This window comes from Cervus elaphus, chromosome 5, assembly GCF_910594005.1.
Source record: "Cervus elaphus chromosome 5, mCerEla1.1, whole genome shotgun sequence".
In the NCBI taxonomy this organism is placed as follows: domain Eukaryota; kingdom Metazoa; phylum Chordata; class Mammalia; order Artiodactyla; family Cervidae; genus Cervus; species Cervus elaphus.
Genome location: NC_057819.1, coordinates 73797224 through 73869312, shown reverse-complemented (window position 1 = coordinate 73869312; position 72089 = coordinate 73797224). Strand labels below are relative to the sequence as shown.

At 37.7% G+C, this 72089-nt stretch overlaps 3 protein-coding genes, 1 non-coding gene and 5 pseudogenes across 5 annotated transcripts; 7 read left to right on the top strand and 2 right to left on the bottom strand.

Annotated features, from left to right (window-relative positions):
- The first annotated feature begins 1329 nt into the window (after positions 1-1329).
- On the top strand, positions 1330-2262 carry LOC122693356 (olfactory receptor 5W2-like). Its single transcript, XM_043900863.1, has one exon. It carries the CDS (start codon positions 1330-1332, stop codon positions 2260-2262), a length of 933 nt encoding a protein of 310 aa, XP_043756798.1.
- Positions 2263-11105: 8843 nt separating this feature from the next.
- LOC122693177 (olfactory receptor 5W2-like) lies at positions 11106-13018 on the top strand. The gene is made up of 2 exons (XM_043900751.1): positions 11106-12042; positions 13008-13018. The coding sequence occupies exons 1-2, from the start codon at positions 11106-11108 to the stop codon at positions 13016-13018; spliced, it is 948 nt and encodes a 315-aa protein (XP_043756686.1).
- Positions 13019-19274: 6256 nt separating this feature from the next.
- LOC122693355 lies at positions 19275-21273 on the bottom strand (annotated as a pseudogene). The gene is made up of 2 exons (XR_006340885.1): positions 20318-21273; positions 19275-20283 (listed from the first exon to the last, which is right to left on the bottom strand). The product of XR_006340885.1 is annotated as a eukaryotic translation initiation factor 4B-like (transcript).
- A 1965-nt stretch (positions 21274-23238) lies between these two features.
- On the top strand, positions 23239-24229 carry LOC122693176 (annotated as a pseudogene).
- Positions 24230-37863: 13634 nt separating this feature from the next.
- On the top strand, positions 37864-38617 carry LOC122693175 (annotated as a pseudogene).
- A 2590-nt stretch (positions 38618-41207) lies between these two features.
- Positions 41208-41294, bottom strand: LOC122695876. Its single transcript, XR_006341613.1, has one exon. It is a non-coding gene; the product is annotated as a small nucleolar RNA SNORD35 (small nucleolar RNA).
- A 4391-nt stretch (positions 41295-45685) lies between these two features.
- On the top strand, positions 45686-46621 carry LOC122693354 (olfactory receptor-like protein OLF2). The gene has a single exon (XM_043900861.1). It carries the CDS (start codon positions 45686-45688, stop codon positions 46619-46621), a length of 936 nt encoding a protein of 311 aa, XP_043756796.1.
- Positions 46622-50022: 3401 nt separating this feature from the next.
- On the top strand, positions 50023-52390 carry LOC122693174 (annotated as a pseudogene).
- A 9790-nt stretch (positions 52391-62180) lies between these two features.
- On the top strand, positions 62181-63117 carry LOC122693502 (annotated as a pseudogene).
- Positions 63118-72089: the final 8972 nt, after the last annotated feature.

Below are 72089 nucleotides of genomic sequence, written 5' to 3'. Positions count from 1 at the left end.
ACAACAAGGGCATTTGCCATCTGCCTTTGTGGAGACTAAACCCTGTGTTGCTGCAGCTGCTGACACCCCCTGAGGGGAATTCAGGGTGGAGAGTGAGGCGCTCTGTTCCCTAGGGAAAATGGTGGAACAGGTCTTTAGATAGCTAGATATTTTCAGGAACTTATTTTATGATCCTAATCCTTGCATCTCTTCATATCTAGAAAATTGCTAAATCCCTTCACGGGGACATTAGTTCCTTATGATTAGCAGAAAACCTTTTGTAAAATAGCACTTGATTACACTGAACTCCCCCTTCATCAAAATTTTTTGTATTGACTTTCCCCCAGTACCTCTTTGGAGAAATCTCTCAGAACTACCTGAGATGTTGTCTTCCAGGATGCAGTCCTCATTTTACACCAAATAACATTTAACTCACAACTCTCAAGTTGTGCATCTTTTTGAGCAGATAGAGGGTAACTGTTAGGAACACCTTAAATAGCTTGTGCAGTTTTCTTCAGACCATATTAATTTGGTGACAATATTGAAACATAAAAGTTCAGACTTTGCTAAGCTGTTTCTGAATTCACAGGGGTATACACAGAAGCAGAAAAAAAATTAATGCTGTGTTTGTATATTGTCAAAACCTAGACACACTAGCATAGGGATTTAAGTCCCAGTGTGCCTGGTGATAGAAGCAAGGTCCAATGCTGTAAAGAGCAATATTGCATAGGAACCTGGTATGTTAGGTCAATGAATCAAGGCAAATTGGAAGTGGTCAAACAGGAGATGGCAAGAGTGAATGTTGACATTCTAGGAATCTTCATTGTTGTTAGTGTATGTTGTAATAATTTATTCTAATAGTAATACATAAACATTTTAAATTGTTCTTTGAATGACATAAAAATGTAAACACATTTTGTATGCTTGGAAATTTTTCAAGCATAGAAAATGCTAGTCTCTCTTATAGCCTGGTGTTTCTAACATTGTTGTTTTTTTCACATTGTTTTGACGATGTAATGAGACATTAATTCATCCAAATGTTCTTGAAACAAGAAAGGTTATACTCAGAGTAATTAGTTTGTAGATTGTAAAATACTTTGGGAACAACATGTAGATTCAGAGCAAATTCCTCAACTACCTATCTCACATATTTATATTATTATCAGGTAGATAGCAATTCCTCTTTAAAGAGTGATTATTGACCAAGTCATTTTCTGAGTACAAAATGAAAATTGCAGAAATAAATTGTGTTCTTCCTTACAAATATACTGTAAACATCCAGAAGTGATACACATGTCTGTATCATTTTCTTGATCATTTCCTGAAGAATTTAGAGAAGAGCATAGAAGAATGGAAAGAGGAAGTTGCTCATCCTTAACTGAATTCATACTTTCCAGAATTACTGATAACCCTGGGAATAAAGTAATCCTACTTATCCTGTTTTTTCTTGTTTATCTCATTAACTTTCTGGCAAATCTTGGAATGATTATTTTAATTATGTTGGATCCCAGGCTGCACACACCCATGTACTTTTTCCTCAGCTGTTTTTCTTTCTGTGACCTCTGCTATTCAACAGCAATTGGTTCCAAGATGTTGATAGACCTTTTAGCCAAGAACAAATCAATCCCCTTCTATGGTTGTGCTCTGCAATTCTTGGTCTTCTGTACCTTTGCAGATTCTGAGTGTCTCCTGCTGGCAGTGATGGCCTATGACTGGTACAAGGCCATCAGCAGCCCCTTGCTCTATGCAGTCAGCATGTCCAGCAGAGTGTGCTCCCTGCTCATGGCTGGGGTTTACATGATGGGGATGACAGATGCTCTGATACAAATGACATTAGCATTCTGCTTGTGCTTTTCTGAGTCAAATGAGATTATCCATTTCTGCTGTGACTTACCCCCACTTTACCTTCTCTCCTGCTCTTATACATGGGTCAGTGTGTTGACATTATTCACTATTTTTGGCTTTGTTGAATCAAGCTCCACTTCAGGAGTCCTTGTTTCTTATTGTTATATCATTCTAGCAGTCTTGAAGACCCACTCTACCGAAGGGAGGTTAAAAGCTTTCTCCACCTGCACCTCCCATCTAACTGCTGTGGCAACTTTCCAGGGAACTGTACTCTTCATATATTTTAGACCCAGTTCTTCCTACACTCTAGATCAAGACAAAATTACCTCATTGTTTTATACCTTTGTGATTCCCAAGATAAACCCTCTGATCTATAGTCTATGGAACAAGGATGTGAAAGATGCCTTAGAAAAGCTAAAACATAAAAGACAGTTTTAAATATTTATATTTGACATATGTGTACCCATGCATTTTATTTATAGCATAAATAAATTATTTACTGTAAAATTATTTTGAATGTTACAAGAGAAACAAAGATGACTCCAATAATTTAATTAATAAAATGAGTATCTATTCTAAAGCTCAATTTTAAGAAATGTTGCATACTTCATTATATGTCTAAAATTTATAAATAATATCCCCTCTATTTAGAAAGTTTTCAAACTTTCTAGTTTTGCTAAATTTTTGTCCATTCTTTCATTCAAATATCAGTTCACTGTTCTTTTTTTTTTTTTCATTTATTTTTATTAGTTGGAGGCTAATTATTTCACAACATTGCAGTGGGTTTTGTCATACATTAATATGAATCAGCCATGGAGCTACATGTATTCCCCATCCCGATCCCCCCTCCCACCTCCCTCTCCACCCGATTCCTCTGGGGCTTCCCAGTGCACCAGGCCCAAGCACTTGTCTCATGCATCCCACCTGGGCTGGTGATCTGTTTCACCATAGATAATATACATGCTGTTCTCTCGAAACATCCCACCCTCGCCTTCTCCTACAGAGTCAAAAAGTCTGTTCTGTATATCTGTGTCTCTTTTTCTCTTTTGCATATAGGGTTATCATTACCATCTTTCTAAATCCCATATATATGTGTTAGTATGCTGTAATGTTCTTTATCTTTCTGGCTTACTTCACTCTGTATAATGGGCTCCAGTTTCATCCATCTCATTAGAACTGGTTCAAATGAATTCTTCTTTTTTTTTTTTTTTTTTTTTTTTTTAGTTGGAGGCTAATTACTTCACAATATTTCAGTGGGTTTTGTCATACATTGATATGAATCAGCCATAGATTGACACGTATTCCCCATCCCGATCCCCCCTCCCACCTCCCTCTCCACCCGATTCCTCTGGGGCTTCCCAGTGCACCAGGCCCGAGCACTTGTCTCATGCATCCCACCTGGGCTGGTGATCTGTTTCACCATAGATAATATGCATGCTGTTCTTTTGAAACATCCCACCCTCACCTTCTCCCACAGAGGTCAAAAGTCTGTTCTGTACTTCTGTGTCTCTTTTTCTGTTTTGCATATAGGGTTATCGTTACCATCTTTCTAAATCCCATATATATGTGTTAGTATGCTGTAATGTTCTTTATCTTTCTGGCTTACTTCACTCTGTATAATGGGCTCCAGTTTCATCCATCTCATTAGAACTGGTTCAAATGAATTCTTTTAACAGCTGACTAATATTCCATGGTGTATATGTACCACAGCTTCCTTATCCATTCGTCTGCTGATGGGCATCTAGGTTGCTTCCATGTCCTGGCTATTATAAATAGTGCTGCGATGAACACTGGGGTGCACATGTCTCTTTCAGATCTGGTTTCCTCAGTGTGTATGCCCAGAAGTGGGATTGCTGGGTCATATGGCAGTTCCATTTCCAGTTTTTTAAGAAATCTCCACACATTTCTCCATAGTGGCTGTACTAGTTTGCATTCCCACCAACAGTGTAAGAGGGTTCCCTTTTCTCCACACCCTCTCCAGCATTTATTGCTTGTAGACTTTTGGATAGCAGCCATTCTGACTGGCGTGTAATGGTACCTCATTGTGGTTTTGATTTGCATTTCTCTGATAATGAGTGATGTTGAGCATCTTTTCATGTGTTTGTGAGCCATCTGTATGTCTTCTTTGGAGAAATGTCTGTTTAGCTCTTTGGCCCATTTTTTGATTGGGTCATCTATTTTTCTGGAATTGAGCTGCAGGAGTTGCTTGTATATTTTTGAGATTAATCCTTTGTCTGTTGCTTCATTTGCCATTATTTTCTCCCAATCTGAGGGCTGTCTTTTCACCTTGCTTATAGTTTCCTTTGTTGTGCAAAAGCTTTTAAGTTTCATTAGGTCCTATTTGTTTATTTTTGCTTTTATTTCCAATATTCTTGGAGGTGGGTCATAGAGGATCCTTCTGTGATTCATGTTGGAGAGTGTTTTGCCTATGTTCTCCTCTAGGAGTTTTATAGTTTCTGGTCTTACATTTAGATCTTTAATCCATTTTGAGTTTATTTTTTTGTATGGTGTTAGAAAGTGTTCTAGTTTCATTCTTTTACAAGTGGTTGACCAGTTTTCCCAGCACCACTTGTTAAACAGGTTGTCTTTTTTCCATTGTATATCCGTGCCTCCGTTGTCAAAGATAAGGTGTCCACTTCTGGGCATACACACCGAGGAAACCAGATCTGAAAGAGACACGTGCACCCCAATGTTCATCACAGCACTTTATAATAGCCAGGACATGGAAGCAACATAGATGCCCATCAGCAGATGAATGGATAAGGAAGCTGTGGTACATATACACCATGGAATATTACTCAGCCGTTAAAAGAATTCATTTGAACCAGTTCTAATGAGATGGATGAAACTGGAGCCCATTATACAGAGTGAAGTAAGCCAGAAAGATAAAGACCAATACAGTATACTAACACATATATATGGGATTTAGAAAGATGGTAACGATAACCCTATATGCAAAACAGAAAAAGAGACACAGAAGTACAGAACAGACTTTTGACCTCTGTGGGAGAAGGTGAGGGTGGGATGTTTCAAAAGAACAGCATGCATATTATCTATGGTGAAACAGATCACCAGCCCAGGTGGGATGCATGAGACAAGTGCTCGGGCCTGGTGCACTGGGAAGCCCCAGAGGAATCGGGTGGAGAGGGAGGTGGGAGGGGGGATCGGGATGGGGAATACGTGTCAATCTATGGCTGATTCATATCAATGTATGACAAAACCCACTTAAAAAAACAAAGAAAGAAAGAAAGAAAGAAAAAAAAAAAAGATAAGGTGTCCATAGGTTCGTGGATTTATCTCTGGGCTTTCTATTCTGTTCCATTGATCTATATTTCTGTCTTTGTGCCAGTACCATACTGTCTTGATCACTGTGGCTTTGTAGCAGAGTCTGAAGTCAGGCAGGTTGATTCCTCCAGTTCCATTCTTCTTTCTCAAGTTTACTTTGGCTATTTGAGGTGTTTTTTTTTTTTTTTTTTTTTGTATTTCCATACAAATTGTGAAATTATTTGTTCTAGTTCTGTGAAAAATACCATTGGTAGCTTGATAGGGATTGCATTGAATCTATAGATTGCTTTGGGTAGAAAAGCAATTTTGACAATATTGATTCTTCCAATCCATGAACACGGTATGTTTCTTCATCTGTTTGTGTCCTGTTTGATTTCTTTCATCAGTGTTTTATAGTTTTCTATGTATAGGTCTTTTGTTTCTTTAGGCAGATATACTCCTAAGTATTTTATTCTTTTTGTTGCAATGGTGAATGGTATTGTTTCCTTAATTTCGCTTTCTGTTTTCTTATTGGTAGTGTATAGGAATGCAAGGGATTTCTGTGTGTTAATTTTATATCCTGCAACTTTGTTATATTTGTTGATTAGCTCTAGTAATTTTCTGGTAGAGTCTTTAGGGTTTTCTATGTAGAGGATCATGTCATCTGCAAACAGTGAGAGTTTCACTTCTTCTTTTCCTATCTGGATTCCTTTTACTTCTTTTTCTGCTCTGATTGCTGTGGCCAAAACTTCCAAAACTATGTTGAATAGGAGTGGTGAGAGTGGGCACCCTTGTCTTGTTCCTGATTTCAGGGGAAATGCTTTCAATTTTTCACCATTGAAGATCTTAACAGAGCCATCACAAGCAAGGAAATCGAAAGTGTAATCAGAAATCTGCCAGCAAACAAAAGCCCAGGACCAGATGGCTTCACAGCTGAATTCTACCAAAAATTTAGAGAAGAGTTAACACCTGTCTTACTCAAACTCTTCCAGAAAATTGCAGAAGCAGGTAAACTTCCAAACTCATTCTACGAAGCCACCATCACATTAATTCCAAAACCAGACAAAGATGCCACAAGAAAAGAAAACTACAGGTCAATATCACTGATGAACATAGACGCAAAAATCCTTCACAAAATTCTAGCAAACAGAATCCAACAACATATTAAAAAAAATTATACACCATGACTAAGTGGGCTTTATCCCAGGAATGCAAGGATTCTTTAATATCCACAAATCAATCAATGTAATACACCACATTAAGAAATTGAAAGATAAAAAGCATATGATAATCTCAATAGATGCAGAGAAAGCCTTTGACAAAATTCAACACCCATTTATGATTAAACCTCTCCAGAAAGCAGGAATAGAAGGAACATACCTCAACATAATAAAAGCTATATATGACAAACCCACAAGCAAGCAGTTTACTGTTCTTATAGTGCATTATGTGTTTACTAAATGAAGTCTGAGCATTTAAGTGTTTTGTGTTCCATGGCACTTTGAATGGCTTCTATACTAATAAATCTTATTATCTTTTTAAATTAACTAACATTAATTACATAAATACCAAATAATTCATACTAACCTCAATATCATCATGAAGTAAAAACAATAGGTAATAACTATAAAGAAAATCCTAAATCTATTTTTTTCTATAAAGGCTTCATCAAATGGAGATTACAGTGTAAAATAGAAATGATGCATGTTGTGATAGGGGAAGATAGCAGGCAGAGACCTGACAATTATAGAGGTCTTAAGGTGGACAATTCCATGACTTTTTATAACTAAAGCATTTTTAAGGAAGGAAACAATTTAATTTTGCCCTCCTAGTGCATATTGGCAGATCTAATAACTAAATTTATATGAAAGAGATTAACAAGAGGAAAAAAGTGTTTAATTATGTACATAGATGGAATCCACATAACATGAGAGATTCCAAACACAGGTAAAAGGAGGTATACATAATCTCATTTTATCTTTACATTTTAACCATATATAACTGACAAAGGAGAAAGTGGTAGGAGTCTGAAAATAATAAGGAATGGAAAGCCATTCACCAGGAGGTGAAAGGAACAAATGTTTGGTAGACAAATGTATCCTGAGGAACAGAAACAATGAGTCATTGAGAGAAATTATAACATTTTTTTTAGGTTTCTCCCTATCTAGGAGACCTAGTTCATATTATTCTGCAGTCCCCATCTATGATAGTAGTTCCTTCTTTGAAACATGAGATCTATCTAAATTATTTTAGACAGCTAAGGGCAAGTTAACAAGAAAAAACTTTTCTGTGTCATTTGCATCTGCCCACAGAAACTGCTGTCCAGTACCTTTCTGACCCCCACCCCTTTCCCTGCAGCCAGTACCAGCTCCTTCCCTGCTGACCTCCAATCAAACCATGTAGATTCCTATCATGGCTGCCACACTGCTCCTTTTTTCACTTAGGTATTACCTAGAATGATCTCTTGTATATAATAAGTCAGCATTCAAGAAATACGCATGGAATGAATGAATGAATAACCATAAAATGGGGATACCCATAATGTCATAGAATTATTGTAGAGTTTAATAAGAAAATATATGTAAATTGATTAAAATAGAAGTATTTGGCACAATACAAATTACTCAGCTCAATATAATTGTCATACCAAAGAGCCATATTTTGGGGTGGCAAATTTTGCTCCGTTCTAGATTCACAGTTTTGAAAACATGGATTAACCTCGAAGGCATTAAGCTAAGTGAAATAAGCCAGACAAAGTAAAAACAAATGCTGTATAATCTCCTTTATATGGAATCTAAAAAAGTCGAATTCAAAGAACCTAAGTAGAACTCAAAGAACCCTCCATGGGCTAGAGGAGTTGGGGAAGGGGATATTGATGTTGCTCAAATGGTTCAGATTTTCTGCTATAACACGAATAGTGTCTGAGGATCTAATGCACAATGTGATGACTATAATTGCCAATGCTGTGTTGTACATTTGAAATTTGCTCAGAAAATATATCCTAAATTTTCCCAACACAATAGAAAAATGAAAACTATGTGAAGTTTGCTGTTGTTGGTTAGTCCATAAATTGTGTCCAACTCTTTTAAGACCCTGTAGACTGTAGCCCGCCACGTTTCCCTGTTCTTGTGATTTCCCAGGTAAGAATACTAGAGTGGGTTGTCATTTCTTTCTCCAGGACATCTTCCCGATCCAGGGATTGAACCTGTGTCTCCTGCATCGCCTCAACTGAGGGTGGATACTTACCCACTGAGCCGACTGGGTAAAAAATCCACTCTCTTCAGCATTTCCACAAGCTAGTAGTTAACTACTTGAATAATGTGTCTGAACTCCTATGGTAACACCACTCATTAGCTATAGAGTTAATCAACTGATTGTTAAGGGGGGTTAAGTTCAGTCACTCAGTCATGTCTGAAACTTTGCTACCCCATGGACTGCACCATGCCAGGACTCCCTGTTCATCACCAACTCCCAGAGCTTGCTCAAACTCAAGTCCATAGAGTCAGTGATGCCATCCAACCATCTCATCCTCTGTTGTCTCTTTCTCCTCTGGCCTTCAGTCTTTCCCATCATTAGAGTCTTTTCCAATGAGTCAGTTCTTTGCATCAGGTGGCCAAAATACTGGTTCCAGTTTCAGTGTCAGTCGTTCCAATGAATATTCACGACTGATTTCCTTTAGAATGGACTGCTTGGATCTCCTTGCAGTCCAAAGGACTCTCAAGAGTCTTCTCCAACACCACAGTTCAAAAGCATCGATTCTTCAGTGTTCAGCTTTCTTTATATCCAACTCTCACATCCACACATGACTACTGGAAAAACCATAGCCTTGATTAGATAGAACTTTGTTGGCAAAGTAATGTCTCTGCTTTTTAACATGCTGTCCAGGTTAGTCATAACTTTTCTTCCAAGGAGCACGCATCTTTTAATTTCATGGCTGTAGTCACCATCTGCAGTGAGTTGGGAGCCTAAGGGGACTAAAATGCATCAGCAATTCTCTATAATACACATATCCTGTTTTTGCCTCTCTAAAAAGAGAGAAAATTATGAGTCATAATAAGTCTTTATCACCTGAGTCAATCATTGTTCTAAAAAGATATAGTGCAGGTATAAAATAAGCATTTCCCTCACTTTTCATTTCTAATGGTTGTTAGTGGAATCCAAGTATCCCCACAAACTGAATCAAATCTTTGCATTAATCAGTCAGAATTGATTTTAGGTACTGATTTTTTTTTTAATATTTTGGCCTTTCATGCATTGCTTTGACATTTCTTCATATCCTTTTATTACTGGAAATATTCCTAAATGGCATGGGAAAGGTGAACATTTCAAAAAGGTAGAAACAAAATGAATGATAGGAAGATATAAATTGCTAAGTGGGGAAATCTTGTAATTCACTGGATCTCTACTTTACTAGTCAAAGTGTAAGATGCATAGTGTAAATGTGCAGCTTAATATAAACATAATCTGTATGTTTCTTCCTGTCAGATAAATATGTTGACAATAGTGAAGAAATAAAGCTCAAATTTTGCATTTTTTTAAACTGTTTTCACAGGGGAAAATGAAGAGCAGAAAATATAATTAACCAAATGTTAGAAAACAATGAGCCAGGAGATGGAAACTTCAGAGATTTAAGTCCCAAATGCTACCAGGCAAAATAAAAGGTTAGCTGTTTATTTTTTTAGGCATCAGGAGCAAGGGCAGAAAGACCTGATCCTTCTAGGTATGTTCTTGAATCTCTAGATTTAAGAATATAGGAGAAAAACTTACCATTAAAAAAATGAGAGACTTATAAACGTAATGGTCAAAAAATATTTTCTTCTCAGAACTGGAAGAATCTGTCTCTAGTATCTATAAAATGATTGTTTAATTATTTTCTTTTAATTTAGATTCACAGGAAAGCCTTTACTCTTTGTCATTGAGGAAGTATATTTTAGTTGTCATTGAGGAAGTACCTTTTAGTTGTTTTTTTTAAAAATAATTTAGACACCACACTATACATAGCAATGTGTGCAAACAATTCTATGTAAATCATACGCTAATATACACTTAAAGAAAGTCTGTCACCAATATTCTAATTGTTATACCAACAGAGACGTGCATACATACAGACACAACACATGCAAATACATGCACACAAGGAGAAGACTATATTTATAAGAAGTGTTTATTATACCTCATCCCATTTTCTGTTTTTTTTTTTTAATTTGAAAGCCAATTTAAAATCAAAGAAATGCAAATGCATGTGGTAAATTCTGCTGTTTTCAATTCTTTGTATCATTTTTCTTTGACTGGTCAAGGGATTCATCCCCTGGCACCAGGGCACTGCAGAGATCGGTAATGAGTACTGTGGCAAAGCAACAACACATTTCTATAGTAAAGATCAATAATACTTATTTCATGTCTACCAAATGCTGAAGGAAACTTAGACTAGAACAGTAGCATAGTAATTTTCATTATGAATAGTTGCTGATATGCTCTAGAATGAATAGAAAATAATTTTAGACCAACATCATCTGAGCTGTTTTTGAGAAACATAAAAATGGTAACAATTTCTTGGGTCCAAATAACTACTTCTAGAGATGGAAAATGCCTAATCCTGTAACTGACAGCCAGGTCTCTCAAACATTGGTGTCTCTTCTATGGTATTTTGGACATAGAATAAAACATTAATCCAATTATATGCCCATAGATAAGAAAGCAAAAATCTAGGAAAATGAAAACTCATAAAATTTTATATACATCATGATGACATGCAGACTTAGATACAACTTTTTCAATGTGTATTACAGGTTTTTTGTTGTTGTTGTTGTTGTTGTTGTTTGTTTGTTTTTATTTTTCGAGGTAGGTAACAATGTTCCTTCAAGAAGTAGTTACATGATTGGGTAATTTTCTGAGTATAAAATGACATTTACGCAAAGAGACTGTGTTCTTCTTTACAGATATTTTGCAGATGTCCATATGCTCATCTATAGTTTTCCTGATCACTTGTCAAAAATTTAGATGAGAAAAATTAAAGAATGGAAAAAGAAAATTGTTCCTCTGTGACTGAATTCATTTTCTTGGGGAGTACCAGTAATCTGGGAGGTAAAGTGACCTTATTTGCCACGTTACTACTTGTTTATCTTATTAATCTTCTGGGAAATCTTGGAATGATAATTTTGATTAGAATGGATCCCCAGCTGCAAACACCAATGTATCTTTTCCTCAGCCACCTCTCCTTCTGTGACCTCTGCTATTCGACAGCAGTCGGACCCAAGATGCTGGTTGACCTTTTAGCCAAGAACAAACCAATCCCCTTCTATGGCTGTGCCCTACAATTCTTGATTGCCTGTACCTTTGCAGATTCTGAGTGTCTCCTGCTGGCAGTGATGGCCTATGACTGGTACAAGACCGTCAGGAGCCCCTTGCTCTATGCAGTCAGCATGTCCAGCAGGGTGTGCTCCCTGCTCATGGCTGGGGCTTACCTGATGGGGATGATAGATGCTCTGATACACACGACATTAGCATTCAGCTTATGTTTCTGTGGGTCAAATGAGATTAATCACTTCTTCTGTGACTTACCTCCACTCTACCTTCTTTCCTGCTCTGATACACAGGTCAATGAATTGACAGTATTTATTGTTTTTGGAGTTATTGAATTGAGCTCGATTTCAGGAGTTCTTGTCTCTTACTGTTATATCATCCTAGCAGTCTCAAAGATTCATTCTGCTGAGGGGAGGTTCAAAGCTTTCTCCACCTGTGCCTCCCACCTAACTGCTGTGGCAATTTTCCAGGGAACTCTTCTTTTTATGTACTTCAGACCAAGTTCAATCTACTCTTTAGAGCAAGACAAAATGACATCATTGTTTTACACCCTTATGATTCCCATGTTAAACCCTCTGATTTATAGCCTACAGAACAAGGATGTGAAAAATGCCCTAGAAAAACTAAAAAATAAAAGATGGTTTCAAATATTTATATCATACATATGCATACACATATAGTAATTATGTTTGCAAAATTATATGGTATGATATGTGAGAAATATAATTTTATCAAATTATTTAATAAATGAGTATCTATACTAAAGTTCAGCCATAGGAAATTGTTGCAGTTTTCAAAACTTGCCATGCTTTATTATATGTCTTGACCTTATCTCTGAAATTCTTTCTGTGCAAAACTTCCTGGCTCTTTAAATTCTGTCATTTTTTTTCTGTGTATCCATTCATTCAAGCATTATTATTTCAAGTATGTTAATATTTATCAACTATTTACTGTTTCTTTGCCTGCCTCTAAGTGTTTTACATTTCTTAAAAAATCCATTAGTTTGTATAAAAACAGACCTTATAATCTAGATGAATAAAGAAACATTTATTAACTAACCACACATACAATTCATAGTAAAGTTTAAGATTTTCATTAATTAAAAAAAAAAGTAAAAACAGGGTGAAAAATTTAGGAACAAAAGTCAAAACACAGTGTGCAGAAGAAAGGTTTTCTTGAATGGAGATATTAATTGTCAGATTCAAAAATAATTTGGAAAAGGAAAAGATTCTAGGAAGATGATTTGATACTTACAGAGGTCATGAGTAGAGCAGCTGTATACCTTTTTAGGGAATTGCCAGTGGCTTAGTAAAGAATCTGCTTGCCAATGCAAGAGATGCAGGAGACTCGGACTCAGTCCTTGGGTCAGGTAGATCTGCTGGAGTAGGAAATGGCAACTTGCTCCAGTATACTTGTTTGGAAAATTTCATGTACAGAGGAGCCTGGTAGACTGCGGTCCCTGGCGTCACAAAGAGTCAGATGCGACTGAATACACAGACACACACTTACACAAACCTTTTTAGAATTAAGAAATCAAAAATTGAAAGCAATTTAAAGTGCCTTGGTAAATTACATAGTTTTCTTTAATAATTAGCTCTCAACTCCTCCCCTTCTAGTTTCTGATTAAATGCTCCTTTTCATAGTTCACAGACAACCATTTTCTTTAGTCATTCTAGGTATAATACCATCTTGCTTGTGAAATCATGGCCTACAGTGTGAGATTGTGAGCAATCTTTGCCCAAGGATTCTGCATTCCATCTGTATTATCCAAAGAACGTAACTAATGTTTGGGAAACAAATGGAGAAAGAGAGAGAGAGAGAGGAAGAAGTAAATAAAAAGGAAGGAATAAAGAGTAGATAACATTTGTGAGTGTTTATTAGACATCAATAATTAACAAAATCAAAATTAACTGAAGATATTGTATGTGGCTTGAATATATGGGCAGCATATATATATATATATATATATATATATATAATAAATTTTAAGAAAGAATATAAAATGGTTGGAATACTAGGGTGCTGATCTAGAAAGAAAATACATATCACACTAGAAGCAAAGAGCATTCATCTGTATACATTCTTAATACGTATATATTTTGTTGGTTTCTGCTCTAGAATCTGATGCTAAAGCACTGAATCAGCATGTCTAAACAGCACATATTTTTTGAAGAAGCATGTAAAATTCATGTACTTATTTATTACAGTTGTTACACTGTTTTTATTGTTTTACACTGTTTTATTGTTTATTACAGTTAAACACCACTGTTTCTTAGATTTTCTAGCTATCTTTGTAAAGTGTCTTTGTGCAAAAATGTTTCAGAATTAAAATACTGCAGAGGTTTTCACCTGTACTATGTTTCTTCAATTTACACACAATATTTTAGAACTGTTATTTATGAGCAGAAACATGGTAGAAATAATTTTTTGAGATATATTGTCCAAGAAAAATGGAGTGTTGGTGGATTGTTGCTAATTTGGAGAATATGCATGTGTAATCTGGTTAGGTAATCTCTCTCCTTATGACCGCCCTGTATCAGAGCATCATTCGATACATTCGATCTACATACTGGCTGTTATTATGAGATCTAGCAGATGTGAAATAAAGGCAAGAATATTTTAATCCCTATAAGTGGGATTATAAAATTAAAATAGATGTATTCAATCATCTGTGGACCTCTCATCCCAATTTACCAGTATCTCCCTGGAAGGAATTTGTACACATAGATGTACCTCAGCTCTTATGACTATTCTAGGGATATGGTAGAGAATCTGCCTGGAATATGGGAGACTTGGGTTCAATCCCTGGATCATGAAGATCCCCTGGAGAAGGGATGACTACCCACTTCAGTAGTCTTGCCTGGAGAATTCTGTGGACAGAGGATCCTTCTGGGTTACAGTCCATGAGGTCACAAAGAGTCTGACATGACTGAGTGACCAACTCTTTAAGGGTCAACACGTCTCCAGATCATCTTACTCTGACAGACAATAAGACTTTCATTCAAGAATGTCACAGGAAATTGAAACCATATCAAACATTATTCCAGCCACAACAGTATAAAACTATAATTCAATTAGAGAAATAAGTTTAAAAATTTGCAAATGTATGGAGATTAAACATATCCCTGAACAACCAGGAGTTCAGAGAAGAAATAAAAAATAATTTAAAAAAATATATAGAGACAAATGGAAATAGAAGAATGTCATGCCAAAAATTAGAGGACAATAACAAGCTACAACAAACACAGTTTTAAGAGGAAAATTTGTGTGGAAAAAATTCTTACATTAAGGGAAAAAAAAACAAAAACAAAACAAAAACCCTAGAGCTACTTTTATACCCCCAAGGAATTAGGAAAGCAAAACATGCTGTCCAAAGTTAGTAACAGAAAAGAAATAAGAAAGATCAGAGTTAAAACATATGAAATAGAAAAAGGCAATCACCATAAAAGCTGTACTTTTCACTTCAGTTCAGTTCAGTCGCTCAGTTGTATACGACTCTTTGTGACCCCATGAGTCACGCCAGGCACGCCAGGCCTCCCTGTCCATCACCAACTCCTGGAGTCCACCCAAACCCATGTCCATCCAGTCGGTGATGCCATCCAACCATCTCATCCTCTATTGTCCCCTTCTCCTGCCCTCAATCTTTCCCAGCATCAGGGTATTTTCAAATGAGTCAGCTCTTCACATCAGGTGGCCAAAGTACTGGAGTTTCAGATTCAGCATCAGTCCTTCCGATGAACAGCCTGGACTGATCTCCTTTAGGATGGACTGCTTGGATCTCCTTGCAGTCCAAGGGACTCTCAAGAGTCTTCTCCAACACCACAGTTCAAAAGCATCAATTCTTCTGTGCTCAGCTTTCTTTATAGTCCAACTCTCACATCCATACATGACTACTGGAAAAACTTTACCCTTGACTAGACAGACCTTTGTTGGCAAAGTAATGTCTCTGCTTTTTAACATGCTATCTAGGTTGATCATAACTTTCCTTCCAAGGAGTAAGCCTCTTTTAATTTCATGGCTTCAATCACTATCTGCAGTGATTTTGGAGCCCCAAAAATTAAAGTCAGCCACTGTTTCCACTGTTTCCCCATCTATTTCCCAAGAAGTGATGGGATCAGATGCCCTGATCTTAGTTTTCTGAATGTTGAGCTTTAAGCCAACTTTTTCACTCTTTTCTTTCCCTTTCATCAAGAGGCTCTTTAGTTCTTCACATTCTGCCAATAAGGGTAGTGCCATCTGCATATCTGAGGTTATTGATATTTCTCCTGGCAATCTTGATTCCAGCTTGTGCTTCATCCAGCTCAGCATTTCTCATGATGTACTCTGCGTATAAGTTAAATATACAGGGTGACAATATACAGCCTTGATGTACTCCTTTTCCTATTTGGAATTAGTCTGTCATTCCATGTCCAGTTCTAACTGTTGCTTCCTGACCTGCATATAGGTTTCTCAAGAGGCAGGTCAGGTGGTCTGGTATTCCCATCTCTTTCAGAATTTTCCACAGTTTATTGTGATCAACACAGTCAAATGCTTTGGCATAGTCAATAAAGCAGAAATAGAGTTTGTTTTTTCTGGAACTCTCTTGCTTCTTCAATGATCCATTGGATTTTGGCAATTTGATCTCTGGTTCCTCTACCTTTTCTAAAACCAGTTTGAACATCTGGAAGTTCATGGTTCACATATTTCTGAAGTCTGGCTTGGAGAATTTTGAGCATTACTTTACTAGCATGTGAGATGAGTGCAATTGTGCGGTAGTTTGAGCAGTCTTTGGCATCCTTTTCCAGTCTTTTGTCCACTGCTGAGTTTTCCAAATTTGCTGGCTTATTGAGTGCAACACTTTCACAGCATCATCTTTTAGCATTTGAAATAACTCAGCTGGAATTCCATCACCTCCACTAGCTTTGTTTTTAGTGATGCTTCCTAAGGTCCACTTGACTTCACATTCCAGGATGTCTGGCTCTAGGTGAGTGATCACACCTTCATTATTAACTGGATCATGAAGATCTTTTTTGTACAGTTCTTCTGTTATTAACAAAATGGAGGGGGAAAATAGCTAAATTTACCAAGAATAAGGGAGAAGTCTCAAATAACTAATAGTATAAATGGCATTAGGGATATGACCCTTGATGCTACACAGAAACGAAGAATCATAAGAAGCTACTATGAACAATATACAACTCCTCCCCCCGAAAAAAATCAAATGACTTAGAAGAAATTGTTAAATTCCTAGAGCATAACAATCTACAAACCCTGAATGATGAAAAAATAGAAAATCTGAATAGACCAATTACTAGTAAGAAGATCTAATCAGTTATCCAAAGCTTGCCCAAAAGATAAGTTCAGGACCATATGGCTTCATTGGTGAACTCTAATATTTAAAGAATTAATACTTTTTAGACTTTTCCAAAAAAAAAAAGAAAAGAAAAATAGAAGCATAGGTAGTACCTCCAAACTCATTTTATGAGCCCAGCATTACCTTGGCTCAATACCAGACAAAACACAACAAGGAATGAAAATTAAGGGTCAATATTCCTGATGAACATGAATGCAAAAATCTCTAACAAAATATATATATATATAAACAAATTCAAAACTGTATTATAAAGATCATACACTATGATCTAGTGTTATTTATTCCAAGCATGCAAGGACAGTTTAAAATGTGCAAGTCAATTAATGTGATATACCACATTAACAAACATAAGAAAAAGTAATATAATCATCTCAATAAATATAGAAAACAAATGACAAAATTTAAAAAAAAATCATGATAAAATTATCATCAAACCAGTTAGAGAGGGAACCTATCTCAGTAAAAATAAAAGACATATCATATATGTCCTTATATCACTTATATCACATTAACTCAGCTTATATCACATTAAACAGTGAAATCGGTAAAATATTTCCTTCGAAGATGAGGAACAGACAAGAACTCCAGCCCTTGTAAATTGCATTTAACGTTTTCTTGAAAGTCCTAGCCAGAAGAAATAGGAAAGAAAAGAAATAAAAGGCGTTCAGGTGGAAAAAGAAGTGAAATAGTCTCTGCAGGTAGCATCATATAGTTTATAGAAAATATTAAATTTTTCACTATCAGTTCAGTTCAGTTCAGTCTCTCAGTCGTGTGCGACTCTTTGTGACCCATGCATGAATCACAGCACTCCAGGCCTCCCTGTCCATCACCAACTCCTGGAGATTACTCAAACTCATGTCTGTCAAGTCGGTGATGCCATCCAGCCATCTCATCCTCTGTCATCCCCTTCTCCTCTTGCCCCAATCCCACCCAGCATCAGGGTCTTTTCCAATGAGTCAAATCTTCGCATGAGGTGGCAAAAGTGTAACAAAACCAATAAATAAATTCAGTAAATTTCAGGTATAAAATAAATACAAAAAAAAATAAATAAATACAAAAGCAGTTGCATTTCTATACACTTAACAATTATTTATTGGAAAGAGAAATTAAGCAAAAAAAACTCATAAAAATAATTAAAATAAACAACCAAGAGGTGAACGAACTATCCCCTAAATTGTATTGATGCGGTACAGAAACATTGTACTGCTGAAAGAAACTGAAGAAGACACAAATAAATGGAAAGGTATTTCATTGTTATGCATCAGAATAATTATTATTGCTAGAATATCTGTATCACTCAAAACAAGCTACATATTCAATATTTTACAAGAAAAAAAAAAAAACCTCTAGAGACATGGAATCAAAAAAAGATGCTTAATAGGCAAGTAATCTTGAGTAAGCAAAACAAACCTGGAGGCATCACATTTCCTGATTTCAAACTAGTAATCAAAAGACATAGTAATCAAAAAAGTATGGTATTGGAACAAAGCAGACACATAGATCAATGGAAAAAAATAAGCCACCTTATACATGGTTGATAAATGTACAATTATGGATCCAATAATATACAATGGGAAAGATAGTCTTTTATTTTTATTTTTTCATTTATTTTTATTAGTTGAAGGCTAATTACTTTACAATATTGTAGTGGTTTTTGCCATACATTGACATGAATCAGCTCTGGATTTACATGTGTCCCCCATCCTGATCCCCCCTCCCACTTCCCTCCCCATCCCATTCCTCTGGGTCTTCACAGTGCACCAGCCCTGAGCACTTGTCTCATGTATCCAACCTGGGCTGGCGATCTGTTTCACACTTGATAATATACATGTTTCAATGCTATTCTCTCAGATCATCCCACCCTCGCCTCCTCCCACAGAGTCCAAAAGTCTGTTCTATACATCTGTGTCTCTTTTTCTGTCCTGCATATAGGGTTATCCTTACCATCTTTTAAAATTCCATATATATGTGTTAGTATACTGTATTGGTGTTTCTTTCTGGCTTACTTCACTCCCTATAATGGGCTCCAGTTTCAGCCATCTCATTAGAACTGATTCAAATGTGTTCTGTAATAAATGGTGCTGGGACTACTAGATAGCTGCAGGCAAAATAATGAAACTGTGTTGCATTGCTCAGTCATGCAACACCATGGGCTGTAACCTGACAGGCTCCTCCATCCATGGAATTCTCCAGGCAACAATAATGGAGGGGGCTGTCATTTCTTTCTCCAGGGGAACTTCCCTACCTGGGGATCCAATGGAGGATCTCTTATGTCTCCGAAATTGGCAAGCAGGTTCTTTACCACTAGTGCCAAATGTACTCCTTATTCCATACACAAAAGTCAACTTAAAATGAGTTAAAGACTTGAACATAAGAATGGAAACCATAATACTTCTAAACAAAATACAGGAGGTAAACTTGACATCAGTCTTGTAAATTAGTTTTTGGTTTGACACTGAAATAAACACACAAAATCAAAAATGATTAAGAATAAACAATAATAAGTAAAATAATTATTTTAATTAATGTATTTTTTTTTTCCAGGAGATGGTGAGTTTTATTTTGTCTTGTCTGGATAGAGGTTTGATTTGCTCTCGAATGTTCCAGGGTGGAGAGAGACTAGGAGAAAGCACAGAATGCAGAGGTCTATTCAGTGTAATCTCGCTCATTTTCATCTTCACCATCAATGGCGAGGGCAGCATATTTGCTTGCAGAACTGAACCTCGAGGCTGGATTTTCTTCAGCTTTCTTTGGCTCAGGTGCAGATCTGGAGTTGTGATCCTTTTTGCCATCTTTCCTGTCTGACTCCTTCCAGTGGTCTTTGTTCCCTCCATCTCCAGGACCACAGCTGGAGTTCCCATTTTGGCCTTTTGGGGCACTTACCCCATCTATTTTATTTTCATCTTTCCTTGCTGATCCCTCCTCAGATGGTTGAGCTGGAACTACTTTCCCTCCACCACTTGTAGGGGACTGCTGCTCTGTGTCTGAGCTCTGAGATCGAGCAGGAGGGTTAGAACTTCGCTTCACCCAAGCATTCTCCTTTGGTGGAGGGGCTGGCATTACCTTTAGAGGCTGTTCAGGTTTGGGAGGCTTAGAAGTTGGAGACTGACAGTCTTCCTCTTTATTGGGGGTTTCATTTTCTAGAGACTTCTCACTCTCACTTCTTCGTGCATTTCTGCCAGATGTGGCTGAGGTCCCAGTTTGTTATGACTCACTTCCTGTCCTCGATCGTTCCCGTTCCTGAGTTTCTTCACTTCGCCAGCTTGGGTGTCCCTCCCGAGGCCGTTGCTCTAGTTTTGGCTCATCCAGCTGATGCTGCAGTTTCTCTTGTACCTTCTGTAGCTGCTGTTCTACTTCTCGTTCTCTAGCAGCTGTGTCTACAGGCTTTGCCCCTCCAAAGACAGAGGCTGCCCGACTGGACTGGGAGGTGCTAGCAGAGGAATCATCTTCCTTAGGAGTACTCCGAGGCTTTAGGTTCAGTTTGGGTCTTTGGGGGGGACCTCTATCATCCCGCCTATAATCATCCCGAGAGTAATCATCTCTGGAGCTCCAGGGCCGGTCGAGAGTAATCATCTCTGGAGCTCCAGGACCGGTCATCTCGTCTGTCGTATCTGTCTTCCCAGTGGTCCCCGCCTCCTCTGTAGTCATCATCCCTACGGTACCCGCTACTGAACGCTCTTCTGCCACTGCCTATCCTGGAATCGTAGCCTCTGTCATAGTCTCTGCCACCTCGGTCATCATAGTGATCTCGGCCCGTATCAATCCATGTCCCGGCATGGGCCATCACGGTAACTGTCCCAATACCCATCACGATATCGGTCTGAATCATAACGATCTTGATACTTGTCTCCAAAGCTATCATCACCCCTTCTAGGAGGGTAGTCATCAAAGCTGTCTGCAGCAGGACGGGCCCTCCAGTTGGTATCTGTTTTGTCAGAATCACAATTTCTATCTCGGCCAAAAGAATGATCATCCCTGTCTTTATCCTGTGCTTGATCAGCAACGTCCACTCGAATTCTCCTGTTACCTAGAGACTCTTCGTTGAGGCTCAGGGCACTGAGCAAGGAATCCAGGTCCTCAAACTCAGCATAACCAAAACCTTTTAACCTCTCAGGATTACTGGGTTCACGTGGTAAACGCACTGCACTGATATTTAATCCTCTAAAGAATTCCTTAATGGAGTCTTCTGTCACGTCATAGGGCAGGTTCCCTAGAAAAGTAGTGTAGGGTGGAGATTTGGGAAGATGGCTCCGGTCGATATTGGGTTCCTGAGCAGCCCGTGGAGCAGTGGGCAGGATGGAACGGTCAATTGGAGGAGCCCGATACACATCATATTACTATGCCAGGTGGTTGAAACATCCCCTTCCAGATCGTCTGTTTCATCAGCCCAGCTGACTGGTTTGGGGACATAGGTGCTGCCTCCACCAGTCCCTCCATCCTCAGCCAGAAAGTCTGTTAGGGAGATAGTCTTCCCCTTCTTATTCTTCTTTTTCACTGAGGCCGCCATGTTGGGAGAGGGAGAGAGAACACAAAGGGTATTTTAATTAATGTATTAATTTAAGAATTTAACAGGATGAGTGATAACATAAAATAATTAAATAGAAAGTTTGTTTCACTTTCATTAGATGTCTAATTTGAGTGGAAGACGGTGCAGACTTAGAGTAACAATGAATCATAATATTAAAATAATTTTACCTTTCTAATATTGATCAACTTGAAGCAAGTTCAAAGAACTAAAGTTTGGCCATCGCTGAAGTGGTTTCATCAATCACAGGGGAAAATACAGAACTAGAAATTTAATTAATCATATGTTTGCATAATACAATAGCATGAGGGTAAACGCTTAAGAGATTTACTCCCAAATGTCACTCTGAAAAATTAAATGTGATTTGCGTATGTTGTTCAGTTACCAGGAGCAAGCACCAAAAGACTGATCACAGGTAGGTTTCTAAGTAACCAAATATAAGAGTGGAAAATAAAATACTTTATGTTTGAAAAAATAAGGCATAAATTATTTAAAAACTTGTAGATAGATTTTTTTTGCTATTTTCTTTAGTCATAGTCTGAAATCTCTTTGCAAAAAAATGATGTTTCTTTTAAAGTAAGAGAAAATCATTCATTTTTATTAGATAAGTAAAAGTTATATTAATTTAGTTAATAATCAAAATTAAGAAGATAATCATATTTTTATTTCATAGTTCATATTTTAACCACTATGAAATGGTATATGTATACTTAAGACTTTTTTCAATATTTCACCAGTCACCACTGATATATCCCAATACAAATACAAATTTATATAAATTCAGCCTGGTATAAACCACATAATATATTTACTTGTTTAAAGCAAAATGAAGCTATCATTCATATTCCAGTTTTCATATATTAACAGGGAAACAAAAATACATACACACACATGTACACATAAATAGAAGGCAATATATCAAAGATATGTTTATTGCTCCTTTTTCCTTCTCTATTTTTAATGGATGTGTGTTCATGCTAAGTTGCTTCAAGTTGGGTCCAACTCTTTGTGACCCTGTGGACTATAGCCCGCCAGGCTCCTCTGTCCATGGGATTCTCAAGCAAGAACACTGGAGTGGTTCCAGTGGTCATTCCCTCCTATAGGGGATGTTTGCAACCCAGGTATGGAACCCCTGTCTCAGGCACCGCTTACCTTAGCAGCCACCTGGAATAAATGAGGCTAAAATCTAAAAAGCTGTGTTGATTCCACTTGTTAGAATTTGTTTGGCTGATCAAGAGACATATCTTTTGACCCCTCACCACTCCTGCATGCAAGTAACAATAATGTGGAATATATCTAGATAAAAACTTATGAACTACCTAATGTCTCAAAAATATGAACACTAATTTAGACTGAGAATAGTAATATCATATTGTTCATTTTAAATTCCAAGATACGCTCATTGTGTGAGTTTAATACACAATCTTAAGCAAATTATGATTCCTTTTTAAGTTTTATTTTTCATTGGAAGATAATTGCTTTACAAAGTTGTGTTGGTTTCTGGTATATGATTCTTAAATAGCTCAAGAAGTATAACCACTTTTATGCTCAATTGGATATTTATTTTATACATACAAGGTTGTATACTCCAGTTTTGTCTGTTTAATTTGGGTGTTGCTTTCATATCATATTAACCTGTAGTGATCTCTAATCTCATAATTGATTGCTGAGATAAAGCAGTGAAGTTCCACACAATTTCAATACCTCACAGATGACATCCAAATTGAGGATCAAGCTGTCAAAATCCTATCCTAGACACTTCAACTTTTGTCAACAACATAAAATGAGACATCTCTAAGCTACATTATGAGGATAAAGGATATAAAAAATATAATACACTGTAATAAATATTTTCTTATTTACAGATTATATTTTTCCAAATGTCAAGAAGAGTTAAACCTTTGATCTCAGTCTTTTTTTTTTTTTTTCTTCTTATGATTTCTGGAGCATTTTAGAAGAATAAAGAAGAATGGATGGAGAAAATTGCTCTTCCTTGAATGAATTCATTCTCTTAGGAATTAATAACGACCCTAGAATCAAAGTGATGTTTACCATGTTTCTGGTTGTTTATCTCATTATTCTTGCTGCAAATATTGGGATGATCATTTTAATAAAAGTGGACTCCCAGCTTCACATGTCAATGTACTTTTTCCTTGGTCACCTCTCCTTCAGTGACCTCTGCTAATCCACAACAACTGGACCCAAGATGTTGATAGACCTCCTTGCCAAGAGCAAATCAATCCCCTCTTATGGCTGTGCTCTGCAGTCATTGATCTTCTGAACCTTTGCAGATTGTGTCTCCTGCTGGCAGTGATGGCCTATGACTGGTACAAGGCCATCAGCAGCCCCTTGCTCTATGCAGTCAGCATGTCCAGCAGGGTGTGCTCCCTGCTCATGGTTGAGATTTACATGATCAGCATTGTGGATGCTTTAATTAATGCAATATTAATATTCTGCCTGTGTTTCTGTGAGTCAAAAGAGATTAATCATTTATTCTGTGATGTTCCTCCTCTACTTTTGCTATTTTGCTCACATGTACAGGTCAATGAGTTAGTGATATTTATCATTTTGGGCTTAATTGAACTGATTACGCTTTCAGGTCTTTTTGTGTCTTACTGTTACACCATTCTAGCAGCGATAAAGATCCACTCTGCTGAAGGGAGGTTCAAGGCTTTCTCCACCTGTACCTCCTACCTAACTGCTGTGGCAATTTTCCAGGGAACTCTGCTCTTCATGTATTTCTGGTCAAGTTCATCTTACTCTCTAGATGAAGCAAAATGACCTCCTTGTTTTATACCCTTGTGATTCCCATGTTAAACACCCTGATTTATAGCTTAAGAAACAAGCATGTGAAAGAGGCTCTGAAGAAGCCTAAAAATGGAAAGTGGTTCCATTGTAAAGCTGTAGGTATATGTTTTTCTCCTACTCTTACACTACGATTTAAGTCAAAATTGTTTTGATTCCTCTGGTTTGATCAATAAGTATATTCAAGTCATTCCAAAATGTGTTGTTTCCTATATACTCCATACTTCCATTTTATGTCTTGAACTTATATTTAAGGCTCCCTATTTGTGGAAAAGTTCTGAACTGTAAGTTTGCCAAGTTCTTGCTTCCTCTGAATTTAATGGTAAATCTAGCAGTTTTTACACAAATTAATCTTTTCTAATGGAAGTGATAGGTATTAACTAGATAATTATTCACATTATTTATAATTAACTATATTTGCACAATAATGTAAAGACTGGACAACATAAACCCAAAGCACATTGTTCAAATATAGTGAAGAAAGTTAAAAATTGCTCCCTGAAAACGAACACAACTAGTTTGGTATCTAAGAGATAAGTAGGAAGTAACTGAGAGATGCAAGTCAGCAGAGAAAGCATTTTGTGAAGATGGTTGGACAGTTAGAGTCACTGTGAGGTGGACAAGACCGTGTCATTTAAGGAAACTCAGTGTGTCCAGGTTGGAGGGCTGCAATTTACAACCCAGTCACCTCCTCCAGGAATTGTATGTCTCTCCTGCAAGCTCTGAGCTTGATTCACACACCAGCCTTTGCTTCAGATCATTGTTGTATCTGTTTTCTAAATTATTTCCTTCAATGTGGGGTTATGAACATTCTGATTTTAAAGACTGTTACCCAGGAGATATATAGCAAGTGGGTAAATGAAAGAATGAGAAAGAGAGAAAAGGAGAAAGAAAGAAGTTAATTTTATTGAAAATTTATTCATAATAAAGCAAAAAAAAAATACTGATAGCTTTAAATGCATGTGCCTTAAACACATGTTTTGTACCTTATATCTGCTTCCCAGATGGTATAGTGGTGAAGAATATACCTGCCAATGCAGGAGATGCAGGAAGTGCAGGTTTGATCCCTGAGTCAAGAAGATCCCCTCGAGAAGGGAAAGGGAACTCACTCTAGTATTCCTACCTGGATAATTCCATGGACAAAGGAACTGGCAGGCTATAGCCTAGGGGGTCACAAAGATTCAGACACGACTGAGCACAAACTCACACACACATACATACATCTTATATCTAAGTACATAAACGGGTTGTGAATACTAAAAGTAATGGTAAGTTAAAGACATACAGATGATTTTTTTTTTAAAGAACTCTCCTCTGGCTAGAAGATATTTGAAAACTTCACATAGCTCTACTCTAGTTTGCTGCTGATTGAATCGCTGAAAGTGGCCCATTTAGTAGACAGAGACATAAGCATTCATTTGAAGGACCCTATAAGAATCAAGTGCATTCTTGAGTGTTTGCTACAATAAAACAAGCCAAAAATAATTTGGTACCTAAGTGTATCCAAGTGCCTTTGTAAGACACCTTTGAGTGAAAACATTTTAGATTAAAGCCAAAGTAGGAGAATAGGTAGTAGACTCCAGGCTTTTCTAGGATTCTGAGACAGGTAGGGGGATGTGTTGATGTATAGAAAAATGAGGGGGGTATTTCTTGTATTTATAACATTTTCTCAATCATTTTTAATGTTATTACCTTTTGAAATATTTATCTGCTGCTGCTGCTAAGTCTCTTCAGTCATGTCTGACTCTGCGCGACCCCATAGATGGCAGCCCACCAGGCTCCTCTGTCCCTGGGATTCTCCAGGCAAGAATTCTGGAGTGGGTTGCCATTTCCTTCAATGCATGAAAGTGAAAAGTGAAAGTGAAGTCTTTCAGTTGTGTCTGACTCTTCGTGACCCCATGGACTGTAGCCTACCAGGCTCCTCTGTCCATGGGATTTTCCAGGCAAGAATACTGGAGTGGGTTGCCATTTCCTTCTCTTGGAATATTTCTCTACCTTCTAGATACTATATTGAACAGCAGCATGGCAGAAGTGAGATTGATTCAGAATGAAGCCTGACACAAACATGGGTGTCAATCTCAGAAGTATAAATATTATACAGTTAGCACATTACTCTCTTAAAAAAGAAAAAAAAAACATGAAATGCTAATGTGTCTAAAATCAAATTTCATCCGCATTTAGCCCTTATGAGCAAATCTAAGGCTAATGAGTGAACTGAAGAAAATAAAATGTTGCATGTTAAATGAAGAATTTTAATCTCAATAAAAGGTGTCTTAAATTGATTGACTTGTACAATGTGTGAGATCTCTGACCTTAAATAGAATGTGGAGGATAAATAGTCACTTAATGTGAACACCCCACAGAATTTATGATTCAAATAGGGGCTTGAGCTAAGGACTTGTAAGAGATTTCTGGTTTGATTTTCCATAGAAAGGGAAAGTTAGCATCAAGATACTTTGTCTTGCATGATTTAATTCCAATTCTAACCATTTTCTTCACTTTCTATATATTTAATTCATATGCCTTTCATAGTATACTCACTACCAATTGGTGGCAAATATGATTGTTCATCAACATTAACATAGATAAATAAATGATGCATATGCACAAAAAATTAAGATATTTCAATGACAATGAATGTACTGAAACTGCATGCAACAGCATGGATGGATTGCATGTAACTGAACAAAATACTGCATGCTATAGACATCCAGTTATGTCTGGTTCAAAAAAAAAATACAAAACTGATCTGTTGCAGTAAAAGTCAAGAAAGTATCTATTCTTTGGGGGTAAGAGATTAGCCATTTAGGAGGGAGTTTATAAAAGGCTTTGTTAATTGTGGAAATTGTTACTTCTTGGTCTGTACGTACCTAGGTCAACAGGTAACCTTTTGGAAAAATATTTATCTATATAGTTATTATTTAAGTGTTCTCTATATAGCATGAGTTTGAGCAAGCTCCTGAAATTGGTGATGGACAGGGAAGCCTGGCATACTGCAGTCCATGGGGTTGCAAAGAGTTGGACACGACTGACTGAACTGATTCGTTCATTGCACATCTAAAACACTTTCCAAAAGTAAAGTCGTTTACCATTACCAGAAACTTCAGAATTATTATTATAAATTTGTATCCCTAGAAACTCTTGATATACATAACAGTGCAGTATATTTTTGTGAAATAAATAATACAATCTTCATAGATTATTTAGTAATGCAAAAATGTCTTATTTAGCCCCCTTTTAAACCCATGTGTACTTCTAATATTTTTCCCAGCAACAAAGAGACTTAATGAATCTTGTACTCCTTGGTACCCCTCTTGGTACCCTCCTTGGTACACTGAACTTACACGCATTGGCCCATGACTCAGTGGCACACAATTATTTTCTAAAGGCAAGTGTTTGTATTAATAAATAAGCTGTTCCTATAGAGTATTACAAATAGAGGTATAGTGGCACAGGGGACTCATATTTCTTTCTCAATTGCTTGCCTCTGATGTATTAAATTTTAACTGTGATTTTCTTCTGTAATGTAAGAAAGTCAACTTCAATTAAATGTAAAACCCTTTGTTAAGCTAATTATCCAATTTTTAATAATAATGTAGCCACAACAGCTCATTCCCTCATAATGGCAGAAAGTTATACTAAATGGTCTGCAGAGACGGCTATGTTTAGGAAGCTAAATTTACGTCCTATCTCAACAGAGTGAAATCCTAAGAGATTTTATATCCTAGGAAATAGTGAAGTGCCTGACGGGAAAAGTGATTTTGCAAAGGAATCATAATGAAGTAAGCAAGGACAAACTCCAACCTTCAAATATGTAACTAGATAATGGTAGTAAAGCTCTTGAGTGACGCAAACACCTTCAGTTTAGTATGTAGCAAATTATTATAAGTACTTTGCTTGTGCTTGTCCTCTCCTGTAGTGTATGTAAGTTAAGTATATTTAAATAGACATCATCACTCTAATAATTACAATAAGGCAACAATTAGTACATTATTCAGGCACTCTTTATCACATATCAATAATATTTTATTTTAATGATTTTATTTACAGTGGGTTCTAGGTTTATAGGACCCTAAAATAAACCTAGGTCTCTATCTAGTTCTCAGTGAGGTTTCAGAGGAGAAAATCCCTTGGAGTATTTGTAAACATATACTGGCTTATATTTATCTTCACAAATTACTTTCCATACACAAAAATTTTGCATTTACCTTTTCTGTGATAAAGAAATAAATTAATTGTGATAAACAAAACTCACAGTAAGAAGACTTTATTTTATGTTACATTCAGGAGAAGAATTTAATGAATACATAAGAATATATGCTTGTCAGCATCCTGAAATGCTTCATATATTATCATACTGAATATGAAAAATAAAGAGCATATCCTCTAAGGCTGCTATGCTGCACAACTTCAGGGACAATATTTTAGTTATTTCCTTTGCTTCATGAAATTGTATAGTACAGTATTTATTTAGTAATCTATGTATTAGAACAGGATTACCATTATATCTTTAGCTAAAACCTGCATCAGTCATATAATTATTGTTCATTTTTGTTGAGGGATAATTATGATCTAGTATCCTAGAAACTTTATAATATATAATACAGTATTGTAGCTTTAATCCTAATGCTGTACATAAAATGAAGAACTAATTTTTCCTATAATGCAATTGTGTACAATTTAACCAGCATATTCTCAATCCCCCACTCCCATCTCCTGGTAACCATCATTCTCTCTCTCTTCCTATGGGTAACACACAAAGGCTATTTTAGAAACAAATGGATATTAGCTTTTATTTTTCACAGAAGTATCCCAACACATGTTTTTAATAAAATATTATCTTTGTTCATATGAACTGTATTAGTAGAAAATAACCTTCAAATGCTGTTTATTTTTAATTGTTGTTGAACATCTACCAGCCTTATATCACCAGAGATAAAGAACATTCACCAGTATAACAACAGGAAACTATTTAAAAACACATTCATGGAACAATTACTTATAGACATCTTCTTATGCATTGTAAGAATGTATAATTCTTACCTACAAACAGACCTTGGTGATACTGTGGATTGAGTTCCAGCCTACCACAATAAAGTAAGTATCACAGTAAAGAGAGTCAAAAGAAATGCTTGGTTTCCCAGTGTATATTAAAGTTACATTCACATAATATCACAGTCTATTAAATGTTCAGTTGTATTATGTCTAAAAAATGCAAATACCATAATTTAAAAGTACTTGATCACTAAAAGAAAGAAGAAATGCTAATCATCATCTGAGTTCTCAATGAGCTGTAAAAGTAATGTCAAAAATCACTGATCACAGATCAACAGAACAAATAGATTAATGATGAGACAGTTCAAAAATTGTGAGAATTATTAACATGTGACATGGAGACATGAAGTGAATAAATTCTATTGGAAAACCTGTGCTGACAGACTTGGTTGATACAGATTGACCACAAACCTTCAGCTTGTAAAAAAAAAAAAAAAATACAACTAACAGAAAAAACAACAAAATGAAGCATGATAAAATGAGATCTATCTGTATACAAATAGAATAGGAAATTAAATATAGAGTGAACTATGTGTGATAGATATTATGCCGCTGAAGGAGAGCAGACTATATCACCCCAAAATATGCTGCTTGGTATATTACTACTTTGAATTAAAGCTACTTAAGAAAGAGCAGTGGAAAAAGGACACTCTGATTCTCCTTTGTAACCCTGAAAGCAGGAAATAAATCTCTCATTTGAAAGTTCCCCTCCCTGTACCAGAGGGTAGAAACGGAGTTTATAGGCCAAGAAGTCTGCATGACCAAACCTTGTTACTTCTTTATTGACTGCTTGTTGCTGTTGTTCAGTCTCTCAGTCCTGTCCAATTACTTGCGACCCCATGGACTGAAGCACACCAGGCATCCCTGTCCTTCACCATCTCATGGAGTTTGTTCAAACTCATGTCCATAGAATTGGTGATGTCATCCAACCATCTCATCCTCTGTCACCACCTTCTCCTGCCCTCAGTCTTTCCCAGAATCAGGGTTTTTTTTTTTTTATTTTTTTATAGTGAGTTGGCTCTTCACAATAGGTGGCCAAAGTATTGGAGTTTCAGCTTTGACATAAGTCCTTCCAGTGAATATTCAAGGTTGATTTCCTTTAGGATTGACTGGTTTAATCTCTTTGCTGTCCAAGGGTCACTCAAGAATCTTCTTCAGCACCACATTTCTAAAGCATCAATTTAGTACTCAATCTTTATAGTCCAACTGTCACATCCATACGTGGCTTCTGGAAAAACTACAGCTTTGAATATACAGATCTTTGTCGACAAAGTGAAGTCTCTGCTTTTTTAACACACTGTCTAGAATAACTGTCTATTATGTGGGAGACCTGGGTTTGATCCCTGGGTGGGGAAGATCCCCCAGAGAAGGAAATGGCAACCCACTCCAGTACTTTTGCCTGGAAAATCCCCCTGGTTGGCTACAGTCCATGGGGTCGCACAGAGTCAGACGTGACTGAGCGACTTCACTTTTCTTTCACTTTCTAGGTTTGTCGTAGCTTTTCTTCCAAGAAGCAAGCATATTTTAATTTCATGCTTTAGTCACTGTCTACACTGATTTTGGAGCCCAAGAAAATAAACTCTGCCACTGTTTCCATTTTTTCCCCATCTATTTGTCATGAAGTGGTAGGACCAGATGCTTACTAATTACTGTCCTAAGCCTAAACACCTTTGTCTTGTCAATTCCTCACAAATTACTGCTTTCTTGCCTAAAATGAATAAAAGCTTTCTGCTTTGGTCACTTTGAATCTCAATATTTTTTATGGGACATCCATATGTAGAAAAGTAAATTTGTTTTTCTCCCATTACTCTATCTTATGTTCATTTAACTATTAGGCTAGTCATAACTTAGAAGAAAGGAAAATTATTCTGAAGGCACACAATCAAAAAAAAAAAAAAAAAATGAAATAAGGGTGACTGACATGTCCTTGAGGAAAAGGTCTCAGACCCTGACTAACAAATAAAACAACATGTAAGATTGTCATATCTATAAATAAGAAATGAAGGCAGTCTTTAAAAATGGAAGAAACTGGATCAGCAATGAGAAAGACATGAAAATTGTTAGTGGAAAAATCTATTTTAATTTCATTAGGCATCTCTTTTCATGGGAGGAGAATGTAGATTTTGGTATCCATAAAGCATAGTATTAAAATGAATTCTGATAAATTTCAGACTGTGATCAATTTTGTGAAAAGAAGGAAGTATTAAAAGCTCAACCCTTGCTAAAGCTGTTGTGCATCCATAGGGGAAAATACAGAACGAGAAATCTAATTTACCATGTTCTTATAACATAAAAATATAAAAGTTGAAGCTTTAGAGACTTAAGTCCCAACAGTCGCCAGACAGAAATAAAAAGCAATCTGCCTATGGTACATGTACCAGAGTGAAAAGACGGAAGACTTGTTCATTGCAGGTAGGTTTCTAAATGGATAAATTTAAAGAATATGGAGAGTGGCAGAGAGACTTACTTTTGTAGAAAAGTGAAGAAGTACTGAAAATTTTCAAATGAGTCATTTTATACTTGCTCAGTTACATAAACACTAAAACGTAATAACTAAATAAAGATACTTACTTGTTAAACCTGTGTGAATTTGACAAGATCATTTATAATTTGTAGAAGAATATTAAATATTTTAGCTTTTTTATTTTAATCAAGGTTGATATGCAAGCCATATTTCACTGTTGCACATAATGTCATTGTACAGGTCAATTTGCTTTTGTCTTTTTTAAATAATAGTAGAGATAACATATTACAACTACCAATATGTATAAATCCAATAAATAACACAATATTTATGATATCCAAATGCCATAATTCTTTATTGTTATTTAGTCTCTAAGTCATGTCCAACTCTTAGCTACCCCATGGGTTGTAGCCCACCAGACTCCTCTGTCCATGGACTTTTCCTGGCAAAAACACTGGAGTGGGTTGCCATTTTCTTCTCCAAGGGATCTTCCCCACCCAAGATTTTTTACCTCTGCACCACCTGGGAAATTCACAATAATACTTAAGCCTAGAAAGAATAAAAGTCAGACTACACCCCAGTTTTTATATATCAACATTGCATACACATGCAACTCCACTGTTTGAATATTCTATAAGAACAGAGGAGAATATTTGTGACATTGTATATAACATAACTTATTGTGTAGAATGTAAGACCGGGGCAGGGAATTCAGGAAACATCAACTCCTTTAAACGAGAGAGGTAGAATAAGGATCAAAGTAAACAATAAACCAATATTACAGTGTCTGGGGGATTGGGATGGAGGCATCACTAATATGTGAATCTTTTTGCATATGTGGAACTGAAGACATAGGAGTAATTTTACCAAACATCTTACATATCTGATCTATTGGTGAGTAGATCACATACATTCTAGTTAATTACGGCAGAATGATGCATGCAGGAAACCACACTGCCTTTCTTGCCTCAGTGTCACCTATCTTACCAGGAGCTCTATGTTAAGTCCCAAACATTCTTCATAATGTCCCCTGAGCAACAGCTCAGTTTTAGGGGAGTGGGGTCAGCCCTGGAATATTCCTACCTGCACTCTCCAGCATATAACTTATGGAGACAGCTCACCCTCTTCAGTTCCCTCCCTGCTCCAATTAACTGATACTTGTTACTGGATATTGGACTTCTCTGGCGGTTCAGTGGTGAAGGATCTGCCTGCCAATGCAGGAGACCGGGTTTCAATGCCTGGATAGGGAAGATGCCCTGAGAAGGAAATGGCAGCCCACTCCAGTATTCTTCCCTGGAAAATCCCATGGACAAGGATCCTGGTGGCTTATAGTCCATGGGATCACAAAAGAGTCAGAAATAACTTAGTGACTAAACAACAACAGTAAGAATGTATACTGGATGGGGAGAAAATAAAAGACTTATGGGATACAGGAGCATGTTATATCCAGGAAAATTGAATAGGTCTGCCTATTCCATAATTGTTCATGATGAGGAAATAGCAAAGGGACACATCCATTATTTATACCACTCATTAACTATGTATCTCTATTTCAGGATAAAACAATATTTCTGCAATATTGAAAAGAGCCACTATCTTGTCAGAATATGTCAGACCAATTAATTTAAGAATTACTGCCTCAGATCTGAGGACACCAATTTCTTAATATGAGTAAAAGTAACAAAAATTGGCATACGTACTAATAAGGTTGATGTGGCAATAATTTAGATGACAAAATGCCACAAATAGTACAGTTCAGTTCAGTGGCTCAGTCATGTCTGACTCTTTACAACCCCATAATTCGCAGCAGGCCGAGCCTCCCTGTCTATCAACTCCCGGAGTTCATGTCCATCGAGTCGGTGATGCCATCCAGCTATCTCATCCTCTGTCATCCCCTTCTCATCCTGCCCCCAATCCCTCCCAGCATCAGTATTTTTTCCAATGAGTCAACTCTTTGCATCAGGTGGCCAAAGTTTTGGAGTTTCAGATTCAACATCAGTCCTTGCAATGAACAGCCAGGACTGATCTTCTTTAGGATGGACTGGTTGGATCTCCTTGCAGTCCAAGGGACTCTCAAGAGCCTTCTCCAACACCACAGTTCAAAATCATCAATTCGTCAGTGCTCAGCTTGCTACACAGTCCAACTCTCACATCCATACATGACCACTGGAAAAACCATAGCCTTGACTAGACGGACCTTTGTTGGCAAAGTAATGTCTCTGATTTTTAATATTCTAACTAGATTGGTCACAACTTTCCTTCCAAGGAGTAAGTGTCTTTTAATTTCATGGCTGCAATCACCATCTGCAGTGATTTTGGAGCCCAAAAAAACAAAGTCTGACACTGTTTCCACTGTCTCCCCATCTATTCCCCATCAAGTAATGGGACAAGATGCCATGATCTTAGTTTTCTGAATGGTGAGCTTTAAGCCAACATTTTCACTCTCTTCTTTCACTTTCTTCAAGAGGCTTTTTAGTTCCTCTTCACTTTCTGCCATAAGGGTGGTGTCATCTGCATATCTGAGGTTATTGATACTTCTCCCAGCAATCTTGATTACAGCTTGTGCTTCTTCCAGCCCAGCATTTCTCATGATGTACTCTGCATAGAAGATAAATAAGCAGGGTGACAATATACAGCCTTGATATACTCCTTTTCCTATTTGGAACCAGTCTGTTGTTCCATGTCCAGTTCTAACTGTTGCTTCCTGACCTGCATACAGGTTTCTCAAGAGGCAGGTCAGGTGGTCTGGTATTCCCATCTCTTTCAGAATTTCCCACAGTTTATTGTGACCCACACAGTCGAAGGCTTTGGCATAGTCAATAAAGCAGAAATTGATGTTTTTCTGGAACTCTTTTGCTTTTTCGATGATCCAGTGTATGTTGGCAATTTGATCTCTGGTTCCTCTGCCTTTTCTAAAACTAGCTTGAACATCTGGAAGTTCTTGGTTCATGTATTGCTGAAGCCTGGCTTGGAGAATTTTGAGCATTTCTTTACTAGCGTTTGAGATGAGTGCAATTGTGTGGTAGTTTGGGCAATCTTTACTATTGCCTTTCTTTGAGGTTGGAATGAAAACTGACCTTTTCAAGTCCTGTGGTCACTGTTGAGTTTTCCAAATTTGCTGACATATTGAGTGCAGCACTTTCACAGCATCATCTTTCAGAATTTGAAATAGCTCAACTGGAATGCCATCACCTCCACTAGCTTTATTCGTAGTGATGCTTTCTAAGACCCACTTGAATTCACATTCCAGGATGTCTGGCTCTAGGTGAGTGATCACACCATCGCGATTATCTGGGTCATGAAGATCTTTTTTGTACTGTTCTTCTGTGTATTCTTGCCACATATTCTTAATATCTTCTGCTTCTGTTAGGTCCATAACATTTCTGTCATTTATTGAAGCCATCTCTCCATGAAATATTCTCTTGGTATCTCTAATTTTCTTGAAGAGATCTCTAGTCTTTCCTATTCTATTGTTTTCCTCTATTTCTTTGCATTGATCACTGAGGAAGGCTTTCTTTTATTTTTTTAATTTATTTATTTTTTCAGTGGGTTTTGTCATACATTGACATGAATCAGCAATAGATTTACACATATTCCCCATCCCAATCCCCCCTCCCACCTCCCTCTCCACCTGATTCCTCTGGGTCTTCCCAGTGCACCAGGCCTGAGCACTTGTCTCATGCATCCCACCTGGGCTGGTGATCTGTTTAACCCTAGATAATATACATGCTGTTCTTTCGAAACATCCCACCCTCACCTTCTCCCACAGAGTTCAAAGGTCTGTTCTGTACTTCTGTGTCTCTTTTTCTCTTTTGCATATAGGGTTATCGTTACCATCTTTCTAAATTCCATATATATGTGTTAGTATGCTGTAATGTTCTTTATCTTTCTGGCTTACTTCACTCTGTATAATGGGCTCCAGTTTCATCCATCTCATGAGAACTGGTTCAAATGAATTCTTTTTAATGGCTGAGTAATATTCCATGGTGTATATGTACCACAGCTTTGAGGAAGGCTTTCTTATCTCTCCTTGCTCTTCTTTGGAACTCTGCTTTCAAATGGGAATATCTTTCCCTTTCTCCTTTGTTTTTTACTTTTCTTCTTTTCACAGCTATTTGTAAGGCCTCCTCAGACAACCATTTTGCCCTTTTGCATTTCTTTCCCACAGGGATGGTCTTGATCCCTGTCTCCTGTACAATGTCACGAACCTCCATCTATAGTTCATCAGGCACTCTGTCTATCAGATTTAGTCCCTTAAATATATTTCTCACTTCCACTGTATAGTCATAAGGGATTTGATTTAGGTCATACCTGAAAGGACTAATGGTTTTCCCTACTTTCTTCAATTTAAGTCTGAATTTTGCAATAATAAGGAGTTCATGATCTGAGCCACTGTCAGCTCCCGGTCTTGTTTTTGCTAACTGTATAGAGTTTCTCCACCTTTGGCTGCAAAGAATATAATCAATCTGATTTCCATGTTGACCATCTGGTGATGGCCATGTGTAGAGTCTTCTCTTGTGTTGTTGGAAGACGGTGTTTTCTATGACCAATGTGTTCTCTTGGAAAAATTCTATTAGCATTTGCCCTGCTTCGTTCCATACTCCAAGGCCAAATTTGCCTGTTACTCCAGGTGTTTCTTGACTTCCTACTTTTGCATTCCAGTCCCCTATAATGAAAAGGACATCTTTTTTGGGTGTTAGTTCTAAAAGGTCTTGTGGGTCTTCATAGAACCATTCAACTTCAGCTTCTTCAGCATTACTGGTTGGGGCATAGGCTTGGATGACCGTGATATTGAATGGTTTGCCTTGGAAACGAACAGACATCATTCTGTCGTTTTTGATATTGCATCCAAGTACTGCATTTCAGGCTCTTTTGTTGATCATAATGGCTACTCCGTTTCTTCTAAGGGATTCCTGCCCACAGTAGTAGATACAATGGTCATCTGATTCAAATTCACCCATTCCAGTCCATTAAAATTTGCTGATTCCTAGAATGTCAACATTCACTCTTACCATCTCCTGTTTGACCACTTCCAATTTGCCTTGATTCATGAACCTAACATTCCAAGTTCCTATGCAATATTGCTCTTTACAGCATTGGACCTTGCTTCTATCACCAGTCCCATTCACAACTGGGAATTTTTTTTTTTTCTTTTTTCTTTTGGCTCTATCCTTTCATTCTTTCTGGAGTTATTTCTCCACTGACCTCCAGTGGCATAATGGGCACCTACTGATCTGGGGAGTTCCTCTTTCAGTATCCTATCATTTTGCCTTTACATCCTGTTCATGGGGTTCTCAAGGCAAGAACACTGAAGTGGTTTGCCATTCCCTTCTCCAGTGGACCACATTCTGTCAGACTTCTCCACCATGACCCATCCGTCTTTGGTGGCCCCACATGACATGGCTTAGTTTCATTGAGTTAGACAAGACTGTGGTCCGGGCTGAGAGGAGCTACCCCACGTCCGAGGTCAAGTGCTGTGACCGAGAGGAGCTACCACACGCCCGAGATCAGTGGCGGTGGCTGAGAGGAGCTACTCAACCCCTGAGGTCAGGGGCAGATGCCGAGATGAGCTACCCCATGCCTGAGGTCAGGGGCTGTGGCCCAGAGGAGCAACCCCACGTCCAAGGAGGCTGCATGGGTGCCGGAGGGCTGATAGGCCACCTCTCCTGACGTTCAAGGTCAGGAGGGGCAGCCTTGAGGAGATACCTCTCATCCAAGGTAAGGAGCAGTGGCTGCACTTTGCTGGAGCAGCTGTAAAGAGATACCCTACCTCCAAGGTAAGAGAAACACAAGTAAGACAGTAGGTGTTGCAAGAGGGCATCAGAGGGCAGACACACTAAAACCATAATCACAGAAAACTAGCCAGTATGATCACACAGACCACAACCTTGTTTAACTCAATGAAACAAACAGTCCAGTGCTATGCAAATGGAAGTGATATCATTATTATTATTGTTGATTTATACTAAATTAAATAAATTTACAGGAAGTCAGTTTGCGTCACATAGTCCTAGCATTATCTCTTTTCTTAATCACTGAAATACAGAAAAGATCAGCAACTAAAATACTAAGGTTGTAAGATGATGCTATCTTCCTCTTTCATCTCCTCTTTCTTAACCAGGGATTCCCAGATGTGAGTGATGACTGCTGAGAACTGCACTGTTTCCTGAGTTCGTACTGCCAGGGCTTTCTGGCAGATGGGATGTGCAGCACATGCTCTTCATTCTTCTCCTGATAGTTCACAGCATAACTGTGATTGTCAATGTAGGGATGGTCCTGCTGCTCAAGGTGGACCCCAGACCCTACACACCTGTGTGTTAGTTCCTGAGCAATGTGTCCTGTGATGCTCGCTACTCCTCCACTGTCTCTCCCAGTATGCTGGCTGATTTCTCATCTGAGCTAGAGAAGATTTCATTTAATTTGTGTGCCGTTCAGATGTATTGTTTTGGGACCTTTGAAGATGTGGAATGTCTCATGTTGACTATCGTGGCTTATGAGATTTATGTAGCCATTTGTAATCCACTTCTTTATACAGTTATCATGTCCAGGAGATTCTGTACTCAGCTTGTAGTTTTTGTGTACTTAGAAGCTTTGATCTATCCCGTTGTTTTTACCTATTGCACAATTCAGCTGTCATTCTGCAATTCCAGTGTCATCAATCACTTTTTCTGTAACTTCCTACCCATATTAGCCTTCTTTTCCTCAGATACAATCATCAATGAGGTTGTGATGTTCCCTTATAGCAGCTGTGTTCCAGGTTGCAGTATCATCATTGTCTTCCTCTCCTACAGCCACATCATAACAACCATCCTTAGAATGAACTCAGCCAAGGGGAGATGCAAAGCCTTCTCTACATGTGCCTCCCAGTTAGCCACTGTGGCTACATTGTTTGGTACACTCCTGCTCATATATCTCAGATCCAGCTTGTTACTTTATGGACACAGACAAAGTGGCCCATGTCTTCCACACAGTTTTAATCCCAGTGTTAAATTCACTGATCTACAGTTTAAGAAACAGGATGTGAAAACTGCACTGAAAAGAGCAATTGGCACTAAATTACGTTTTTACCCAAAATGATTTATTTAAAGATTCTGATAGCTTATGTACAGGTACTTTGACTAAGTCTGGTAATCTCACCAATGCAACTTCTAGATATTTTCCATCGCTTATCTTTATGCCTAAATTGAATGTAGGGGTCAGAAATTATTTATCTTCATTGTATCTCTAAACTAAGGAAGAATAGTAATGGGTTCACTTTGCTATTTTTTAGAAAATATATATTATATCTCTTCTCTGTTCATGTGTATGCTTCAGAGAGATATCATGGGCAGAACAATCCTTCTTCCCACACCAATTCAACTTATGGTCCAAATATTCCAATTTTTTTTAAACAATGGGATTAATAAACTTTCTCCCTCAAAAGTGAGAGTTAGTGGGTTAAAAGGTTTGTTTTTGCCTTTCCTGTGTAATAGTAACACCCTACACATATTCCATCATGACACTTAGTAGGACTTAAGTAATAAAAATAAATAAATAAATAAAAGAAAAACCTCCTACCTTAACTCAAAGTTTCATAAGTACAAGACCCTAGCCCGTCTTGTTCACAAAGCTTCTACTTTGCTACTTAAAATGCTTGGTTTCATGATGCCATTCAGAAACATTTAGTGAATAAGTAAACAAGTGTCCCTTGAAAAACTGATGCAAAAATGAGCTTTGTCAATTTTTGACATTTAAAAAAATTCTATTTTTAATAGTTTATTCCAGAATATCTATTTTAGGCAAAATTCACTTATGCTTCTATCTTTTGGCATAGGTTAAATATGTATCAGAAGCAGGGATCATCAGATGTAGAGAATTTCTCAATCTTCTATTCTTCATAATTCTGCCCTGATGACATCAGTGGGAACAACTCTATAGTAATTGCATGAATGGGAGTTGGGGGTAATGTACCAGGACCTTCTCTAAAACTCACTAGAAAAGAAGATTCCAGCTCTTTTCATGTGCTCATAGCATTATTCTTCTTAAAATTAGGGAATAAAAACCTGGTTAATACAGTTGCAGTTGTAAAGGAATGGTTATTAACAAATTTGTGTTCAATGGGGAAAAAGTAGTATTTGTATTAGTATCCCATTTGTAAGTACTTATATTCTTTCTCTGTGTATTTGTGAAATAAACAGGAACTGTATTCTTAACAATTTAAATAGTGGTGATTGCCAAGTAGAGGGATATTAAGTAATCCTCACTTCGTAACACTAAATTAAGTACTTATGTTGTTCTCATAGCAATAAATTATCAGTTAATCCATATGAAAAACATAACATTATATCAGGCTGTCATGACCACTCATTTTACTTTACATCATCAAAAATGAACATGGAGTCACTCCTCTCTGATTCCAGGAGGGTGGGATAATGAGTTATACAAGGTTTTCAATTTAACTTCTTTTCTAATTCTATATATCTCATTAGGCATAAAAAGTGCCGAACATCATGTACTTTAAAATATCATAAGAATATAGGGTTATCATTTATAATAGCCAGGACATGGAAGCAACCTAGATGCCCATCAGCAGATGATAAGGAAGCTGTGATAAGGAAGACGATAAGGATAAGGAAGCTGTGATACATGTACACCATGGAATATTACTCAGCCATTAAAAAGTATTCATTTGAATCAGTTCTAGTGAGATGGATGAAACTGGAGCCCTTTATACAGAGTGAAGTAAGCCAGAAAGATAAAGACAATACAGTATCCTAATGCATACATATGGAATTTAAAAAGATGGTAACAATAACCCTATATGCAAAACAGAAAAGGAGACACAGATGTACAGAACAGACTTTGGGACTCTGTGGGAGAAGGCGAGGGTGGGATGTTCTCAGAGAATAGCATTGAAACAAGTATGCTATCAAGGGTGAAAGAGATCACCAGCCCAGGTTGGATGCATGAGACAAGTGCTCAGGGCTGGTGCACTGGGAAGACCCAGAGGGATGGGATGGAGAGGGAGGCGGGAGGGGGTATCGAGATGGGAAACACATGTAAATCCATGGCTGATTCATGTCAATGTATGGCAAAAACCACGACAATATTGTAAATAATTAGCCTCCAACTAATAAAAATAAATGGAAAAAAATAAAAATAAATTCCATATATATGTGTTAGTATACTGTATTGGTGTTTCTCTTTCTGGCTTATTTCATAAAGCAACACATTAAAACATAATTATCAGCAGGTTATTTGCTTTCAATTACTGATTGAATTGAGTTTTAACACAAACATATACATTACTCTAAAATATTTTATTTTATATTACAGAAAATATATTTGCTGTTCATAGAATATTTCACATATCAGGAAACTAATTACAGTCCAACTCCTTCCACACTCAATTTACTATTAAAAACATACTAAACATATTCATGTCTATAAAAATTAAATCTTTTTGTGTTGCATAAAATTAGATTCAATGACTATCTTTCACATAAATGTTTAAGATAAAGAGACATCCCTTAATCTCTTTCCCCCCTTTTTTTAAACTCTTTTCTTTAAAGACTGTTTTAATAGGATTTGGTGGTTCTGTTTGTGTTTAATTTTTTTTTTTTTTTTTTTTTTTTCTGCTGGCATCAGCTGAGCCATTGGCGTTCTCGGCACTGCCCGCAGTGGCATCCGCAGACCATCGTGAGAAAAAGCCATCATCTGCTGTGTTTAATTTTAAGAAAATTATCAAGCAGTAAACACTCAATGTTCTGTCAGATCAAATATAATGTAATTTTCTAAAGAATATTTGGATGACATCTTTAAAGTATGAAAATACAGTGTGTATGAAAGTATAAAGTATGAAAATATATCTGTGCCTGTGTATGTATGATGATTCTGCTGTGTGTATTAATACTCACTACATCAATAAGTGTGTGGCTTGTCTTAAGTGTCAGCAAATTTAACCTAGTTTGAAGTCATTTTCTTCAGCATTCTATGAATTGAAGAATCAGTAACAGAATTGGGTCTGAATTTGTATTTCAGCTCACCAGCAATGTGACCTCCAGCAAATCACTTTTTCTCTTTGGGACATAGTGTCTACTCTGCTAAAAGATGGGCTTAGTCTGAATAATCTCTCTTGTCTATTCCTGCTACCACATTCTGTAACTACATTGGCATGAACCCCTCAAGGCAATAGCCAATTCTATTGGTGTGCATGCTTTTTTTCTTTTTAAGCATATTCATAACAATAGAATATGTGATATCCCTAGGCCAGTTAGACCTTGGATAAAGTGGCAATCATAAGATAGTTAGCATGTGTTTCAGGAGTCCTAATGCCATCAAGCTGGACCCATTAAACCATTATTTCATCCTGCATTTTTTTTAAATGGGTAATCAAGTGTATTAGCCATGAGGAAAAAAAAATACATAGTAGCTAAAATTAAAATGAAAGACATCACTGGTATTGATGTTTAATAACCAGAGGATTCACAATGATAGAATGTTAGTGGAGGTGTGGATTGACATATGTCATAGAAAATTATATGATGATATAAATATCAAGCACTGTTGATAGTTAATTTACAGAAAAACTATTTATGATAACACCTGAAGACTAGAAGAAAAGATTTCCACACCTAAGGATACAAAGAAGGACTACTGTGAAATGGGTAGGAGGGATAGAGATATGGTATGGTCAAAACCCACACCCCCAGGTGGGCAACTCACAAATGGAAGGATAAAGACAATTGCAGACTTTCTCCCCAGGGGAGTGAAGGGTCTGAGCTCCCACTGGACTCCCTAGCCCAGGACTCCTCCTTTGGAAAATAAGCCCGGAAGGTCTGGCTTTGAAAGCTGGAAAGGTTTGCCTATGAGAGAGCTGGATGGCTGCAGGAAACAGACTCAGCTCTTAAAGGGTGCATGCATAATCTCATGCACTCTGAGTCTGACCTTAATTTTAAGGGAGCCCAGATCAAATCCATTTGCTGGTCTTGGAGAGCCTCTTGTAGAAGCAGGAACCAAGTGGAACTCCTTTGGTAACACAGATGCTGGCAGCAGCCACTTCTGAGACTCATTTGGGCACTAGGACACTCATGGCAACCAGCATTGCCCAGTCCTCACGCTGGTCTGTTAGTGCGAAGGGCTTACTCATCTGCTAGATACTTGCCATCAGACCCAGGAGCCCCAGGTGCTGCAGCTGGATGCCCAGGGACCAGAGCTCTCCCAGCAATGGGCTGAAATGAGCTCCAGCCTCTCCAAGACCCTGACCAGACACAGGGACCGCAGTCCTGTCCACTAGCAGGCCTGGAACAGTCCTAGCCCCTCCACGCCTGTAGCCAGTCACCTCAGGACCTAAGCCTGCCCAACAGTGGGCCAGCAGCCACTGTATCAGGCAGAACCTTTTAGCCAAACTGGCCAGAGGGCAATTCGCCTAGGACTGCTCCTGCAGTAGCTGGCCTCATCATAACAGAAAGGCTCACACTGCTCATATACAGGGAACCCTACGTGGTGGAGAGATAGGAAACATAACTGACTTACCTAATACATATAAATAGCTCAGCAGGTAAAGAAGCTGCCTGCAATTTAGGAGTCCCCTGTTCAATTCCTGGGTCAGAAAGATAGCCTGGAGAAGGGATAGGCTATCCACTCCAGTATTCTTGGGCTTCCCTGGTAGCTCAGCTGGTAAAGAATCCACCTGCAATGTGGGATACCTGGGTTCAATCCCTGGGTTGGGAAGATCCTCTGGAGAATGGAATGGCTATCCACTCCAGTATTCTGGCCTGGATATTCCCATGACTGTATATCCATCGGGTCACAAAGAGTCAGACATGATTGAGTGACTTTCACTTCACTTCACTCCATATAAAGTGAGGAAGCAGAGAAATAAATTCCAAACAAATGGACAAAATAAAACCTCAGAAGAATAACTAACCTAAGTGGTGATAAGCAAGTATCTGACAAAATTTCAAAGCAACCATCATAAGGATGCAAATTAGTGTGATACATCACATTAACAAGTTAAAAAATGAAAACCATCTCATATGATCAATTTGCTTCAAGTGTGAATAATTAAAGTTCGGCCTTTTCTAAAGTTGTTACAGCATTCATGGGGGAAAATACAAAACTAGAAATCTAATTAATCACAGGATTGCATAACACAGAAGAGTGAGGGCAAATGCCTCAGAGATTTAACTCCCAACTGTCACTAAGTAAAACTTAAGTATGATCTGTCTATATTGTTCACCATCCAGAGGCAAGCACAGGAGAACTTGCTCATCACAGGTAAGTTTCTGAGTTGCCAAATTTGAAGAATGAAGAATAAGAACCTTAAATTTCAAAAACTAAAGAAGCAAATATTTAGAGACTTGTAAATGAACACTTTATTTACTTATTTCCTTTGGTTAATAATCTGTAATCTAATGGAAAAAACATTGCATTTCTATTTTTTTAATTACTTCACAATATTGTGGTGGTTTTGCCATACGCTGACATGAATCAACCATGGATGTATATCTGTCCCCCATTGTATTTCTTATTAAAGCAGGACAAGTCAGATTTACTTTGATTAGCAAACAATTTTACATATGTATATTTTAAACAAAATTAAGGGTGAAATTTGGATTTTTTTTTAAAGCACTGTGAAAAGCTATAACCAAGATTTAAGATTTTTTTGGAATATTTTAACAGTAAAAGTGTCATGTTGTTTGTGCTGTGTGGGCTCAATTACTCAGTCATGTCTGACTCTTTGCGACTGCAAGGACTGTAGCCCAACAGGCTCCTCTGTCCATGGGATTTTTCCCAGCAAGAATACTAGAGTGAGTTGCTACTTCCTTCTCCAGGGGATCTTTCTGAGCCCCAAATTGAACCCGTGTCTCCTGCATTGCAGGCAAATTCTTTGCTGCAGTGCATAATGACTTATTACAATACTAATGCTATTAATAATTTGTGCAAATTCAATCCATAAAAACACATACCATATTTACTCATCTAAAGCAAAATCAGTTGATCATTCATACTCCAATTCTCATATATCAACAGAGTGCATGCACACACAAGCACACACATGCACATACATATAAACATACACAAAAATAGAAGCTTATATCAAATATATGTTTGTTACTTTTGTCCCATCTATTTTTAATGAACAAACCAGGTTAAAATCTAAAGGGATGAAAATGCATTAGCTAAAGTTTCTTGCTTCTGCTTGTTTCTAGAATTTTTCTTTATCTCGTCAAGAGACATGTCCTTTGGCACCAGACTTCTCCTGCACGTAAGTAATAATGATGTGGCAAAGCAGTAAAATATTTCTAGAGAAAATTTTGCTAAAATATATCTAATGCTCAACATCTACATTAAAAAGTAGAGCATAATTTCATTATGTCATTATTTAATAAACAACAAATAATTTGTTAATAAATAACAAATAAACAATTATTATTATTTAATAATAAGCAAACTGGGTTCCCCAGGTGGGTCAGTGGTAAGGAATCCACCTGCAGTTCAGGAGATGGGGATTCTATCCCTGATTTGGGAAGATGCCCTGGAGAAGGGAATGGCAACCCACTCCAGTGTCCTTGCCTGGTAAATCCCACGGACAGAGGAGCCTGGTAAGCTTCAACATTGAGTTGAAAGAGCCACACATGTCTTAGCGATTGAACAAGATAATGGACAAATAAACACATCATGATTCTTAAGTACTCAAGAAGTGTAATCACTTGTATTCTTAGTTGGATAAGTATCTTTAAAATATAAGGTTGAATACTCCAACCTTGTCTTTAATTAAAGTGTTACTTTCATATTATGTTTGACATGCAATGAGCTTTCAGTAAAGAACTGATTGCTGAGATAAAGCAGTGAAGGTTCCAACTAGTCACATACATCATAGATGACATCCAAATTTAGAGTCAGACTTTCTCAAAACTTCTATCCCACACTTAACCTTTTAAAATCAAATAGTGAGGAAATGTGTATGGGTTATTTTCTCAGAATAAAATGTACTGGAATGAATTATATCTGATTTACAGATAATATTTTGTCTCAAAAAGAGTGAAAACATTGATCTGTCACTGTCTCAGTCATTTCTGGAGCATTTTTACAAGGAGAATAAAGAAGAATGGATGGGGAAAATTGCACTTCCTTGAAAGAATTCCTTCTCTTGGGAATTAGTAGTAGCCCGGTAATCAAAGTGACTCTATTTACCATGTTTTTGGTTGTTTATATCATTATTCTCGTTGCAAATCTTGGGATGATCGTTTTAGTTAGAACAGACTCCCAGCTGCACATACCCATGTACTTTTTCCTCAGCCACCTCTCCTTCAGTGACCTCTGCTGTTCCACAGCCATTGGACCCAGGATGCTGGTAGGCTTCCTCATCAAGAACAAATCAATCTCCTTCTATGGCTGTGCTCTGCAATTCCTGATCTTCTGTACCTTTGCAGATTCTGAGTGTCTACTGTTGGCAGTCATGGCCTATGATCGGTACATGGCTATTAGCAACCCCTTGCTTTATACAGTGAAGAGGTCTGGCAAGTTGTGCTCGCTGCTGATGGCTGGGGTTTATATGGTGGGAATTACGGATGCTTTGACAATTACAATATTAACTTTCCACTTATGTTTCTGTGGGTCAAATGAAATTAACCATTTCTTCTGTGATGTTCCTCCTCTCCTCTTGCTATCTTGCTCAGATACACAGGTCAATGAGTTAGTGATATTTATCATTTTTGGCTTCATTGAACTGATTACACTTTCAGGTCTTTTTGTGTCTTACTGTTACATCATCCTAGCAGTGATAAAGATTCACTCTGCTGAAGGGAGGTTCAAGGCTTTCTCCATCTGCACCTCCCACCTAACTGCTGTGGCAATTTTCCAGGGAACTCTGCTCTTCATGTATTTCAGGCCAAGTACTTCCTACTCTCTAGAAGAAGATAAAATGACCTCCTTGTTTTATACCCTTGTGATTCCCATGTTAAATCCTCTGATTTACAGCCTACGGAACAAAGACGTGAAAGAGGCTCTGATGAAATGTAAAACTAAAAAATGGTTCCATTGAAAATTTATTTGTATACATTTTCCTCCCAATATTACACAATAATTTATGAAAATCAAAATTGGTGTGACTAATGTTGTATGATTCTGTTTGTATTTATACTATCTTCCATTTCTAGCAATATGTATGATTTCCTAAATGCCACAGGTTTCATTTTATATCTTAAACTTCTGTTTAATACTCCTTATTTGTGGAAAGTTTTCAGACTCTTCATTTGTCAAATTTGTGTTTCTTCAGTATTTATATGTGTTAATTTTGTTTTTTAAATTTTCTGAAAGTTAGTGTTTTCTAAGTTGCTGTTGCCCTCTATGTGGGCTTTATTTCATGGTGAACCCATCTGCTTATTTACTAATGAATCTTGCCATATAATGGAAGTGACCAATGTCAATTAAATAATTATTTAAATTATTTCTAAGAGACTGTAATTATGACATAATATAAAAAGCCTTGCTGTTGTTTAGTCAAGGTGTCCAACTCTTTGCGACCCCATGAATTTAAGCAAGTCAGGCTTCCCTGTACACACACATAATCCTAACATCATTTTTATTTAAAAACTAAAAGTCAAATTGTATAGAAAACATCTAGTTATCCCTATGGAATATAAATATGTTGAGGTTTTCGCTGTTTTTTACAAAATCTTTGTTTCATGAGTATGTTTAATGGAGAGTGTGTTTGTGTGTCTGTGTAAGTGTGTGAGGGTGAATAGGTATGCATTTGTTTTCTAATGTATTGAATGAAAACAAAGTGGCCACATAAGGATTGGTGAACTGGGAATTAGGAATGCTTGCAGATGAGAGGCATTCACTGTTCTGAATAAGTGTAACATTGGGCATTAAGGTAGAGGCGGACCAATGGCAAACTATTCTAAAGGTCTATATTCATTTGCAATCAGCTTACTTGTATGAATATCAGATGATAAATTGAGACCAAGTGTCCATCACCCAGGGACCAGACTCAGAGATAATTATATAATCTGGGTCAGGCAAGGGGCAATGCTGAATGTTCCTGCAGACAGAACTGCATGCAACAAACAAGTCAGGAGTTCTGGGACAGTATCGATATCTTTGTTGTTTCTTTGATTTATATTTGAGATTTCCTTATTTTTTAATGCTTTTTTGAAAGAAGGTATTATATATAAACAAAGGAACATATGAAATAAAGAAATCAAAATATGTATAGAAATGAATGAAAATGAAAATACACACATTTTTATTTTAGTTAGTTATACAACTTGTTTATTTTAAATACATACAAATAGGGACTATAAAAGGAGCAAACATGCATTATGGAAATGGTCAGAGGTTTTTACTATTTTAAAAATGTATATGTTATATTATGTATTATGTATAACATACATATTATATTTCTATAAATGCTTTAAGTTTTAAAGGAAATTATTTTTGCTTAATTATGTCTTTCTAAGTAGATATACAAGTTAAGTCCTAGGGTTGAAAACCTGCACAGTGATCACTAGACCACTGTTCCACTGCTCTTCTCTATCCCTCATCTACATTCAACTCCTGTTTTTTAAATTCCCCTAGAACATAAGAGGATAAGTGGAGGAGAAGGGAATGACAGAGGATGAGATGGTTAGATGACATCTTCGACTCAATGGACATGAGTTTGAGCAAACTCTGGGAGTTGGTGATGGACAGGGAAGCCTGGCATGCTGCAGTCCATGAGGTCACAAAGAGTCAGACCCAACTGAGTGACTGAATTGACTAACTGATGACATTATATATCACATAATTGGTTTGGGTAAAACATAACAGTGGGACATAGAATTCCATTGTCCTTCCAAAGACAAGTAATTCTTAAACCAAAGAAAGGCAGAACTCAGAGATACTGAAGAGAAATCTGGCTCAAATAAAATAATCAAACAATATTAAAATTTTTAGGAAATTGGAGTGGGGCCTCAGCTCAGATGTGAATGTCTCTGAGGTTACAGAAGTGTGATCATGAGAATATTTTTGTTATGTGTCTTATGAAACCATTATGGCAGAATACAAAGTGTGAGAGGAGTAGGTTAGGGCAGAAAAGACTCACGCAGCAAACCAAGCCATCTTTCTTGCCTCTATGACCCTTGCTACCAGCATCTCTGCAACTGGATCTCAAACGCTCATCATCTTCCCAGTATAACTGCAACTTCCAAACAAGAGAATGGTCCGCACTGGCATGTTACTCTATGTGCATTTCATCATTTAGTTCATACAGACCCTTCCACCCTCTTATCCAAAAATCACCACCCTCTCTATCCCAGCAGGTCCTGAATCATGAATCATCTATCCCTCCTATGCTGAGGTTTGATGGACTTGAGAGGTTAATGGGGAAGTGAGGACTTTTTATATTCAGAAACTGGCTATAGTTCTGCCCTCTCCAGAGGGGGAATAAGAAAGCAATATATTCATCACCTGTGCTTCTTACTTACCATTCTTCTCTAACACAGGGTATAACAACATTTCTACATCATTGAGAAACAAAACAAACCAAAAAACCCAGCAATCTTGTCAAAAGACAAGTTATGTGAACCACCCAATTGTCAGACCCTTGCTTTACTCAGAGCACATCCTTTCGTTAGTATTAGACAGAATAGCAAAGTGTTAGTCACTCAGTCGTGTCTGACTCTGCGACCCCATGGACTGTAGAGCCCACCAGAACAGGATTCCTCTGTTCATGGAATTCTCCAGGCAAGAATACTGGAGTGGATAGCCATTCCCTTCTCCAGGGTATCTTCCCGACCCAGGGATCAAACCCAGGTCTCCTGCATTGCAGGCAAATTCCTTACCATCTCAGACATCAGGAAAGCCACAAACATGGTCATAAATACTACACAAGTTGGATTGGAAACAGTCTGATTTAGTTCAAATGAAACGGTGCTGCAAAAATATACTGCTGCTGCTAAGTCACTTCAGTCGTGTCTGACTCTGTGCGACCCCAAAGATGGCAGCCCACCAGGCTCCCCCTACCCTGGGATTCTCCAAGCAAGAACACTGGAGTGGGTTGCCATTTACTTCTCCAGCGCATGAAAGTGGAAAGTGAAAGTGAAGTCGCTCAGTCATGTCCGACTCTTAGCGACCTCATGGACTGAAGCCTACCAGGCTCCTCTGTCCATGGGATTTTCCAGGCAAGAGTATTGAAGTGGGTTGATATTGCCTTCTCCGGCAAAACTATACAGTGCTTTGCAAATGTATTGTTGTCAACATTTTTTTTTCTTTTATATAAAATTGGAGAATATTTCTGAGTCTGTTGGCCTCATGTAGTCCTAGGAAGGTCTCTTTCTTTTCCTGATTACTGAAATCTTAAAAAGGACCAGGGGTTTAACTATAAAGATAGTAAATTGATATATTTACCCTCCATTTCCAATTCCTCTTTCACAACCAGGAATATCCCAACAGATCTGAATGATGACTGCTGAGAACTGCAGTGTGGCTACTGACTTCACATTCCTAGGACGTTCAGGCAGAAGGCACGTGCAACAGAGGCTTTTCCTGCTCTTCCTGCTGGTCTATGGCATAACTGTGGTTGCCAATGTAAGGATGAGCCTGCTGATCAAGGTGGACCCAAGACTGAATACACCCATGTATCATTTCCTGAGCAATCTTTCCTTCTGTGATGTTTGTTACTCCTCTGCTGTCTCTCCCAAGATTCTGGCTGATTTCCTATCTGAGCATAAAAGGATTCCATTTGACTTGTGTGCTATACAGATGTATTTCTGGGGGACCTTTGCAGATGTGGAATGTCTCATGTTGGCTGTCATGGCTTATGATCATTATGTAGCCATTTGCAATCCACTTCTTTTTTTTTTTTTCCTTTATTTTTATTAGTTGGAGGCTAATTACTTTACAATATTGTAGTGGTTTTTGCCATACGTTGACATGAATCAGCCATGGATTTACATGTATTCCCCATCCTGATCTCCCCTCTCACCTCCCTCTTCACCTGATTCCTCTGGGTCTTCCCAGTGCACCAGGCCCGAGCACTTGTCTCATGCATCCAGCCTGGGCTGGTGATCTGTTTCACCCTAGATAATATACATGTTTCGATGCTGTTCTCTCGAAACATCCCACCCTCGCCTTCTCCCATTGAGTCCAAAATTCTGTTCTATACATCTGTGTCTCTTTTTCTGTTTTGCATATAGGGTTATCATTACCATCTTTCTAAATTCCATATATATGTGTTAGTATACTGTATTGGTCTTTATCTTTCTGGCTTACTTCACTCTGTATAATGGGCTCCAGTATCATCCATCTCATTAGAACTGATTCAAATTTATTCTTTTTAATGGTTGAGTAATGTTCCATTGTGTATATGTACCACAGCTTCCTTATCCATTCATCTGCTGATGGGCATCTAGGTTGCTTCCATGTCCTGGCTATTATAAACAGTGCTGCGATGAACATTGGGGTGCACGTGACTCTCTCAGATCTGGTTTCCTCAGTGTGTATGCCCAGAAGTGGGATTGCTGGGTCATATGGCAGTTCTATTTCCAGTTTTTTAAGAAATCTCCACACAGTTCTCCATAGTGGCTGTACTAGTTTGCATTCCCACCAACAGTGTAAGAGGGTTCCCTTTTCTCCACACCCTCTCCAGCATTTATTGCTTGTAGACTTTTGGATAGCAGCCATTCTGACTGGCGTGTAATGGTACCTCATTGTGGTTTTAGTTTGCATTTCTCTGATAATGAGTGATGTTGAGCATCTTTTCATGTGTTTGTGAGCCATCTGTATGTCTTCTTTGGAGAAATGTCTGTTTAGTTCTTTGGCCCATTTTTTGATTGGGTCATTTATTTTTCTGGAATTGAGCTGCAGGAGTTGCTTGTATATTTTTGAGATTAATCCTTTGTCTGTTGCTTCAATTGCCATTATTTTCTCCCAGTCTGAGGGCTGTCTTTTCACCTTGCTTATAGTTTCCTTTGTTGTGCAAAAGCTTTTAAGTTTCATTAGGTCCCATTTGTTTATTTTTGCTTTTATTTCCAATATTCTGGGAGGTGGGTCATAGAGGATCCTGCTGTGATTTATGTCGGAGAGTGTTTTGCCTATGTTCTCCTCTAGGAGTTTTATAGTTTCTGGTCTTACATTTAGATCTTTAATCCATTTTGAGTTTATTTTTTTGTATGGTGTTAGAAAGTGTTCTAGTTTCATTCTTTTACAAGTGGTTGACCAGTTTTCCAAGCACCGCTTGTTAAACAGGTTGTCTTTTTTCCATTTTATATTCTTGCAATCCACTTTATACAGTCTCCATTTCCAGAAGACTCTACCCAGCTAATATCTGTTATCTACGTGGAAGGTTTGGTAAATTCAGCAATCCACACCTGTTGTACATTTTGATTATCATTTTGCAGTTCTAATGTCATCAATCACTTTATCTGTGACATCCCAGCCTTGCTAGCCCATCTCGTCCTCAGATACATCCATCCATGAGATAATGTTGTTCATATCCAGTAGCTGTGTTGTGGGTACCAGCATTATCACTGTCCTCTTCTCCTAGAGCTACATCATAGCAACCACCCTTAGGATGAACTCAGCTGAGGGGAGACACAAAGCTTTCTCTATGTGTGTCTTCCATTTAACCACTGTGGCTATATTTCATGGCACACTCTTGTTCATGTATTTCAGACCCAGCTCAAGTTACTCCATGGACACAGACAAAATAGCCTCTGTCTTCTACATAGTTGTCATCCCCATGTTAAACCCACTCATCTACAGCTTAAGGAATAAGGATGTAAAAGTTACCATAAAAAAAGCAATCAGTACTAAATTGCGTTCTGTGTGATACAGTGTTTTCAACCAAAACTACATATGTAAAGATTCTGAGAGCTGAAGTTCAGGTACTGATAGATTCTTGTAGTCTCTTCATTACAGTCTTCTGGATATGACCCATTACTTACCTTTGTGCCTAAATTGAGTGTTGAAAGTAGTCATTGGTGATCTTAATTTGTCTCCAGACTAAGAAAAGGGGAGAAATATGCTGTTTTGCAGAGAGGGTCTATTTTATACTTCCTTCCTTGGGTAAGCCTCCTGTGAGATAACATTCACCAAGCTATCCCTCCACCTATGTCAATTCAACTTACCATCCTATGATTCCAGTACATTATTTAAACAATAGGTTTAGTAAAATTGCTCAGCAATAAGGGAATATTAGTGAGTCAAATAGTTTTTTTTTTGTACACTTTTTATGCACTTGTATGATCCTATGACTGTGTCATCATAGCATGTAAAATTGTAGAGGCAGTGAATAAATACTTTAATATACAAATAAATTCATAAATAAATAAGAATAAACATAAAACCATGTGTTGTAATTCAAACCTCGATATATGCAAGTTCCTCTCTTTTCTTGTTCATCTGTTATCTACTTTGATATTTGTATTGCTGGGCTTCAGAATGCCATTAAAAAACACTTATTGAATAAATGAATGAGGACGCCTTGCGTTGTTAAGCAAAGGAGTCCTTGTAAATTTACCAAATACACTAGCAAGAACCCCTCCCTTTATTTTACTTTATTCTAGTATATTTACTGTGCCTTCTAGATGGTAAAGAACCTACCTGCCAGTGCAGGAGAAATAAGAGATGTGGGCTTGATCCCTTAGTGGAGAAGATTCCCTGGAGGAGGACATGGCCACCCACTCTAGTATTCTTGCCTGGAGAATCCGATAGACAGTCAAGTCTGGTGGGCTTTAGTCCGTGGGGTCATTAAGAGTCAGACACAACTAAAGAGACTTAGCACACACGTGTATTCACTGTAAAAGAAATATGTCTCTGTTTCATGCCTCCAGACACAGTTGAATGAGTAACAGATACAGGGATCACAGGGATTGACAGAACTTCTTGAATAGCCTATTCCTTATCATTCTGCCCCAATTATATCACTAAGTAACCCTAGAATCATATGTACTAGATCACTATTGCACTCCAGAGACTGGTTATCATCCTGTGCCTGTTCTCTCTTGCCAATATTGCAGAGAACAGATACTGTGTTCTTCACAGAGGTACAGAAACTCATGATTGGAAGTTGGGGGATGAAGAACCTGGGTCTTCTTTAAAGGTCACTGGAAAAGACAATTCCACCTCTTGAGGTATTCCTAGCATTAGCCTTTTGCTGTCATTGCTTTTAGTCACAAAGTCATGTCTGACTCTATTATAGACTACCAGGCTCCTCTGTCCATGGGATTTCCCAAGCAAGAGTATCAGAGTGGGTTGCCATTTCCTAATCCAGGGGATCTTCCTGACCGAGGGATTAAACCCTCATCATTTTCATTATTAGGCTGATTCTTTACCAGTGAGCCATTATCTCAGTTAATATTAAAAAAAAAAATTGCTATCTTTTAAATGAAAGAGAAAGTTATCATCTTAAGTATTGGTATAAGGGAAAATAAGAAACAAACACAAGGTAATGTTTAGAATTGTATTATATTTGCAATGATTGATATTGGCTCTCTGTGTATCTGTGACATGTACTGGAACACTGAGTGACATGTTGTTCAGTGGCTAAGTTGTGTCTGACTCTTTGGAACCCCAAGAACTACAGCACACCAGGCTCCTCTGTTCTCTACTATCTCTCAGAGTTTGCTGAAATCCATGTCCGTTTAGTGAATGACACTGTCTAACCATCTCATCCTCTGTCGTCCTCTTCTCCCCCTGCTTACAGTCTTTCCCAGCACCAACGTTTTTGTTTTGTTTTGTTTTGTTACAATGAGTCAGTTCTTTGTGTCAAGTTGGCAAAGTTTTGGAGCTTCAGCTTCAGCATCAGTCCTTCCAATGAATATTCAGAGTTGATTTCCTTTAGTATTGACTGTTTTGATCCCCTTGCTATCCAAGGAACTCTCAAGAGTCTTCTCCAGCACCACAGTTCAAAAGCATCAATTCTTCATCACTCAGCCTCCTTTATGGTCCAACTCTTACATCCATACATGACAACTGGAAAATCCAGAGCTTTGGCTACACAGGTCTCTGTCAACAAAGTGATGTATCTGCTTTTTAATACTCTGTCCAGGTTTGTCATCACTTGCCTTCCAAAGAAAAAGAATCTCTTGATTTCATGGCTGCGGTCACTGTCCCCAGTGATTTTGGAGCCCTGGAAAATAAAATCTGCCATTGCTTCCACTTTATCCCCTTCTATTTGTCATGAAGGTCAGTTTATATTTCAATCCCAAGGAAGGGCAATCCAAATAATGTTCAAATTGCCACACAACTGCACTCATTTCACATGCTAACAAGGTGATGTTAAAAATGTTTCACCTAGGTCTCAACAGTACATGAACAGAGTGTCCAGATGTACAAGCTGCATTTAGAAAATGCAAAGGAAGCAGAAATTAAATTCCCAACATCTGTTTCATCACAGGAAAAACAAGAGAATTTCAAAAAACAAACAAACAAACAAACAAAAAACATCTGCTTAAATGACTACACTAAAGCCTTTGACTGTGTGGATCACAACAAACTGTGGAAAATTCTTAAAGAGATGGAAATAGCAGATCACCTTACCTGCCTCCTAAGAAGTTTGTATGCAGGTCAAGCAGCAACAGTTAGAGCCAGACATAGAAAAATGGATTGGTTCAAAATTGGGCAAGGAGTATGTCAAGGCTGTATATTGTCACCCCGCTTATTTAACTTATATGCAGAGTACATCATGTTAAATGATGGGCTGGATAAATCATAAGCTGAAATCAAGATTGCTGGCAGAAATATCAACAACCTCGAAGATGCAGATAATATCCCCCTAATGGCAGAAAGTGACAAGGAGCTAAATAGCCTTTTGATGAAGGTGAAAGAAGAGAGTGAAACAAATAGCTGAAAACTCAACATTCAAAAAACTAAGATCATGGCATCTGGTCCCATTACTTCATGGCAAATAGGTGGGGAAACAGTGGAAACAGTGGCTGACTTTATTTTTCTGGGCTCCAAAATTACTGCAGATAGTGATTGCAGCCATGAAATTAAAAGACATTTATTCCTTGGAAGGAAAGTTATGACCAACCTAGACAGCTTATTAAAAAGCAGAAACATTACTTTGCCAACAAAGGTCTGTCTAGTCAAAGCTATGGTTTTTCCAGTGGTAATGTATGGATGTGATAGTTGGACTATAAAGAAAGCTGAGTGCCGAAAAATTGATGTTTTTGAACTGTGGGGTTGGAAAAGACTCTTGAGAGTCCCTTGGACTGCAAGGAGATCCAACCAGTCTATCCTAAAGGAGATCAGTCCTGGTTGTTCATTGGAAGGAATGATGTTGAAGCTGAAACTCCAATACTTTGGCCACATCATGCGAAGAACTGACTCATTGGAAAAGACCCTTAGGTCTTTTTGATTGAGGGCAGGAGGAGACGGGGACGACAGAGGATGAGATGGTTGGATGGCATCACTGACTCAATGGACAGAGGTTTGGGTGGACTCTGGGAGTTGGTGATGGACAGGGAGGCCTGGTGTGCTGCGGTTCATGGAGTCGCAGAGCCAGACACGACTGAGCGACTGAACTGAACTGAACTGAGGATTCAGAATAAATATGAAACTTACTGAATTACTGGAATGCATAAACTGGTACATGCCTTGCACATCTTTTCTTGTTTGTTCACATTTTGCATTTACACATCTGTGGCAATTAAATTAACTGCATTAAGACTGAAATTGTAGAGGGAATGCACATGATTATAGTACATTTGGGGAGAATATTTATCAACTACAGATGTCTAAAGAACAAATAGCAACCTGTGCTCAAAAGTATACAGCAATGACTCACACGTGTGATAGAATATTGCAATAGATGAATAAGCAGAGATCACCTCCTCAAAACTGTCAGGTTGTACAAGTCAAGGGACACCACTTTCTTTACTTCCCATTCCTTCCTGAAACTGCAATGAAGTGGTCCCCCACATCACTTTCTCTTTACCCCAACATTGATTATGTTCGAGTCCATGTGATATAACTAAAACAGATGCCCTCCCAGTGTGACAGCGCTTCCTAGTTGCCCTCCTCTGCTCTCGGTCATGGCTAGATCCCTCCTTGGTTTAGAAATGGGACTTGTATGATCCATCTGTCCTCTCAGAAATCTAGGAGCCATATGTCATTGTTTTTTGAGTTTTCGAGTGCCACTTTAACATAAAAAAGCCATAATATCTGTGAGACTACTTGGAGTTACGTGTGTGTGTGTGTGTGTGTGTGTGTATGTGTGTGTGTGTGTGTGTGTGTGTGTGTATAATTTTCAGCATAAAACAATACCCAGTTATTATCTAACAGTTTCTGTGGTTGAGAGTTCAGGCACAGCTTAACTGGGTTTTCTGCTCAGGGTTTCACAACTCTGTGGTCAGGGCTATGTTTTTGTTTTTGTTTTCTGTCGTGGTTTTTTTTTTTTTTTTTTAGTTTTATTTATTTATTTTCTTTACAATATTGTATTGGTTTTGCCATACATTGACATGAATACACCATGGGTGTACATGTGTTCCCCATCCTGAACCCCCCTCCCACCTCCCTCCCCATCCCATCCCTCTGGGTCATCCCAGTGCACCAGCCCTGAGCACCCTGTCTCATGCATTGAAGACAAATTTGTTTCATTATGCTGTGTTCAGGAATCTATTTTTGAGGTATTTCTATGGAATTAAAGAAACAATGTCTACAGAATTTCAGAATATTATTCCCTCTGGGCTTCAATTTCTGTTTCATATTATGAGACTATTAGGTCATGACATATGTAGTAATATGTCAAATCTATAATAGCATGCAGTGAAAATTAGATAATATAAAATGAGTATGGGTTACAAAGCAAAAATTGCAAGTTTTAAGTAATTTTAATATTCTTTGCACTAAACATCATTTATAGAATTTATTTATTTATTTATTTTTAGAATTTTAATTTTATTTATTTATTTATTGGCCTGTCATGTGGTATGTGGGATCTTAACCCACACTCAGGGCGCCAATTGGAACCCTCACCCTCTGTGTTGGAACTGCAGAGTCTTAACTACTGGACCCCCAGGGAAGTTCCCACATAGAATTTGTTTTAAAAAATATCTGACTTTGAATGGCTGCTATCCAAAAGTCTACAAGCAATAAATGCTGGAGAGGGTGTGGAGAAAAGGGAACCCTCTTACACTGTTGGTGGGAATGCAAACTACTACAGCCACTATGGAGAAATGTGTGGAGATTCCTTACAAAAACTGGAAATAGAACTGCCGTATGACCCAGCAATTCCACTCCTGGGCATATACACTGAGGAAACCAGATCTGAAAGAAACACGTGCACCCCAATGTTCATCGCAGCACTGTTTATAATAGTCAGGACATGGAAGCAACCTAGATGCCCATCAGCAGATGAATGGATAAGGAAGCTGTGGAACACAATGGAATACTACTCAACCATTAAAAAGAATAAATTTGAGTCAGTTCTAATGAGATGGATGAAACTGGAGCCCATTATACAGAGTGAAGTAAGCCAGAAAGACAAACACCAATACAGTATATTAACGCACATATATGGAATTTAGAAAGATGGTAACGATAACCCTATATGCAAGACAGAAAAAGAGACACAGATGTATAGAACAGACCTTTGGACTCTATGGGAGAAGGCGAGGGTGGGATGATCTGAGAGAACAGCATCAAAACATGTATACATGTATATTATCAAGTGTGAAACAGATCACCAGTACAGGTTGGATGCATGAGACGTTCTCGGGGCTGGTGCACTGGGATGACCCAGAGCAATGGGATAGGGAGGGAGGAGGAAGGGGGATTCAAGATGGGGAATACATGTAAATCCATGGCTGATTCATGTCAATGTATGGCAAAAACCACTACAATATTGTAAAGTAATTAGCCTCCAACTAATAAAAATAATTGGGAAAAATAAATAAATAAAAAATAAAATAAAAAATATCTGACTTTGATAAACCTTGTTGTTGTTGTTCAGTTGCTAAGTCATGTCCAACTCTTTGCAACCCCACGGACTGCAGCATGCCAGGTTTCCCTGTCCTTCACCATCTCCTGGGATTTACTCAAACTCATGTCCATCAAATCAGTGATGCCGTCAAATCATCTCATCCTCTGTCATCCCCTTCTCCTCCTGCTTTCAATCTTTCTCAGCATCAGGGTCATTTCTAACGAGTCATCTCTTCCCATCAGGTGGCCAAAATATTGGAGCTTCAGGCTCAGCATCAATCCTTTCAATGAATATTCAGGACTGATTTCCTTTAGGATGGACTGGTTGATTTCCTTGCTGTCCAAAGGACTCTCAAGAGTCTTCAACATCACAGTTCAAAAGCATCAATTCTTTGATGCTCAGCTTTCTTTATGGTCCAACTCTCACATCCATATGTAGCTATTGGAAAAACTATAGCTTTGTCTATACTGACCGTTGCCAGCAAAGTGATGTCTCTGCTTTTTAATATTTTGCCTAGGTTGGTCATATCTTTTCCCCCAAGGAGAAAGCATCTTTTGATTTCATGGCTGCAGTCACCACCTGCAGTGATTTTGAAGCCCAAGAAAATAAAGTCTGTCACTTTTTCCATTGTTTCCCCATCTATTTGCCATGAAATTATGGGATTGTATGTCATGATCTTAGTGTTTTGAATGTTAAGTTGAAAACCAGCTTTTTACCTTTGCTCTTTCACCTTCATGAAAAGGCCCTTTAGTTCCTCTTCACTTTCTGCCATAAGGATGGGGTCATCTGCGTATCTAAGGTTGTTTATATTTCTACCAGAAATCTTGATTCCAGCTTGTGCTTCATCCAGCCTAGCATTTCACATGAGGTACTCTGTATATAAGTTTAATAAGCAGAGTGATAATATATAGCCTTGACATAACTCCTTTTCCAATTTTGAACTAGTCTGTTGTTCCATGTTTGGTTCTAGCTGTTGCTTCTTGACATGCACACAGTTTCCTTTGAGGCAGGTAATGCGGTCTGGTATTCCCGTTTCTTTAAGAATTTTCCACAGTTTGCTGTGATCCACACAGTATGAAAATGTAGAAAGATGATAAACTGTATATATTTAATTGTCTCACATCACAGGTTTTATGGTATTAATGATTGAATATACACTAAGTGATGCTATATATATATATGTATATGTATAATTCATTATATAATTCATTGTAACATCATTTTTATTTAAAAATTAAAAGCCAAGTGGTGTAGAAAACAAAATCTAGTTATCTGTAGGTAGTGTAAATATGTTCCGATTTTTGCTGTTTTTACAAAATCTTTACTTTGTGGATGTATTTAATGGGATGCTTGTGTGTCTGTGTAATTATGTAAGGGTGAATGGTTGTGCATTTGTTTTGTAATTTATCAAATGAAAATAAAGTGCTTGAATAGGGATTTGTGAACTGGAAATAAGGAATGCTTGTTGATTGTTATCATTTAACTTTAATCGTTATTCCATTCACAATCAACTTACTTGTATGAACTGCCAGATGATAAACTACATCTTGATGTCTGTTAATTATTCCTGAGAGGCCAAGGGTTCGTCACCCAGGGACCAGATATAGAGATGGTTATATGATCTAGGTCAGGCAGGAGACAATCCTGAATCCTCCAGCAGATAGAACTGCATGCAACAAGCAAGTCAGGAGTTCTGGGACAGGTACTGACATCTTTCTTGTTTCTCTGATATGTGTTTGAGATTTCTTTAGGTTTTTAAGCCTTTTTTGAAAGAAAGCATGTCATACAAACAAAGGGAAATATGAAATATACACAAAATTTTATTTTACTTACTTTTCCCAGTCTGTTTATTTCAAATCAATGTATTTATTATTGCTGTTTAGTTGGTAAGTCATATCTGACTCTGCAAACCCATGGATTGTACCACACCAGGCTTCCCAGCCCTTCATTCTCTCCTTGAGTTTGCTTAAATTTATTTGCACCAACTTGTGTTGGTGATGCTAACCACTTCATCCTCTGCTGAACCTTTCTCCTTTTTCCTAACTTATTTTTCCCAGTATCAGGGTCTTTTCCAATGAGTCGGGTTTTTTCCCAATGAGTTGGTTCTTTGCACCAAGTGGCCAAAGTATTGTAGCGTCAGCTTCAGTCCTTCCAGCAAATATTGAGGGTTGGTTTCCTTTAGGATTAACTGGTTTGATCTCATTTCAGTCCAAGGGACTCTCAAGAGTCTTCTCCAGCACCACAATTTGGAAGTATCAATTTTTCAGATATACACAGATAAATATACATAGTCCAACTCTTTTGCAATACCGTGGACTCTAGACTGCCAGGTTCCTCTGTTCATAGGATTTCCCAGGCAAGAATACTGGAGTGAGTTGCCATTTCCTACTCCAGGGGATCTGCCTGACCCAGGGATCAAACTCATGTCTTCTGCATCTCCTGCACTGGCAGGCAGATTCTATGTCACTGAGCCACCTGGGAAGTGCTACGTTCAACTCCACTTTTCTTACATTCTCAAGGAATGTAAGAGGATGGGTATGACATGGTGTATCACACAGTTGGTTTGGGTAAAGTATTACAAGAGGATATAAAATTCAATTGCACCCCCCAAGACAAGTGACTCCTAAATCAAGGATGACTGGCCTCAGAGATATTCAAGAGAAACATGGATCAATTAAAAGAATGAAATTATCAAAATTTTTAGAGACTGGGATGGGGACACAGTTCATGCATGGTTGTCTCTGGGACTCTGGGACTGTGAACATATGAGTATTTGTATCATTTGTCTTACATAACTGATCTTGTGTTGAATATATCATGTTAAGTAGAATAGACTAGGGCAGAAGGATCCACACAGTAAACCACACTGCCTTTCTGTCACCTGTGCTATCAGCATCTCTACAAGTGGGTCCCAGACGTTCTTCATCATCCCCCCTATGTAACAGCAGCTCTCAGAGGTGAGAATATCAGTCCTGGAATATGACTGCCTCTCCACTCTAACATTTAATACATAGGCACCCTTCCACCCTCTTATCCAAAAGTTATCACCTTTCTGCTCCAGTGGGTCTTCACGAACTATCTATCTCTCATATACTAAAGTTGAACAGACCTGAGAGTTTAATGGGGAAATTAGTTCTTGTTATGTTCAGAAACTTGCCACAGCTCTTCCTGCTCCACACTCATGGCAGATGAGGAAATTGCAACGCAATATATTCATTAGCTACATCACTCATTAACTATATTTTTCTATTACAGGATATGACAACATCCATACATCATTGAAACAAAGTAAAGCAGAGATCTTGTCAGAAGACTTGGGTTACCTGGACCAACTAATTGTGAGAATCTTGCCTTCAATCTGAGGACATAAAGTTCTTAACATTAGATTGAAGTAGCAAAAATGGTCATAAATGCTATACAAATTGATGTGGAAATAGCCTGATTTAGCTTAGATGAATTTGTGCTGCAAACACTACAAATGTATTGTTATTATTATCATTTTATCAGTTATATCAAATTGGAAATATTTCCCAAAGGGTCAATTTAACTTCAAGGCATCTTAGCATTATTTATCTCTTCTTCGAATTACTGAAATATATAAACAAATAGCAATTTAGCAATTAAGACAGTAAGATGATATTAACCCTCCACTTCCATTTCCTTTTTCATAACCAGGAATTTTCATGTGTGAGGGATGACTGCTGAGAACTGCACTGTGTTTACTGACTTCATATTCTTAGGACTTTCCAGTAGACAAGATGTGCACCAGGGGCTCTTCCTGCTCTTCCTGCTGGCTTATGGTGTGACTGCGGTTGCCAATGTTGGGATGATCCTGCTGATCAAGGTGGACCCCAGACTGCACACATCCATGTATTATTTCCTGAGCAATCTGTCCTTCTGTGACATCTGCTATTCTTCTACTATCTCTCCCAAGATTCTGGCTGATTTCTTATCTGAGCAAAAAAAGGATTCCATATGATATATGTGCCATGCAGATGTACTTTTTTGGAGCCTTTGCAGATGTGGAATGTCTCATGTTGGCTGTCATGGCTTGTGACTGTTATATAGCCATTTGCAATCCACTTCTTTATACAATTGCCATGTCCAGGGGAATCTGTACCCAGCTTGTGATTATTGCCTACATCATAGGCTTGGTTGATTTGGCAGTCCACACCTGTTGTACATTTCGGTCATCATTCTGCAATTCCAATATCATCAATCACTTTTTCTGTGACATCCCACCATTACTAGCCCTCTCCTCCTCAGATACATCCATCAATGAGATTGTGATGTTCACTTTTATTGGCTGTATTGTGGGGACCAGCATTATCACTTTCCTCCTCTCCTACAGTTACATAGCAACCATCTTTAGGATGAACTCAACAGAGGTGAGACACAAAGCCTTCTCTACATGTGCCTCCCACTTAACCGTTGTGGCTATATTTCATGGCATACTCCTGTTCATGTATTTCAGACCCAGCTCCAGTTACTCCATGGACACAGACAAAATGGCCTCTGTCTTTTACACAGTTGTCATCCCCATGTTGAACCCACTGATCTACAGCTTAAGGAATAAGGACGTAAAAGGTGCCCTAAAAAAAGCAATAAGCACTAAATTATGTTCTGGGTGATACAGTAATTTCATCTGAAAGTATTTAAAGATTCTAAGAGAAGAAGCACAGGAACTTTGACATAGATTCTTATAGTCTTTCTAGTACAGCTTCTGAATATTTTCCACTACTTACATTGTCACCTAAATCAGTTTAGGGAACAGTCATTACACTAAACTCTCCAAACTAAGGAAGAGTAGTAATAGGATCACTTTTCTGTTTTGCAGAGAGGATTTTTTTACACCTCCTTTTTCTTTTCTTGGAGAAGTCTCAGTGAGATGTCATGCACAGAGTAACCCCTCACCCATGTTAATTTGACTTACCTTCCTAAAGGCTCCTATTTATTTATTTACTTTTAAAAATAGGCTTAATAATCTTGCTGAGCTGAATAGGAGTGTTAGTGGGTCAAATTAGGTTTATTTTTATCCTTTTCATGTATTTGTATCACCCTAACAAAGCTCCATCATAACACTTAAAAGCAAATGATTTGTAAGTAAGATGGAATGAGAAATCTCTCTTCCTTGACTAAATATTCCATAAAAATTTGGCCCTTCCTGTCTAATTCACTGCTGTCTACTCATTTACAATGCTTAGCCTCAGGATGCAATTCACAAATATTCATTGAATAGATGAATGAATTAGCATGAAAAACTAATAGAAAATTGAACCTTTGTAAATTTATTAAAAAAATAATCCTTTCCTTAATTTCATTCTAGTGTGTTCACTTTAGGTGAAATCCATCTGCATTTGTTTTCTTTTGCCTTAAGCAAAAATGAGAATTTGGGATAGGAATTATTTGATGTAGAAATCTACTCAGTTTCTCTTCATTCTGTTTCAGTTATTATCATCAAACATACCCTGATTTTCTAGAAGTCACTGGAGAGGACTTTGTTAATGAAAACTATTGCCTGCCACATCAGTAAACAAAGGAGGTTGCAATCATGAAGCTGCCATAACACAGCTGCCTGGTCAGTGAGCCCTGAGGACACTCAGGATGAGAAAGCACAGAATAGGCTTTCTCAAGATAGGCTGGCCCCAGATAGCTAAGATCAGTTCAGTTCAGTTCAGTCGCTCAGTCGTGGCCAACTCTTTTCGATCGAATGCAGCATGCCAGGCCTCCCTGTCCATCACCAACTCCTGTAGCTTACTGAAACTCATATCCATTTGAGTCGGTGATGCCATCTAACCATCTCATCTTCTGTTGTCCCATTCTCCTCCCGCCTTCAATCTTTCCCAGCATTAGGGTCTTTTCCAATGAGTGAGTCCTTCGCATCAGGTGGCCAAAGTATGGGAGTTTCAGCTTCAACATCAGTCCTTCCAATGAATATTCAGGACTGATTTCCTTTAGAATGGACTGGTTGGATCTCCTTGCAGTCCAAGGGACTCTCAAGATATCTAAGGTGCATGTCAAATGAATAATGTCAGTGAGTCCAAACTGTTGCACCTTCCCATAAACAGAAAAAGTGCTAAATTCTTTAGTTTATCTGGTTTTCTTTTATTAACACTAATATTTTGGTGTTCTGATTGTCTGATCTTTTGTTGCAAAATCTTCTATCTCTCCTGGCTCCCCCTTGCCTCTTCAGAACTTGCCTCTGCAGAACAGTTTCTTAGCAGTATCTGAGATGCTGTGTCCCAGACTTGAAGCCCTCAGAATGTCTGCCAAATACAATTTAACTCTCAACTTTTAGTTTGTGCCTTTTTTCAGTGGACAACTTTATCTCCCCAGTGGGTTCATAGCATTACACTAGTTAAATAAAATAAAAATAATAAATAATAAATATATAAAAATATATATGAATATACATTTATATATATAAATATATAAAAATAAAAAAATAATAAAAGAAAGAAACTGAATGTTCTGTTGATGTAATTTAAATTGTAAACGAAGAGTTGTTAAAATGTATGTCCCTTGTGGTGTGGGGGAGATGCAGGCAGGGGAGAACAAAGTCGTAGGTATATTAACATCCATGTGTCATGATTTATACAGTCTCTCTATATCACCATGAAATAAATAAATTGGAATAATATTCTGAATAAAATTGTAATGTTCTGTTTTCCTGGTATCCAATTAGCAATTAATCCAGCTGTAAAAATAAACCATATTTTTTTTTTTTGTAATTAGCCTCCAACTAATAAAGATAAATGAAAAAAAAAAAAACCAATTTTAGGTTCTTGGAAATCTTTTTATTTTTTATTGAAATATAGCTACAATGCTTTATTAGTTTCAGGTGTACAGAAAAGTGATTCATATCACTTTTCTTGTATATGTTTGCTGTTATTTAATCATTAAATCATGTGTGACTCCTTCGTGACCTTATGGACTATAGCCATGTGTCTCTGTCCATGGGATTTTCCAGGCAAGGATACTGGAATGGGCTGCCATTTCCTTCTTCTGGAGATCTTTCTGACCCAGGGATTAAACCAGTGTTTCCTGCTAAGCCATGTATATATATATATATATATGTATACTGGTGTGACTAAAGAGGTAAAGAATCTCTACCTGCCAGTGCAGGAAAAAACAATTAATTAAGCACACACTTGCATTCCTAACACCATTGTCTGCTGTTTAAGACAAAGCGTTTGGTTCTCATCACCCTCAGGCTATTGTTTCCTTCTTTCCCACTGGAAGCCTGCACTTGCCAAGCCTATGTCACCACTGATCTGTGTGGACAGAACCCTCTCTGTAGTGTAGTTCCCACTGCCATGGGTGAGCTGAGGTTTGGTTTTATAGACAGGGCACTGTCCACTGTACAAGGCTCCCCTCTACCCCATCTGGAGTAATGGGGGCACACTGACTGCTCCTCCAACTCGTCTGAAAAGCAAACACAAAAAGGTTCTTCTGCATTTCTTTAAGTGGCTTTACATAAATAATCTGGCCACTCTCTTACCTGCAAATTGTAGGAATTCATGTGAATTTCTCATTCCCTTATAATTTTATTGTGCTTCATTTTACTGTATGTGTGTGCCCACTCAGTTGTGTCTGATTCTTTGTGATCCTATGGACTGCAGCCCACCAGGCTCCTCTGTCCATTGGATTCCCCAAGCAAGAATACTGGAGTGGGTTGCCGTTTCCTCCTCCAGAAGATCTTCCCAACCCAAGGATTGAACCCCTGTCTCCTGTGGCTCCTGTCTTGGCAAGCGGATTCTTTACCATTAAACCATCAAGGAGCCACCACCCCCCAGCCCCCCAATACACACACAGGCATCATTGCTCTAAATAACATTTAAATCCTTCGATATCAATCCATGAACTTTTCAATCTCCACTCAATTTCTTATTTATTTATTTTTTTCCTGTATTGTCTCTCATTCACTATTTTCTGCTTACCAAATTCTTCATATGGATTCAATTAATCCTTTCTTTCTCTGTTTTGTACCCAGAGTACCAGCTAGCATGCCTACATAGAGTAAGTGTTTTTATTGAGTTAAAATTCTCAGTACTTCCTGGCCTTGGACTGCCAAAATTCCACTTGAACGTGATCCACAGATAACACATATTGGAGTCAATGTCATTCATCATTGACTTTCTACCTACATACGGTGAAATGAAATGTCTGCTGTCATATTGATAAACAAGAAATGTCACAGCCATCTGTGATTTCTGGCCTCCAAATGTGACTGAGGGCTCCCAAACCAAGAGCCAGCTGATGCTGCCACCCCCACAGGTGTTCACTAAGGAGCTCAGGGAATGCAAGCAGCAGCCATCTGCCACATCGGCCACTTCTTAAGGTGAACGGGGAATTAAGGATGCAAATAATCAGGAGAGAGAATTTGGCCCCAGATAGCAAGCTCTGGGAGTTGGTGATGGGCAAGGAAGCCTGACATGCTGCAGTCCATGGGGCCTGGACAGGACTGAGCTACTGAACTGAACTGAGCTGAAGTGTATATGGAAGGAATGAATTCAGTGAGCCCAGAGGCTTGCGTCTTTCTGTATGAAGAAGAATGATAAATTCCTTAACTTGATATCTGATTTTCTCTACCTCACAATAATCCCTGATGTTCAGATTCCCTGTCCCCTTTGTTGCAAACTTATATAAAGCCTGACTCCCCCTCCTGCCACCTTGAAGTGGTTTTCTCATGACTACTGAGATGCTGCCTCCTGGTCTTAGAGTCTCTAACATTCCCATCAATTTTATGTATATTAATCTACCATTTTGAAAGTCATAATATATTTTTGCTTGAGATGTTCTTAAGAAATAGAAAAACACATTACATCATTTCCTTTGTGTTTACCTGACTCCTCGGTACAACTCTAATTGCTCAGGTAAGTGTTCCCATTGGGATTTGGATATCAGAGTGTGTGATCCTGATATCTGAGATTAGAAAGCTAATCTCAAAAACTCTACCTTCAGGTTATGACTATGTTATTTTCTAGTTGACAATGTTTACTTAAAAATCTTCTAATTCTCAATGCCTGTATAGGTACATTTGGCTTCATTTCAGTTTGTCCCACTGTTCTGTCACATAGAACTTCTATTAACTGATAAATTGCTTTGAACAGGTTAAATCAAATAGTAAGTATCTTCCTCCAGTTTTATGTATAATAATCTACCATTTTGAAAGTCATAATATATTTTTGTGTGAGATATTCTTAAGATATAGAAAAACACACTACATCATTTCCTTTGTGTTTACTCAACTCCTCAGTAGAAATCTAATTGCTCAGGTAAGTTTTCTCATTGGGATTTGTATATCAGAGTGTGTGATCCTGAGATTTGAGATCACAAAGCTAATGTCAAAAGCTTCAAAGAAACATATAAAAGGTCTTGCATCACCCTAAGGAACTTCAGCCTTCCCAAGGAAGGCACAGATTTCTTCTATGAATACAGAAGACCTGCCCAAATGTGTTGTAAAAATTAGACAATGGATCAATTTTCTTTTTAAATATTTAAGTGCTAAAATTGATTTTTCCAGTGAAAAATGAACTAATACTGACAACAGTGTAGAAAGAAGGTGAATGAAATAGATAATAATCTGCTAGGCTATTAGAACTTTATGGGAGTTTAAGTGCTTATCTTACTTTTTTTTTATTTTTTTTTTGCTAACAGCTCAGTTATGTCTGACTCTTTGAGGTCCCATGAACTATAATCTGCCAGACTCCTTGGTCCATGGGTTTGGCCAGGCAAGAATACTGCTATTTCCTTCTCCAGGGAATCTTCCCAACCTAGAGATCGAACCTAGGTCTCCTGTATTGCAGGCAGACTTTTCTTCTCTGAGCCACTAGGGAAGCTCACTTATTTTACACATAGAAACTGATGTTTTGAGGATAAACATAATTAGGGTAATATAGGTTTTAAATTCTGAAAATATATCTAACAGAAACAACAGCAGAAACAAAAACCTACTGTTTGACACATGATAGTGTTAAAGAATCTGCCTGACAATGCAGATTTGATTGCATTTGATCTCTGGGTCAGGAAGATCCCCTGGAGAAGGAAATGGCAACCCAATGCAGCATTCTTGCCTGGGAAACTGCAAAGACAGAGAAGCCTGGTGGACTACAATCCCCGGGGTCACAAAAGAGTAGGACAAAACTTGGCAACTAAACAACAACAGCAATCCTTAAAACAAAGCTCACCATTACTGGACTATGATTAGGAATCAGAATTAAATATTGTGCAATTATATATTATTTATTTTTTAAGAATGGATGAATTAAATTAAATCAATTAAATCTGAACTGATTTTTATATTATAGTGTTTGTCCTATCTTATAGTAATGCATTGATATCAATAACTATCAATACACAGTGAAAAGACTCAGGCAGATAAGAGGGCTGACTTTAAGGGAGAAGAAAAAATAATGTTTAAAATATAATGACCTGATCCATGCCAGCCCCTTGCTCTTGGACCAGAGTCCCAAGCTCTGGTTATGCTATAATCTTATTTTTGTATTTCCTAACAATTTTGAGGATTTGATCCACAGTCCTTCCTACTGCTTAGAGTTCTAAGCATTTCTCTGGCTTCATACTGGGCTCTTCTTATAGTTTCTGAAAGATCTCAAAGGGTGTCCTGGGCCACCTGCATCAAAATCATTTAGATTACTTGTAAAAAAAAAAAAAAAAAAAAAAGATTTTCAGGCTCTTACCTAGATATCCTGATGTCTAGAGAAATTATTAAAATTAAAAGATGCTTGCTCCTTGCAAGGAAAGCTATGACAAACCTAGACAGCATATTAAAAAGTAAAATGATTACTTTGCTGACAAAAATCCATAGTCAAAGTTATAGCTTTTCCAGTACTCATGTAAAGATGTGAGAGTTGGACCATAAAGCATGCTGAGTGCTAAAGAATTGATGCTTTCAAATTGCGGTGCTAAAGAAAACTCTTGAGGGCCCCTTGGACAGCAAAGAGACCAAACCAGTCAATCCTAAAGGAAATCAACCCTGAATATTCATTGAAGGACTGATGCTGAAGCTGAAGCTCCAGTACTCTGGCCACCTGATGAGAAGAGCTGACTCACTGGAAAAGACTAAGACACTGGAAAAGACTGAAGGCAAAAGGAGAAGAGGGCGGCAGAGGATTAGACGGTTAGATAGTATCACCGACTCAATGGACATGAATCAGAGCAAGCTCAGGGAGATAGTGAGGGACAGGGAAGCCTGGCTGCCACAGTCCATGGGCTTGCAGAGACATGACTGAGTGACTGAAAAACAGCAAGAAAGAAATATTATAGAAATGGGAAAGGATGCTGGAACTGAATTTCTGAAGATCTCTACCAGTAATTCTCACGTGTTCTAAAGTTTGAAGACCACAGCTATATATTATTTCCATCAAAATATTCATATGTTTGATGACTTCAAGACTTACTTTGCTGTAGTATCTCGCCATGTCCTCTCACCTGAATTAAGTTCTATACCTCCTTCTAGGTGGTACTTCCTCTGCGGTATTTGTCAATTTGACATCAGTTGAAACATGTATCATTCAGTTAAAACTAAAGAATTGTACATGAGTTATCCTCTTTCATTAACAGATCAAATTAATCACCATCTCTAAAAAAAATAAATAAAAGGTAATGATATTACTCAACCATTAAAAGTAATGAAATAATGACATTTGCAGAAGCATGGACCTAGACAGTGTCATGCTGAGTGAAGTAACTCAGACAGAGAAGGAGAAATATCATATGGCATCCTTTTTATGCAGAACTGAAAAATAATTAATACAAATGAACTTATAAAAAACAGAAAGAGATGCACAGACTTAAAGAATGAACTTATGGTTACCAGTGGAAAAGAGTAGGGGGAAGGAGAATGGGATTTGGTGATGAACATGTACACACTGCTGTATTTAAAATGGATTATCAGCAAGGACCTACTGTATAGCACTGGGAACTCTGTGTAATGTTATGCGGTTGCCTGGATGAGAGGAGAGTTTGAGGGGGAATGGATACTTGCATGTGTATGGCTGAGTCCTTCTCTGTTCACCTAAAACTACCACTACATTGTTGGTCAATCAGATATACCTCAATAAAAAACAAAAAGTTTAAAGAAATTAAAATAAAAGGAAAAAAGAAAAAGTGACTAAGGACTTCCCTGGCAGGTGAGCACATTGAGTTTTGGGGAAATAACTATATTATTTACAGTAACCTTCCAAGCTCCACCTTTTCTAACATTTCAATTTCTGGAAAGGTAGTGTTTATTGAAGAATGTCCAGTGTACAGAATGTCCAAACTCAGGACCTGTTCTTTGATTGCAAAGCTATGCCATCCTGGACTGTTCATTGGGCTGAAATCATCAGTTCCTTCTCAATAAAACTGAGAGATGATCAGCCCTGTTTAAAGAACTGTGAGACTTAAATTAGATGAGAAAGTTTACTTTGAAAATTATAAGATGTAGATGTATTAATGTCAGATACACACATTTACCCAGAATTTACCTAATCCACCTAGAAACAGAACAGATGCAGAAAAATAGGTGCTGAGCAATGCAGAATCTACAATTATTATTGTGTCTGTAGTTCATTTTCTGTACCCAAAAAGATAGCTTCACAGATAGTTGTATTGTGCTTATTAACTCTGAATGTATACACGGTTTTAATATGACATTTAGTTTTGTTAAGAACTTGGAACAAATTAAGGATAGGATGGGAGGTTATGATTTTGGTAATGTGCTTAGATTATGTTCTGAGACAGAACATATGAGATGAAAATGAAACTGTATTCAAATCTGAAGTTATTTAAATACTGAGTTTGTAGGAACCATGAATAATGTGAATTGTTAAAGAAAAAATATATTTGTGTATATAACATATATGCACACATATTTAACTTATCTTTAACTTTTGTAGGCAGGAGACAGTGAGGTACAGGGAAGCCTGGCATGCTACAGTCCATGGAGTCCTAAAGAATCAGACACTACTTAGTGACTAAACAACAATAATAGTGCATATAGCATGCATAGGCATCAAAGATTTTACTTACTTTATTCAATATGTAACATCTTATAAAATGCACACAACATAATTTAAAGAACCACAATATTATAAATCAGGAATTCACAAATAAACTGACAAATAGATGTAAAGCTGGATTTTTGCCATCAGCAGAGAGAGAAATCAATTATCTCTATCCTAGGCAAAATGTGCCTGTCTATAGACAAGTGTCACTTGAATTGCTATGGGTTACCTACAATTTACAGAACTGTGGACTAAAGCAATGGAAAGGAAATGCAGAGATAATATAGAGAGGTGGGTAGGTGAGCATTTGTAACATCTTTTATAATTTTAATCAAAGGGGCCATCCAATATTCCTGAATATTATTATTGTATTGCCTAGATGAATTTAATAAATATGCAAGCATTTGGATTTCTCTAGTTGTATTTCATAGCTTGGATTTCAGATAACATAAAGTAGATATATGGAATTCCTCCGAATTACTATATTGCCCACTTTAGAACTGTGAATGAACAAGATGGTGAAGATATTGAGCCTAAAAGGAAGTTTAACACAATTTGATGAGGAAGGCACTGTCCTTTTCATTTTATAGGTGATG

Bases quoted from the DNA above. Each gene is read 5' to 3' on its own strand.
- LOC122693354 (XM_043900861.1), top strand. From the start codon at position 45,686: ATGGATGGGGAAAATTGCACTTCCTTGAAAGAATTCCTTCTCTTGGGA.
- LOC122693177 (XM_043900751.1), top strand. From the start codon at position 11,106: ATGGAAAAAGAAAATTGTTCCTCTGTGACTGAATTCATTTTCTTGGGG.
- LOC122693356 (XM_043900863.1), top strand. From the start codon at position 1,330: ATGGAAAGAGGAAGTTGCTCATCCTTAACTGAATTCATACTTTCCAGA.